The following is a 60948-nucleotide window of genomic DNA, read 5'->3' as shown; positions in this document are numbered from 1 at the left end:
GTTATTGCTAATGTGTGGGTTTCTAAACGGAAGAAAGGGGCTTCCTGGATCTGCCTGCGCCCCTGCTTGTTTGCAATTTGGCGCTTGATCTTCTTGGGACTTGACCGCATGCTCCATGACAGCCATCTAGAATTCCGCAAGAAAACAGTCATTCCATACACATGCTTTGAAAACCAAGCTCATTTCCCATTGCCTTTTTTTAAAAAAGTAACCAGCTTTACTAATTTAACAAGGAAAACATGTTTTTGCTTCATGCACCGATGCTTGAAAATTCTAACTCTTTCTTCCAGAGTTTTAAACTTTAAACTACACGAGAATTATAGGCTGTATAAGCAGGGGACTGCTAGGAATCCTGCCTAGAGGAGGGATACAGAAATTGCATACAAGCAAATCTTTCTTGCTGAGATTGGGTTGCCTGGGAGAAGGTTTCCACGGCCTACTTTCCCCAGGTATGTTGTTTGCATTTCCCCCTTTAAATGAGCCTGGGCCTTTTTCACCAGTCTGTGCCTCCTGGAGTTTATTTGGTCCTCACATTTTTTTCTCCCATGTGGTCAATGGACAATCACATTTTTCTGCAAAAAAATTCTGCACATTTTCCTTTCTCCTCTGGAGAAACACCTCACTTTCCTGCAGGTTGCCTGCTCTTGCCTCCGTCATCGTGAGCACAACCCATCCGTTGAGCTATTGCATAAACTGATACAAAATGGACTGCAATCAACTGAGCATGTGATGACAAATAATGCAAAGGTCCAGTCCATTTAGACTCGGCAGCCAAATCATGAATATTACATCACCCGCACAATGCTAGCAGCAGGTACAGGGGGATGTGCTCTTTGAAATATGGATTTCTCTCCCTCCCTGGGCAGAGTTCTTGAGATTTGGAAGTGCTTCATGAATCACAGTAGTCTTGTCAAGAGCCCTGCAAGGTAGGCCAGTATTGTCTTTGTCATATTGCAGAAGGGAAATAAAAGGGAATTACTTGACCCAGGTCACCTAGTAAGTTTGTGGCGGAGAAGATATTCCAGTCAGCAGGTCCATACTGGTGCTCTCTTCCCCTTTCCCTGGCAATGTACTGCATGTATGTCCTACGTTTCTTCTTTGAAATCCGAGGCATTGCACAGAGGCATTGTCAGCCTCAGCAAGAAGGTTATTAGGATAGGTGCCTTCATATCCTAGGGCAGCATTCTCTTGTGTTCTCCTACTCTAGAGGTTTGCTGCTCCAGAATCATAAGACGGGGGGTTGTTATCTAAAACAGGGGTAGTCAACTTGTGGTCCTCCAGATGTTCATGGACTACAATTCCCATGAGCCCCTGCCAGCAAATGCTGGCAGGGGCTCATGGGAATTGTAGTCCATGAACATCTGGAGGACCACAAGTTGACTACCCCTGATCTAAAACAGTAGAACAGGTCCACGTATTACTATCATTATTAACCTCATTTTGGAAACCCATCCTTCTCATTGAGATTCAAATTAATGAGCAACGATCAATTAGTTCAAACAGCAAAGATCTCTAATGAACAAAGCACTGGATTTAAGACTGGTGGTATGTGCAAAAAAAACAAACAAACCCCACAACTGTCTAAGGCAGGAGTGGCCAAATTGTGGCTCTCTAGATGTCCATGGACTACAATTACCATGAGCCCCTGGATGTCTGGAGAGCCACAGTATGGCCACCCCTGGTCTACGTGCGGCAACAAAATTTTCTAAGTTTTGACATATCACACTGAGGTTATTCACAAGTTGCAGGGAACCACATTGTGTATAGCATATACTCCCTGGTCTTAGGTTGTATATTGAGTAAATCTGGTTTGATAGCGGTGACAATGGATGAGCTGAGACTCTGATCCCCTCGCCTCATGGTCAGAGGTCTTCAGTTCCTACTTTGCAGTTGAAGAAGGAGAAGAAGAGTTGGTACTTATATGCCACTTTTCTCTATCCGAAGGAGGATCAAAGCGGCTTACAGTCCCCTTCCCTTTCCTGTCTCCACAACAGACACCCTGTGAGGTGGGTGAGGCTGAGAGAGCCCTGATATCACTGCTCAGTCAGAACAGCTGTGGCGAGCCCAAGGTCACCCAGCTGGCTGTATGAGGGGGAGTGCAGAATTGAACCCAGCATGCCAGATTAGAAGTCCGCACTCCTAACCACTACACCAAACTGAGCAGTTGGGTGTGATGGTCCAGTTGAGGGGGTGGCCAAACTGGCTCTCCAGATGTCTATGGACTACAATGAGTCCTGCTAGCATGGTCAATTGACAGGGACTCATGGTTAGTCCATGGACATCTGGAGAGCCACAGTATGTTCAACTCTGGTGCAGCTTCATGTCCTTCTGTCTTGCAACTGACTTGCCTGTGCCCTGGAGGCAATTCTCCCCCAGGCCCATGGATGGTTGGGTCAAATAATTAAATGACACGAGGAGAAAGAGATGAACAAATCCCATAAATTGTGTAGAATAATGTCAGCTTAAAAGCCAAATGGTAAGATTCTGCTCTGCCCCACCCAGCATTTATGAGTAAATGACAGATTTGTCCATTATTAAATTATTGGCCGCAGAGTGGAGTGCAGCAATGACCAGGCCTAGAGGGATTAGGACTCTTATTATGCTATGTGAGCATAGCGCATGTATGCATGAAACGCTGCCAATCGCCTGGCACATAATCCACAGGAAATAATCTGCAGAACCAGCTCGAGCTGCTTGCAAACAGCTGGATCATTTATGACGGGTGGACAGATGGTGGGCCAAATCAGCGACTGTGCAAGGATCCCTAGTTATAGAGAAGTCATTTTTATTGGTAATGTTAAGAATTTGTTTTTTGATCAGCCTAAATAAAAAGAAAACCATCTGTAAGTTAACGACTTCCATGGCTGTTCCGACTATGACCAGACCTTTCCATCGCAATCCAAAGTCCCCTCCATGGCCATTGTGAACTCAGACAAAAGCATCTTACTCATTCCATGATATTCACAGCCCTGTGCTCCGTAATCCACATGTGCTGCTTATCAGAACATCTGGGTGCCTTATCACAAAGCTGAGCTGGTGGGAACCAGAGGAAGGAAGTTGAAAGGATGTTTATGAAGCTGCTGGCTACGGAGTCCAGACCATTGTTTTTTCAAGGACAGCATTGTCTACTCCAGGGGTGGGCAAACTGTGGCTCTCCAATTCCCCTGAGTCCCTGCCAGCGAAGTCTCATGGGAATTGTGGTCCATGGACATCTGCAGGGCCACAGTTTGCCCACCCCTGGTCTACTCTGACTAGCAGTGGTTGTCCAGGGTCTCAGCCAGAGATCTTTCACATCATCTATTATCCAGTTAAAGGAAACGTATTTTACCTGGGGATGCTGAGCACTGAACTGGGGATAATATATAACTTTTTAAAGAACAAAAATAGAGTCCAATAGCACTTTTATTCAAGGTGTGAGTTTTCAAGTGCATGTACTCTTCCTCAGACTAAATGAACAACCATCATAACTGTTGAGATATAGGGCAAAAGCAAATTATGACAAATGAGTAAACTGTGTCACAATATCCAAATTAAGCCATGTGATAATTTTTTGCTAAAACAGCTGATCAGTCTTTTTGAGTTCAGCTGCAGTTCACACAACATAAGAGAAATAAAACTGTCCCCCTTAGTAATTAAGGACAGACACTTCCCCAGTTGTTGCTGGCCCCTCCATCTCCACCCAAGCGTGGAAACATCCCTGCAAGTGACTCTCTCCTATTTCCTCCGTCACAAGGGAAAACCCTCATCTGGCAACTGGTCCGAAGGGGGAAAGCCCAATCATGCCAGAGTAAAGATGTCACAAATCCATTTCTGGAGGAAGAGCTGTGTTGCCCTTCATCACAAATGCAGAATACTAACAAAACAAAGTCTGAGTCCGGTGACACCTTGAAGACCAACAAAGTTTAATTCTGGGCATAAGCTTTTGTGTGCAGGCACAGTTCTTCCTCTTACACCCAGCATTCAGCTTTGTTGGTCTTAAAAGTACCACTGAACTCACACTTTGTCCTGTTGTTTCAGGCCAACACAGCTACCCACTTAAATCAATCCAAATGCCAGAGACGTGTGCCACACTGCCGTTCCAAAGGCTATGGAATTGTTGTCTGTTCATTTGGCTGAAGATACAGAAAATAAATTAGAATTCATCCTGGGTTCTCAGCTTTTCAAAATATATAACTCAGCACTTGCAGTGTGCAAAATGACAGCCACGGACTGCATGGCCAACAGAGCATTCATGTGCTGAAATGTACTGGCATGTACGCTAGAGAGAAGCGACCCCCATTCATTTCCAGCTCAGAAATTTAAGTTTTAGAGATTTTAAGGAAGAAGAGTCTTATTCAGGAAAATTACTCTTCAGGAAAATATTACTCTTATTCAGGAAAATTCCAGCATATTACAATAACATGCTTTGGAAAAGAGAGGCAAAATAAGGAAACCTCAAAACATAAAGGCATATTACAGTAATATCCTTTTATTAAGACTCACCAGAATAATACCGAACAGTGAGCAAGCAGTAATTAAACATTAATGGATGTTGTTTTTCAAAGTAGGGGATGGGGGGGGGGGAGAATAAGCTGTTTCAGGCCCTGATCTTCAAGCTTCTAACCTAAATACAGTGGCCTGCAGGCTTCAACAGAATGGGTTGGATCCAGCTAGCATTGCCACTCAGTCTGGGGTAGTCAACCTGTGGTCCTCCAGATGTCCATGGACTACAAGTCCCATGAGCCTCTGCCAGAAAACACTGGCAGGGGCTCATGGGAATTGTAGTCCATGGACATCTGGAGGACCACAGGTTGACTAACTCACCCAGTTCCCCTCCATACTACAGCACCCACATGGGGTTGTTTTTGTGTACTTGCAGTTCCCATGGTTCTCAGCCTAACCAGTTTGGTTGGTCGAAGAGGATATCTCCTTCCTTTTTTCACCCAAAGAGCTGTTTGGATTGAATCAATTTGAAAAGCGGTGTTGGGCAGGTTAAAAGGCACTGTGCCTGCCCATTCGCACATTACCAAGTCCTTGTTCCCAGCATGTCCGCCCTGGTTCGTGCTGATCAGATTTGCTTCTGGGAGTTTCGAGCTCCGTCAGGGTGGATGAGCGTTTTCTATTATTAAGATACTTAACAAGCGTCATGAGTGTGTGTGCTTGCATGCATTTGAGAGAAGCTACACGATGCTGAAGAGATACCAGGATTATACAAACATGCCTTGCACAATTGCACTGGCTGGATGTTTCCAAAAACAAGCAGGAACATTGCAATAACAACGTGTCCCCCGCATCTGTCACATTGTCCTCTCGGAACTCGCAAAGGCTGGATTTTAAACATCAAAACAAAGGTGGCATGTTTGTCATGCCCAGAGCTGGAGCAAAACATATTTAGGGCGCTCAAAAAACATCAACTTTGGGGAGCCCTGTAGCATTACCCCTCCCCCTTAACAGTACTTTGGTAATTTTTAGTCTTTGTGTGCATGACCCATTTCATGCTCAGACCACCCTTTAGTTACAAGTTTGCTAGTTTCAGTAACAGAGCACAAGGGGACAAAATATTTATTTTAAGGAAAACATTTCTAGCATTTCTGATTGCCTAACAGTGCGAGAAGATCCGGCAATTGACAGAAGTCAAACAAAGGAGCAAAGAAACAAAAAAAATCATTCCCTTGGAATTCGCATCCTTTTAGAATTCTCCACTAGGATGCAAATTCAAGCAGAAGCTTCATCCTGGATTTAACCCAGGAATTAACGGTTGCAATATTTCAGCAGACACATTTCCAATGAAATCTGGGAGAGATGCCATTCGCAGGCATGTCTGATCCTGCCAGGCTAGACCTGGGATGCAGGAGGAAGAAGAAGAAGAAGAAGAGTTGGTTCTTATATGCTGCTTTTTTCTACCCAAAGGAGTCTCAAAGCGGCTTACAACACGGAGGGTAGCCGTGTTGGTCTGAAGCAACAGAACAAAGTGTGAGTCCAATGGCGCCTTTAAGACCCAAAAACTTATGCCCAGAATTAAACATTGTTGGCCTTAAAGGTTCCACTGGACTCAAACTCGGTTAACTCATCCCCAAAAAAGCAATGGCTTTTCCTTAGCAGGTTTGTGCACAAATTCATTCAGCTTTTTTCAAATTCATCAAGAATTTGGAGTGGCATGCACATGCGCACCCACACCCACACCCATACTGCCCCCCCCCACTCTGAGTGGATTCTTTTCTTTTTGACTGGATCCTATTTCATGATCTCTCCACCAACGGAACATCACACTCGCTAGGGTTACCAATTCCAGGTTCCAGAATTCCTGGAGGATTTCCGGGCAACCTGGGGAGGGGGGAGCACAACAAGGATGGGAGGCCACAGAGCAGTATATTGGGACCCAACAGTGGGTCATGAAGCCTCTGAAAGTGGGTCAGGGGCCAGGCCTCCTTAATGACCACTCTGCTGCCCCAAGATGTACTCCCACTGGCTCGGGTTCATCATGGGGGCAGACGCACCTTTTGTGTGATGTTTGGGGGGTCTCTCAAAAACATCCAGTTAGCCACTGTAGAAAAAGGAATGCTGGAAGAAATGGGTGCCAAGGGCACCTGAAAACAAGAAGACCTCACACCCAAACCTGGGCCAGCCCTGGATGGGGCACTGTAGAAAGTCAGCCTGGACTTGTGGGCTTGGGAACCCCCTGCTATTGAGTCCACCCCCCAAAGCTGCCATTATCTCCAGGGGAAGTTATATCTGCTCTAAATGAAAAGAGACCTTCACTCTCCTTCCTGAAGTTTGGCCACCTGACACTTGGGCTCTTCCTCACAAAAAGCACCATCCATCTCTTCTTCTTTAAGGTGTCACAAACCTCTTCCTTATTTTTGGCCGGGCCTCTGGAAAATCCTCCGAGTTTGTTGCCTATTATTTATCCCAGGAAAGTTGGCTTAGAAGTTTTGTAGGCTGCACAGTCTGCTGTCAGATAGGCTCCCCCCCCCCCCCAGCATGATGTGATACATCTGACCTTGGCGTCAACGGGCCTGCTGTAAGTGATGTCTTTTCTTATCTCCCTGCTGACAAACAAGCATCCTTCATGTGTCTATTTAAGCCCTCCGAGGGCAGAGAAGAGAGCGAAACGGCACCGTCGCAGCCTCGGAGGGAGAGCCCCCAAACCGGACGCTTTTTGCAGCCGTTCATCACGACAATGCTGCCAGCAACCTTCAAGCTGTGCGCCGGCATCTCCTACAGACACCTGCACAACATGACTGGTAAGAAGCAGAAAAGCTGCTATATTCTGGGGTTGACTAAGACAATGCTAGAGGACTGACCCTTTGGTCTCTAATGAGCAGATTTGACTGGCTGTGTGAATTCAGAGTAGGATCAAGGGCTCTTGATTTTTAAGGTTTTAAGGTTGAACTAAGAACCTGGAATATCAGAGGACCCCCCCCCCCGGTTCTCTGGATTTAAAAAAAAATGCAGTGTAAGGTTTATATATTACAATACTATTTTTGCGTTCTATGCGTTCTATAACAATTGTTGTTGCTCCATATAGACCAAATTTTTAATCAGGACCCCCTCCTGGTCAATGGTGTCCCAGGGCAAAGTCAGAGTGGCCTTCTTTGGCTTGATTCTGGGGGTGAAGGTGGGGTTTAGAGACTGAAGGGGTGTCATGAGATTATCATGCCCCAAAATGCACCCTCTTCAGCAACCATTTTCTCCAAGGGGACCGAACTTGATCATCTGGAGATCTGCTGTCATAGCAGGATATCTCCAGGTGCCACCTGAAAGTTGATGACCCAAAGTTTAATCCTGTTTTAAAATCTGAACTTGGATGGGAGGGGGGAGGAGCAAACTCCACTTTTCTCTGCAGTATTCCCACAGATTCCCCACATCAAGAAGTTTTCAATCAGGTCTGCTGGGAGGAGGGAGACAAGAGAGTCAGCTGTATTTGAAGGACCATCTTCCTTTCCGATGTCCTTGGATGCCAAGTGTGGTCATCAGGCATATCTGTTTGCTATCTGTTTTTTGGGGGGCATCATCTGGATATAGAATTGGGCACTGTGGATGGGCAGGTAGTTGTGAGTTTCCTGCATTCTGCAGGGGTTGGACTAGATGACCCTGGAGGTGTCTTCCACTATTCTAGGTGAGAGTGGCCCCCTCCTTGGAAGTCTTCAGGAGGTGCTACAAGGCCCGTCTGTTTGCCAAGGCATTTGAGGAGGCTTGAATTGACATGGGGAAAAAGATTTAGGGTTTGCTCTTTTATGTTTGCTTTTAACTGAAAATGTTTTTACGTATGACTATAAGCCACCTTGAACCACAAGGAAAGGTGAGACAGAAATGTTCTAATAAACAAAAGAAAAAAATTAATAAAAGTTGTGCTCACCACATAGAGCCTTTCAGAACATCTAAATGTGACCCATAACAAAAAACCTGCTCTGCAACAGATGTCGCGTTGTAACTCAGGAAGATTTACAATGACATTATCACAGACCAACTCACACATCAGATAAGCTTGGGAAGAAGGCAGGCAAAACCAAAATCCTTTTATGTCACTTGTAGCAAATGTAACACGGCATCTGTTCCTGCGATGTGCAGATTTTGCATCCCAAACAGGATCCTCATTCCCAGAGCATATCCAACTACCGAAAGTCTGAGTAACACAAATAGAGGATCTAACCCTTGAAAGTATAATAAGAAAGAGCCAAAGAACCGTGTGTTGTCCGGCTGACTTTCTCAGCTGCTGTCACAGTGGGCTCTGAGGCTCTTTCCGTATCGGCCAGCGTCTTCTTTGACAGTCTAAAAGTGTTTGTTTGTTTGTTTTTAAAGACTGGGAGGCTTTTTAGGAAGAGCTAAGATTCCACCCTGTCTGTGCTTCCTTGCGCTTGCATAAACAACAGCAGACAAGCCCAGACTCCGAGACTGCACAAGTGAAAACAGCCATCCTGCTGACTGGGTGGAAGGGCTCATCTTGCCCCCGCTAATGACTGCCCAGCCATGGAACACAAACCGAGTGTGGCAGTTTCTGGACTCAGGGACAAGGGGCCTACGATTTTCCACAGTTGCATGACACACAAAGCTCCCATTGCCTTGGCTACTTATATATTTGTTTCACTTACATTTAGGGATGCCAGTCCCCAGGTTAGATATTCCCCCCTCCTTTACAGCTCATCTCCAGAGGACAGAGATCAGTTCCCCTGGAGAAAATGGCTGCTTTGGAGGATAGACGCTATAATATTAGACTCCACTGAGGTTCCTCCCTGCTCCAAATCCCGCCCACTCCTGGCTCCACCCCCAAAGTCTCCAGGTGTTTCCCAACCCAGAAGTGGCAATCCTACTCATATTCTTTCTCCGCAAAGGGGAGCCACAGCAGTTTAAGATGAAGAGTTGTTTTTATACCCCGCTTTTTACTATCTGAAGGAGTCACAAAGCGGCTTATAATTGCCCTCCTTTCCTCTCCACACAACAGACACACTGTGAGGTCGGTGGGACTGGGAGAGTTCTGACAGAACTGCTCTGTGAGGTCAGCTCTATCAGGACTGTGATGGTCACAGTCAAACCTGGCTCTCCAGATTAGAGGCCTGCTGCTCTTAATAACTAAACCAAGGGGGCCCTGGGCCATAGAGTTCTCTTCCCCTCTTTGTTCTCACAATGAGTATGCAAAGCAGATCTGGCTGACAGGGTGTCTAGGGCTGCCAGACTCTAGATGTTGGCTGGAAATCTCCCACTATTGCAGCTGATTTCCAGGCAACAGAGATCAGTTCACCTGAAGAAAATGGCCATCTTGGAAGGTGGACTTCCAATGGAATTTCCTCTCCTACCCAAACCCCACCCTCCCTAATTCTCCCAGCATTTCCCAACCTGGAGCTGTCCACCCTGAGTGTGTCACTGACCAGAGATCCCCAGCAGTCTTCTATGGCAGAGCAAGGATTCCAAACTGGACCTCCCAAAGGATCCAGTAAAGGTTAAAGGGATTGGGGGTGGATGATCAGCCAATGACTTGGCTTGCTGCAAAGTTCAACGTAGTTCTTAAATCCCCCTTCCCCAGATACATCCCTGATCATTACCCCTCAGCTGGAGATGGAAGGCTAATGAACAGGCCTAAGAGGGCACTACCCAGGCCTGGAAGGAGGGAGATTAAAAGGACAACAGGATTTGTTTAGAGGCAACAAGGATACTGTGACTGTCCACGCAAAACAGCTTAGCATTTTAAGTTAAAAAGAAAACAAACAAACCCAGGTTTGAAAACAACAGAGAATAATGGAATGCAACTATGGCATCATCTGGTTTGTCCGGTTGTTTTATATAAGCATAAATGAATTGTGGCAACAGCCCGAACAGCTAAAGTAGAGCCCACTATGAAGATGGAAAAAATGGAGAGCATTTGGAGTTAAAAGCGAATGCAGGAAAACAATAAGGGGCCATTGCTTAGAAGGAAGGCAGAGGGGTAAAAATGCCCTTAGGGGCCTGATCCATTAGAGTGCATTTCTGTATAAAGCAAAGCACCATCTCTACCTGTTAGCGTACCATTTCCTTTTTTTCCTTCTGTGTACTGATAGTGTTTGCTTTGTAATGTTAGCTGAGACTGACATTGTGCATTGTTCTTCATTAAATACTTTTCCTGTCCCATGCATCTGAATATTACATTACTATGTCTGAATATTACATGATAATATTATACTTAGCTTTCTGCCAAGGAAAGGTTGCTGAGTACCTTTATATGGCCAGTTTAACAAACCTCTGCAGTAGCGACTGGGGGTGGGGTTTCTTGTCAAAATATGTGACTTGTCCCATGATAGTTATATGCTGAAAAATGGCAGGTCTGTTCCGTAAGACAGAATCTGCAAATGGGTTTGCAGTGCAGAAGCAAAGCAATTGTTTTGCAGGTAGCAAGTCCCAGATTCAGTCCCTGGTTTTACATCTTGGATGAGAATAGGATGGCCAAGGTCCCAGGTGTGTTTCACAGGGGAAATGAAAAACTGTTATCATGCCCATGGTGCTTTTTTTCATCCCATTGTTTTCCTTTCCTCCCTTCAGGCTTGAAGAGACGGGCTGCTGTTGCAATTGCCCAGGAGCTGAATAAATGTGTGTTTAACAGGCCGGGCCCCAGTAAGTGGATCAACCAAGTCCGCAGAAGGAGCTCTCTGCTAAGTAAGTACAGTAATGGGGGATAACAGGTCTCAATGACCCCCAGATTCTGGTCATGAACATGTTGCCCTTGTCTTTCTAGGACAGCTCTCTCTTTGATTGGAGGCAACCACCAAAAGCATTAAGGGTCTCTCTCTCCTTTTACAATTTCCCATCCTTATAGGTTCTAGACTTGAAGAGAAGGTTTTTGGTGAATGGGAGATGTCCTACATCAAACAGGGAGAGGAAGCCCTTCAGAAATCACTTAACATTCTTGGTGACCAGGACGGCTGGAAAACAGAGACTATGGTGGTAGGTTTGCTGCACTTTTGCTGGTTAATTTCTTTCCCAATGGCATGAGCTCTGGGCAGTGTGCAATCTTTCCCTACCCCATTAATCCTTGCACATTCCCACTGAGGCAGAACTGATCAAGAGTGATTAATCTGCCCACAGTTACTCCATGAAGATCACAGCAGAACAGAAAACTGATCTACCTTCTTCCATTTTAACTTCTGCATTGGACACTAACCCATCAAGGTCTTTCCTTTTCTGCAGGAGAACGGGGACAAAGTCCTTAGCAAAGTACTCCCAGACATAGGGAAAGTCTTTCGGCTGGAGGTGGTGGTGGATCAACCCATGGACTGCGTCTACAGTGAGCTGGTGGAGAAGATGGAGCAGATGGCCAACTGGAACCCAAATGTCAAGGAAATCAAGGTGAACAAACAAAAGAGATTGGGGCCTGGGAGGAAATGGATTTTCAGAAAAGAGGGACCCGTGTCAGCATAAACAAGAAATGTCTCGTCTCTTTAAAAGGGGCTTAAAGGAAAGAGCAGGTGACAATTTTTGTGAATTGCAGAAGTAACGTTATTGGTAATAAGCACACCACTGAACCTTTATTAAAGGGACCAAGCACTTTCCCTCCAGGCTGTTGGCAACCAAGGGCCCTCCCTGCTTGATGTGAAATAACTAATTTGCTTTCTTGTCTCGGCAACCTTGACGTAGATCCTTCAGAAAATCGGCAAAGACACTGTGATCACCCATGAAACGGCAGCTGCCCCTCCGGGCAACATCATCGGCCCCCGAGATTTTGTGAGTGTCCGTTGCTCGAAGCGGCGTGGCTCAACGTGTGTGCTGGCTGGGATGTCCACGGCCTACATGGGAATGCCTGAACAAAAAGGGGTCATCCGGTAAGTGACTTTAAAAAACGAATGCCTGAATTCAGGGCTTCCAAAGTTTCCCAGTTGAAAACAGGAATGCTCACAGAACAGATGGGTGCCCATCCCCAGAATCTCTGGGCAAGCCCTTGGCCTTGACATTACATAAGGGTCTTCTCTGCTTGCCATATTTATTGAATTGTTTTGCCAGTCTCCAGGCAGGCCTGGAGATCTCCCAGCAGTACAACAGAGATCAGTTTACCTAGGGAAAATGGTTTCTTTGGTGCATGGACTCTATGGCTTTGTGCCCTACTGGGCTCTCTCCCATGCCAAAATGTCACATTCCTCAGGCTGCACCCTATGTTATAGCTTGCTTGCTTAAAAGTAAATTACGTATTCCCCCCCACTTTTGGTTAGAGATACATTGGACAATTATCCTCACAATATATTCTGTTTGAGCAGTTCAAACGTAAATAATAAGGTTCTGCACCTCCACTTGTACATAAATTGCCCGTTGCCAAATCCAAGAGCTGAGTAAATACGCCCATATCAGTTGTACATATTTGTTTGACAAATGTTAGAAATTTCTCGCACAAAATCCCTCAAGCATTCTTATCACAGTTCGGGCTTGATGGTGGCTCACAATGATGGGTTTGTACAAAGCAAAGAATTATGACGTACGGCAAGAGCTGAAAACGGCAGCCCCATGTCTGCTTCTCCCCACCCACCCCCCTTTAATACATTCACCCATTTTTATCCCACATTCCTTCCAAGGGACTCAAGGATGACATATATATGGCTCGTCACCTTCCCATTTTATTCTCACAACAAATTTGTGAAGGAGGATTGGCTGTGAGAGCGACTGGCCCAAGGTCAGCCAATGACCTTCCTGCCTCACTCATCTTCGTCCATCAAAAGAACCCTTACACCACTCTGGCTGCCAGTTTCATCTGCAGCCCTGGATCTGTAGAGCAGACTGAAGGTTGAGGCTTTATGCAAATACATTTCTAGGTGTTAGGCTAGCCCCTGTACTCCAATTTGCCACACCAGTGATTCTTGCTCCATCACTCATGGAGAGCCACTTTCACAATTCCCATCATTTCCTGAGGCCTAGTGAAGCTCACAGCTTACCCTTTTCCTATGGCAGTAGCACTTCCGAGGCGGCAACCACCCAGCCCTATTGACCAATCGCCTTGCCCAATTTCTGGAACCACGTGGAATAGTGCCCAGGGGTTGGCATGACAAGGAGCTGCTTCTTCCGCAAGCCACTGCATGAGGATCAGTCTGCTATATTTCATTTATTTGTATCTTCGATTGATATCCCACCACTCTCCATGGTCTCATGGTGGGTTACACAAAAACAGATTAAAACCCCAATAAAACCAATCATGGATCCCCTAATTTTAACCCCCCCCCGCAAAAGGCAGCATAATCCCCCATCCCCCCAATCTGCAGTCAACCATCACAGGGCATTGGTTTTGCAGAATGGCATAGCGTTGGCCGGAGGAGGGTCCCCAGTTATTCCAGAAGCCCGGCCTCAACCAAAGGCCTGGCGCCTGAGTTTCGGTCACTCAGGAAAAAGACCCTCAGCGTATTCCTGACTGGAAGGATCTTATGTGTAGCATGCTGAATAGTCAAAACAAAGCGGTAGGAAGCAAAGAAAGGAGAAAGAGTGTTCCCAGAGCCCTTTCTAGAAGCTCTCCTAGATTTGATTTGTCAAAGTGAGACTTCAGCAGTGGACTAGGCTGCCTAAGGAGGTGTTGAGCTCCCCCTCACTGGTGGTCTTTAAGCAGCGGCTGGACAGTGACTGGTCCTGGATGCTTTAGGTGGATCCTGCATTGAGCAGGGGGTGGGACATGGACGGCCTGCGTGGCCCCTCCCAACTCTGTGAATCTGTGAGTCACTAAGCAGAGCTGTTTGATGGCAAAATACCTGTTGCCTTGAACGCCCCAAGAGGGGGGGGGGCTGAATTGGACATGCAGCTGCTCCCAATTCTGGTGCCCGAGAACTATAGAATAGGATTGCAAAAAAAAAAACAAAAAACCTATTTTACCTTTTTAAATCTTCTGCTAACGTGGTCCTGCCCTGTGCTTCTACAGAGCTGAGAATGGACCCATGGCAATGGTTCTTCGGCCACTCACAGGAGATCCCTCCCAGACCAAACTGACCTGGCTTCTGAGCATTGATTTAAAGGTAAGTGAACAGGAGGATAAATGGTTAAATGGCTGCATAAATGAGTTTTCCTTGCCAAGTGTGTGCGCATGCGTGCATGCGCGTGCACACACACACACAGATAAGCTCTTCAGTGCACGATCATGAACACAGAGGGGTCATTCAGACTCAAAAAATCCACTTTCAAGTGCCACTTTGACATGTGCTTCCAGCCATGTGGGAGTGTATGGGAAAAGGGGGCTTTGGCTGCATGTCCAGTGCACTGTTCCACAGTTCTAGCAGGACAGACGCTCAGGTGGATATCTGAAGTGCAGGCCCTGGGTAATGCGTGAGAACATAAGCCATTCCAGACATGAGCCTGATGACACATGAACACACATGCAGCTGCCTTCTACTGAGACAGCCTGTTCGTCCAGATTGTCCACTCAGACTGTCAGCAGCTCTCCGGTCCAGAGTCTCAGGCAGAGGTCTTACACAACATCCAGACTCTTTCACAGGAGGTGCCAGAGACTGATGCTCTCCCACGAAGCCTCGAAAGGACTAGACAACCTTCATTGGCTTTGACCGAGCTGCATAGTGGTACATCCATCCTTTCGGGCTCTGATCCATGGCTTTTCTTTCTCCTCCCCAGGGATGGCTGCCCAAGACGCTCATCAACCAGGTCCTCTCCCAAACCCAAGTGGATTTTGCCAACCACCTGCGCAAGCACTTGAGCCACACTCCTGCCATGTCCTGCTGAAGAAAGCCCACCTCCACGCCTAGCAGACCACTGCTGCTGTGCCAGCGTAAGGCAAGCAGCCCCCTCCCTGTCGGACTGCGAGGGGATACAGCCCACCCTTGAAATATGTGCGCTCTTAGATGAATCCATGGCGTTGCTGGCTAAGAGTCACTCGGAAAGGAGGGCGGAGTCTGTAGCGGATTTCAGCAGCAGTGTCAGTGTGTGTGTGTGGGGTGGGGAGGGTTTGTATAATTTAAACATTTCTCCAGCAGCGGGGGATTGCTGCCCCAGGGAGACACCCCAGTGCCCCTGACAGGGAGCTGTCTATCCATGTGCCCCCCCAGTGTGCATGCTGGAATAATGGCATCTTTTTCTTCCCAAACCATGGGGGAAGTGGGCTTCCTGCTTCATTATTCACTTAACGAGAAACAGAGATTGGAATCTGCTGCGGTGTTTCCTTGGAAAGGTACCGCATCTCGAACAGCATGAATGATGGAGCTCATCCACCATTTAAGGCTGTCCTTAACCCCATCTTTACACTCCCCCCCTCCCCGTACAAGTTGAAAGAGTGCCTTTGGCTGTAATTTATGGAAATGTTTCTGCTGCCCGTTCTCCAAGGAACTCAGGGATCTGCCTTGGGGGAAAGGACAGGCTGCCCACTGCTTGGTATCTTATTGTGGACCTTGGCGTCAGTGCATTCTGTATTCCGCCCCCCTCCCCACCAATGCAATTTAGGCCTGAGTTAAATGTTACTCCGCCTGAGGAAAAAGCACTTTCCCAGGGGATTTTGCTAGCATTGTTATGGGAAACTGAATGTCTTTTTCTGAAATTCCCTTTCTCTTTTAGAGAGTCTTGTTTGCTTTCAAAAGATTCTCTTTGGAGCTTTCTGTTGTACCGCTGTGCGCACATTTGTAATTTCAATTACATGCCACGGGATGGTCCTCTCCGGCAGGATAATAGGCAGGTTTGGGAAGCTATTGCCTGCCTCTGAGCATGGACAAAGTAATATTCTGAAATGCTGCAGAATTTCCCTTCCTGCCCCTCCCCTCTTCAAACTTCTCTTGATGGAAAATGAATCTCTTTGAAACAGTCTCTGTATTCCTAAATAGAGGGAAAGAAAAAGGCATTGTTGGATTTCAGGGAGCAATTGGCTAGAGAGAAATTATGAGCATTTCTCTTGAACCCTGGGTTTGGCATTTGAGCGGCGTCTTCTTTAAACTTGGCTGCTCCCTGCACCAGTAGAGGCCTGGGTGATGTGAGACACCAGCCGTGCTGCGCATAGCCCTACATGAAAGCGCTTCCATCTCAGTCATGTTTAAAGCATGCAGCTGAGAACCGCCAGAGGTGGCTGAAACACGGATGCTAGCAAGTCATGCCTCCAGATGGCCAAGTGGAGAATGTGGCTGAGCAGCTGCCGGGCCAGAAAATCCTTCCTGCAAAACCTGTCTTTGCACAACTCCTCAGTCCTCACCGAAACTTAAGTTTAAGCAAGTGTACCTGAAATAAGTGCATATTCTTCCCCTGTCTGTTTGTCCCTCCCTCCGTTTCCCTCTCCCCTCCCTCTGTTGTCTCCCTTGGGTCAAATCTTAAATTGTAAGCTCTTTGGAGCAGGGACCTGTCATCTTGTCCTCTGCCAAGCATCCCACACACTGACGGTCACGAGGGATGCTCGTGGATGAAGCACCCTTAAGGCCACAAAAGACTTCAGCAGGCCTCTGTCCTGGGCTGTGGCTAGATTTTCTCCATCGGCAAGGGCCAAGTGACCTCCGCATTACTGTGACACCGCCAGTCCATACTGGCTGGTTCAACCATCACATGGAAATACTGCTTAGTTAAAATAAGCGTGGTGGTGATTGTCCAACCCCACACTGGGGCTGAAGTTTGCATGCCCTACGAGTGCAGGTACCCTGGTTCTTGCTATAAAGGCAGGGCCACACCTGCCCACTCTCAGGTGTGAAGGCCCCAAAGTCGGCATTTGTCTGCAATCTGAATATCAGTTTTGCAAACCAACCCTAGCGAATGGGAAACCTATTTTTGAAATATATATATATCTTAACTTAAGGCTACCTTAGCAGTGCCTTCGTTTTTAGTCCCTTAAGATTTACAGCTTGGTAATAAGATGGTTAAGATAGAAAAACACAAGGACAGCTTTTAAAGTCATTCACTCGGCATCCTATAGACAAGTGGCTCGCCACCAATCCAGTTGGATGGCTGTCTGAATTGCCCAAGAGGCATTCATTTTAACTTGTCTCAAGCAGAGGACTTCAACAGCGTTACATGAAAAGGATTACCACTTTTTCCTCTAAAAAACACAATCAATATTTCTCTCCACCCTGTTTACACTGAAACTGGGCTGATGGGGATCAAGTTCAATCCTGGGTACCCCTAGGGTTGCCAACCTCCAGGAAGCACCTGGAGATCCCGTGGTTTAACAATTGACCAGGCAACCAAGGCCCATTCCGCACACATAGGATAATGCACTTTCAATGTGCGTTGGCAGCTGGATTTTCCTGTGTGGAACAGGAAAATCTACTTCTAAAGTGAATTGAAAGTGCATTATTTATTGTATGCAGAACAGGCTCAAGATCACTTTCCCTGGAAAAAAAGGGCTGCTTTGGAGGATGGACTCTATGGCCTGCTGGAATTTCTCCTCTCCCCAGGATCCATTTCCAAATCGCCAGGTATTTCCCAACCCAGAGCTGGCAGTCTTTGGTGGCCTTGCTGGATTTACCTTGCTAATATGACCAAGCTCTTGAGATCCAAGGTCATGACCTTGGGGAGTTGCTTTAAGCCTGAGCTGGCCCACAGCCAGCCTTGCACAGTAGAATCTTTACCAGTTTGGACTCCATACTTCCATTAGGCAGAGTCACTTCTAAGTAGATGGTTAAGTAGGTATTTATTTTCCCTTGCCTCCTTCTCTGGACAAGGTGTTTATTTAATATTTATTGCAGCCGTGTGTATTAAGATGACCTCTTTCTGTTTCTCTTGCGTGCTTGATTAGCTTCACAAGGAAAGAGGCAGATAATGCAATGCGAAGATTGACGTGCAAAGATTCACTCGTTTCTATCCCTCTGAGTGTGTGCGTGTGTGTCCGTGCAACCAAAATTCTCCATGATCTGAGCAAAAGCATGTTGCATCTTAACAGTAAGAGCCTGACGATCTCACAATCCTGAGTTTAAGAGAGGTCACTTCGTTGTTACACTTGGTGAATCTGTAGCCTTCAAAATAAACATTTGTGTGATCTAAAAAGTTGCAAGCGGCTCTTTTCAGTACGGGCAGGATGCCCGCATCACCCAGTGAAATATAGTACCCTTCCCACTGCTGTGCTCTGCCTCTAAGAGGTGTGTTGCTTCAGGTTCGACCTTGCCTTTTCTTCAAGTTTGGTGCCGCACGCACCACCTCCTTTATCCTTCACAACAACCCTGCAGTTTCTCATTGCTGGTTTCTCCTGCCTGTCCCCAGCTAAAGCAACTCTGCCAATTTTTTTTTGAGCGGGGGGCATATATGGTGCATAATACACGATCCTTTTATAAACATATATAAAAAATTAACTCTCACCCAATCGGAGAAACCTTTCTCTGTTGAGAAAGCCTGGTCTACAGTGTAGAAACTCCAAATGAGTCAAGTTCTTTAAGAGTGACATATTCATGCCATGGTATGAGGGCATCAGTGACTCTGTTTCAAGGAAAGCCTGCAGGGCTTGAACTTCACGGTTAAAGCCTAAACACATTTTTAACTTGGTGTTCATTTATTTCTGAATCTGCCAGTGTCGTTTCTACCTCTGCTTGGGTACGCACGCAAAAGCTTATCCTTTCAACCACAGAGACGTTTGCAATTTGCTGAATCTTCTCAAGTATTGTCAACAATGTCTTTTCAGAGAAGATGCTTCCCAAAACTGGTTTCTAATCCAAATACATTGATCAAAAGATTGTGTAAACACACACAGCATCTGGCGCTGGAGATTTGAGGAACGTCAGCTCTTGGAAACCCACATTCAGCCTCCAGCCAGAGAGTTCTCTCGGCCACATCTCCTACACAATGCCTCCAAGGCAAAGTTTAGAGATGGAGGTCAGGTCGCTGCTGGTTCTCTCCGTCGCCAGAAGTAGAACCCTGACTGAGAAGAGTTCTCTAGAGGCCCCAATTACCCAGAACAGGAATCCAGAGAGGCACCAAAATACATGGGGGGTGGGAGAGATGATCAAACATCCTAGATGCACAGCACCATAGAATCATAGAGTTGGAAGGGACCTCATGGGTCATCTAGAAGAAGAGGAAGAAGAGTTGGTTCTTATATGCCGCTTTTCCCTACCCGAAGGAGGCTCAAAGCGGCTTACAGTCGCCTTCCTATTCCTCCCCCCACAACAGACACCCTGTGGGGTGGGTGAGGCTGAGAGAGCCCTGATATCACTGCCCGGTCAGAACAGTTTTATCAGCACCGTGGTGAGCCCAAGGTCACCCAACTGGCTGCATGTGGGGGAGCGCAGAATCGAACCTGGCTTGCCAGATTAGAAGTCCGCACTCCTAACCACTACACCAAACTGGCTCTCAACCCCCTGCGCTATGCAGGACACTCACAACCCTCTCGCTCATCCACTGTAACCTGCCACCCCTTGAACCTTCACAGAATCAGCCTCTGTTTAAAAATTTCCAAAGATTGAGAACCCACCACCTCCCTCGGAAGCCTGATCCACTGAGAAACCGCTCTACCTGTCAGGAACTTCTTCCTGATGTTTAGATGGAATTTCTTTTGAATTAATTTCATCCCACTGGTTCTGGTCTGTCCCTCCGGGGCAAGAGAGAACCAGCAAGTCCATTCATCAAAACTCTTGCTTATTTTGACACAGCATGCTCCTCATCAAAATGATTTATCCTAACTGGAAGGACCACTCCAGATTCCATTAAGTTTGGGACATCGTCACTTCCTCTGTTCGATCTTTATTTCCTTTCTTTTGGAGCGGTACTGGAGGAACTAAGAAAAGCATGTGGTCTGTTCTTTCTTGTTTATATATAAAAAGATTTACTTCCTTTCCACTTTACAGCCAGTGATGTCGTTTCAATATAATAATAATAAAAATAAAAAAAACACATAAACACGCGTATTTATATAAAATGTCCTTCAAGGCTCCCAAGGGGGGCTCCGCCGCCCGTCGACCTCTGTCTCCACGTGGTAGAGGACATCTGCCAGAGTGTGCTCGACCACGGCTACCCAGCCCATGTCGCTGATCTGCGAGGGGGAAAGGGAGAGAAAAAGAAGTGACTTGCCTCGGCTTCATGCAGAAAGAAGCAAGAAGATGAAGCTGGGAGATGGGATCCCAAAAGCCTGCTTGGTCAGCAGAGGAGTCTCCCACCGAAGGAAAGGACCTCCCCTAGGGGTGCAGCTCTATGGGACTCCATGTCTGAGAAGAGCTGGTTTTTTGTGCTCCACTTTTTACTTGCCAAAGGAGTCTCAAAGCAGCTCACAATCGCCTACCAGTTTGGTGTAGTGGTTAGGAGTGCGGACTTCTAATCTGGCATGCCCCACATGCTCCCCCACATGCAACCAGCTGGGTGACCTTGGGCTCGCCACGGCACTGATACCAGGGCTCTCTCAGCCTCACACACCTCACAGGGTGTCTGTTGTGGGGAGAGGAATGGGAAGGCGACTGTAAGCCACTTTGAGACTCCTTCGGGTAGGGAAAAGCGGCATCTAAGAACCAACTCTTCTTCTTCTTCTTCTTCTTCTTCTTTTCTTCTTCTTCTTCTTCTTTTCTTCTTCTTCTTCTACCCTTCTCCCCACAAATGACACCCTGTGAGACAGGTGAGGCTGTGAGCTCTGAGAGAACTGTGACAAGCCCAAGGTCACCCAGCTGGCTGCATGCGGAGGAGTGGGAAATCAAACACAGTTCTCCGGATCAGAGGTTGCCACTCTTCACCACTACTCCAGGATGAGACGAGGAACTTCATCTCTAGGAAAACACCGAAGGAGGCCAGTTTGGAACGAGCGAAAGGATTACATCCCATAAAGGCCCTGCGTGCCTGAAAGGAAGCCATGATATTCTTCTTGTCCATGTTGAGCATTATTTCAGTCTTCTAGGAATGGCTGGTTTGGGCTGCAACTATTTTAGGAATCCACTTCAAGGCTGACATCAGACAGAGAAATAGTTTGGGTTTCCCTGAGATAACTAAAGAAGATACGGGGGAAAGGGGAAAAATTAAGACACTGCCCAGCTCAGCTGAGCCTGACATCGAAAGCCAATATTCCCTTCCACGCTTGCCTACGCTGGGAGGGGGGGGGGAGAAGTAACATCAGAAGGAGGGGGAGAGCGAAAGGTATGCCGTTGTTTTGAACTTGATACACTTGCCTTGGCAGGGCTCCAAGTGACATGCTTCCAAGGCTTAATGTGTAACTGCTGCAGAATTTTAAGGACCTAGCTCTTCTGTGCCCCTCCTGCAGCACTTTGCTCATTGTTCCAGAAGATCCATCCACCCTTAGGAACAGTGGCAGGGGGAGGGAATGCCAAGTGGAATGAGAAAGCTCTCATACAGACATGGAAAACTTGGCATCCAAGACAGTAAGTATACAGAGCCTAGAACCTGGCACGGAAGCAAATGAGCTGCAGGACACAAAGTCTGGCTTTTGCTGTGTAATCTGGGAAAGCAAACTGATAATAATAAAGAAACATCTTCCTAGTCCTCATGAGGCCGCTTAGAAATTAGACCTGTCAGGAATAAAGTTGCCAGCCAGTGGGAGACGTATAGGAAAGAAGGGGAGGGGAGTGCTCTGTGGTAGTTGTGATGTTGCTGGTTGTGCAGTGATGCTCCAGGATTCACCCTGACGAGGAGATGTCACTACCAAGCTGCACCAGCCTCCCCCCCCAATTGCCCCAGATCAGCCCTGGAGTCAGGAATCATCAGAACACTCTGCAGGCGTGATACAAGCCTGGCCAGTCCAACTCCCTGCCTGCTACAAATCCCTGATCTGGGGGACAGTAAAAGTGGCCAGTCTACTCAGAAGTCACTCTTGTTAGCTTCAAGGAGGCCTACAACCAGGAAAGCATTCTTAGGATCGGAGCCTAAATCACATCAATTGATGTTTGCAACTGCATGCATGGAAACACACATACAAAAATATTAATGTTTGTAGAACTAAAAGGAGAGGGGAAATTACTGGATTTGCATGCTCTGACCTCCCCGTTTTCTACACAGATGGGGAATATTGCATGGTTGGGAGCAAAGCACGGCAGGGCCTCCTGCATGCAGACCTGCTCATGCTTAATCCCTGGTTTCCTCCTTTGTCCTTCTGGCTCTACATTCTAGGAGTCAGGCTTGCAAGGAGGGGCTTTCTGATCCAAGGGGCAGGGACTGCCTTTTACAGGGAGATTTCCAGGTTCCTGACTATCAGAGACATGCATGAAATGTTCGTGGGAAACCTATTGTGGCTCCACACTTACCGGGCGGTAAGTTACATCTCTGGGAGGGTATTTGAAGTAAGGCCCAAAGTTGATAGAAACCTACAAAAGGAGGAGGGAGAGAAAAGCCCTTTGTCATTGTTTTAGAAAATAAGCACTTCACAGACATTATTGCAATCCTCGCAAAGACCCTGTCCAGTAGGCTAGCGTTCTCATGTCACAAAAAGAGGGGGACAGGAGAAAAACAGCCAGCCTGAGGCTACTTGGTAAGTTTGTGCTCAAGAAGAGATTTGAGCCAGCGACTTCTCAGATCACATCTCATTCTCTGCCACTATGCTATGCCGACTCATGGCTTTGAAAGGACGAGGATGCTCCCAAACATTTTGGAATCGATGCTTCTACTGAGGTTTAGGGCAGGTGGAAGAGAGCTACGGGGAAGCATAGCACCTGCAGGGACACGACAAGGGAACAAAGGCATCCCACAAGCTCCTGTGCCACCAGTGGGATCTTGTTTTAAGGAACAGGCTTCAAAGCTCTTCAGATCTCGTTCTGGAACCTGCCTTAGACCAGTTCAGCTCCAAGGAATCTCTCTGCCTCGCAGCAATTCTCCAGCTTCTCAAGCAAGGGAAAGGCTTCCCCAACACACTCCCCTTGGAGATGCTGGGGGCTGGGTGGGGAGTCAAAGCCGGAGGCCTGTGGCATGATGAGCCTACACATGACCCCTAGAGCCGCAGTCCTTCCCCAGATGTGCAAGAGCAGGGGTAGTCAAACTGCGGCCCTCCAGATGTCCATGGACTACAATTCCCATGAGCCCCTGCCAGCAAAGGCTGGCAGGGGGCTCATGGGAATTGTAGTCCATGGACATCTGGAGAGCCGCAGTTTGACTACCCCTGTGCAAGAGCACCTAATGGCTTTTAAAAAGAATACCTACCGTGCAGCCTTTGTACAAAGAGACAGCAGGGAAATAAACGCCTTCGAATATATCCTTGTATGCAACTCCTTGGCTGGCACCGTTTTTATAGAAAATTATCTGAAAGAGATAGCAGGCAGTCCCCATGAGGAGCAGCGCAGCCCAGCGACCTTTTACCCCGACAGCCGTGCAAGCCCAGCTCCTTCCCTGTGAGCTTGTTGCGTCTTAGGGAGCGTGCTCAGACCGCAGGGTCTTCGCGGGACCCACCGAGGATCCTTTGCTTCGAGTGAAGGCTAGCGGTGCAGGTGGCCAGAGGCAAATGACGCACAAAAGCTCGCCTCTTGCATTCCACAGAGGGGAAAACAAGTTCTTTCAAGCGCCATCTGGATAAAGGGGATGATGGATCCAGGGCAAAAGGCTGGGCGGAGGGGGGGAACTCCTGCAGGGCTCGCTTATCCCAACCGGCTGCCACTCGTGGATGGAGAACGGTGGGGGAATGACTGCTGGCCTATCCGATCCAGGCTGGGTGTGCAGGCTGTTAACGGCAGCATCACCCCCTGGGTTAGAGCCGAAGGGCCACCAGCTACAGAAGCCTTTCTCAACCAGGGTTTCCAGGTGTGGGTGGGAGTTAATTAATTTTTTACATATTTTAAAAACTTGTTAAAAAATTCAGCAGGTGATGTGACCATATACAGATGTTGAACCTCCCCCCCCCCCGGGCAATTATGGCCTGGAGGGGGTGGTAAGGGAAGGGACCCCTGGTGGGCGTGTGCACAGCTATGCTTCCCAGCTGTATTCTGCACAATTGCGCCACTTCTGGGGTTTCTTGAAGCCTGAAGAATGTTTCAGGGGTTTCTCAGTGGTGAAAAAGTAGAGAAAGGCTGGCCTGCAGAGACAACTTCTGAGGAGAAAGATCTACCCTCAGAGGACTGTTGCAAGGACAAACTTGAGAAGGGGAGCACATTGTAAGCCGCTCCAGGTCCCCGCTGGAGAAGTGACGTACAAAGGACGAAATAAGCATGGTCTTGCACATTCGTCCCATGACTCTCTGCATGGTCAAAGATGCTGCTGCCTCACCTTCTTGCCAACAGATAAGCCAGCTGGATCCAACCCACAAAGAGGAGCGGCCAATCACAGGAAGGCGCAACACTGTCGAGGGACCTCCATCCTCAGACCGCAGTCATTCTATTTCCCCACACAGCGTCTGCTATTAGCAGGAAACGTCTCCCTTTAGAAGACACCAACGGAAGCTGGCCAGAGGCTCCATGGACTTAGTGCAGCCTGCTGGTGGTGCCAATCAGTGTTTTCTTTCCACAGCCCAACTTACTTGGCTTCCAGTCGCTTGCTTTAAACTTTTCTCTGCTTTGTCCACAAAGTCCTTCTCTTCAAAGTACAAGTAGCTTTTGAATTTGATTAGAGCCTGAAGAGGGGGGAAAGGGGAGCAGTTTGCCAATGCACAAAATGTCTCACCAACATGGTCGTAATTACAAAGCTCCATACGGACACAATGCTGATAACAAAGACACGCCTACACGGTGGTCTTAATCGCTAGTGAAATTTATATAATTCACACAAGAGGAAAAGTTTCCAGTTGACACTAAAAACACACCCCAGTGTCTGAGCAAAAACCAGGACAGGACAAGAATTTATGGACCTCAGGTCTATCAACAGCCATCAGCCAGGACAGCTAAACAGAGCCTCCATGTTCAGAGGCTGTATACCTCTGAGTATCAGTTGCTGAAGGCAGTGGTCTTACAGAGCAGGGGTATTCACAACCTGTGGTCTTCCAGATGTCCATGGATCACAATTCCCATGAGCCCCTGCCAGCATCTGCTGGCAGAGGCTCATGGGAATTGTAGCCCATGAACATCTGGAGGACCACAGGTTGACTACCCCCGTTATAGAGGATCTGTTTGTCCACGTGTGTGTGTGGGTGGACCTCAAGTCTGATCTAGCAGGGTTCTTATCTTTTTAAGGGATGCCAACGGAGCAAGGGAAGTCCTCAAAGTTTGTGGAATCACATGATTTGTGTACACTGCTGCCTGCATCACAGAATCCAAACTCTGGGGTGGATGCCAATTTCCTGAGGATTACAGTTTTCCAAAAAAGGTCGGTAGTCCTCATGAGAAGTTGCATTTCTTTTTGCTTGCACCAACTGCTGGCAGCCGATTAGGTCAGAGAATCTAAGACTGGCTTAAATAACACCGGAAAAATAAAGGTAAGGTCTTTTTCTGGCATTTTTTTCAACTTAGTTTAACCAGATGCACACCCCTAGCTTGGAGAACACCACAGTTAGAGATCCCTATTTGTGGGGAGGAATCAAACTCCCATTTGCCTCGGGCCCTGCATTTAGACACTATGACAAACTGAAGGCTTCTGCAACCAGGAAGCTTTGAATCAATAATCATTCACAATCATCATGACAGAATTCCCAGGATTCTGACACCCCTTGAGCAGAGAAGGCACACAGCAAAGAAATAGCATTCGCGTCTGTCACAAGCTGAAGTTTCCGGTGACATCTGAACGTGGCCACGGCCCGAAAGGATGTCGCCTTACCTTATCTTTATAGGTATCCGGCAGGGATTTGGCAGTTTCTGTCTCTTCGGGAAGGCTAATGTAAAAACCAAGTACGTCGCCTTGGCCGTAGCTGGACGAATAGTGCTTGCCGATGGACTGGTGGAACTTGGTGCCCTTCTTACTCCGCCACGAGTAGCTGAACTTGTCATAGCCCAGGGGAGCCTGCAGATTTCCTGCAGGAACACAGATGTCATCAGATAGAACCCGTGATCCCTGGGCTTTGCATGCGTGCCATTTCTCCGGACAATTCCTAGAAGGAAGACCCGCGCTGCCCTTTTCAGGATTTCCATCCCTTATTGACAGGTCCCCCCCCCCCCCCCACGACAGTGTTGTTGCTCTGCTCAGTTGTACTCACAGCATCCAGATTATATTTGCACCACCCGTTAGACTAGGGGTAGTCAAACTGTGGCCCTCCAGATGTCCAAGGACTACAGTTCCCATGAGCCCCTGCCAGCAAAGGCTGGCAGGGGCTCATGGGAATTGTAGTCCACGGACATCCAGAGGGCGACAGTTTGACTACCCCAGTTTGACACATGACCCCTAGAGCCGCAGTCCTTCCCCAGATGTGCAAGAGCAGGGGCAGTAAAACTGCGGCCCTCCGGATGTCAGTGGACTACAATTCCCATGAGCCCCTGCCAGCCTTTGCTGGCAGGGGCTCATGGGAATTGTAGTCCATGGACATCCGGAGGGCCACAGTTTGACTACCCCTGTGTTAGACGCCCGTTGTAATCTACAAGTCTATGAGGGGCAGACAGGGCCTGGCAAACCAGGGCATGGATTTTTCTGCCCTCCGGGACATTAGAATACAGGTCCATTAAAAAAAAAAAAGCCCTGGAAATCAAGATGTCCACAAAAAAACCAGTTTGTGCATCCAATTGGGATTTCTCGTGCACACAAACCATTTCTGGATGCAGCAACAGCCTTCACTTCAGCTTGAATCCTTTGAACTCTGCATCGGAAACCCCTGACCCAGTGTCGTTAGCGTCAAAACAGAGAAGACTAAACTGGACGACTAAACTGACACAATCCAGGGTCATGCGAAAACTCTGGTGATCCAGATCTTCCCATCTGGTTTGACCTTATGTTACACGGCATATTCAGAAAGGCAGAGATACTGCCGACAGTGGGAGGATTAGGAAACCTGCAGCCCCGTAGGCACCTGCCTTGTTGTACAAACTTGTGCAATGCAGCTAAGAACAGGGAAAAGAGAAGAAAAAATCTCCCCATAGGTAATCTGATCATGAAACTTTCTCTCCTCGCTCCACCTGGATTGTGGGTCACACTGCAGTTTTGCTAGGCTTCTCACCTTCTAGGTGGTCCTAGCAGTCAGCTCTCGGTGGGTGAGAGCTAGAAGTCTGCCAAGGCATTTGACCTTGTTTGAGGCAATTATGCAAGCCTGGGCTTATAGGCTGTCTGTAAGGAACCAGAGGTAAGTTACTCTGCATTCCTCCCAGCGAAAGCAGAGTGTCCTCAGTTAGAAAGAACTGGGAGACCGGAGTTTGAACCTCTATGGAAGCTTGCAGGATGACCTTGGGCCAGTCACACACTGCCAACCTAGCCTACCTCGCAGGGTTGAGGTGAGGATCAAACGGAGGAAGGGAGAATGATGCTGTAAGCTGTTTTGGGTCTCCATCGGGGAGAAGAGCAGACCATAAATATCTGTAGAAACCAAGAGGGAAGAGCTTTTTTTTTCCACCCTGCTTTTCACTACCTGAAGGAGTTCCGAAGCGGCTTGCAAACACTTTTCCCTTCCTCTCCCTATAACAGATACCCTGTGAGGTAGGTGGCTCAGAGAGCTCTAAGAGAACTGTGACTGGCTCAAGGCCACCCAGCTGGCTGCATGTGGAGGAGTGGGGAATCAAACCCAGTTCTCCAGCTTAGAGGCTGCTGCTCTTAACCATGACACCATGCTGTCACATATTTCAAGCTACTAATGAAGAAAAGAATTGGTTCTTATATGCCACTCTACCAGGAGTCTCAAAGCGGCTTCCAATCCCCTTTCCTCTCCCCACAACAGACACCCCGTGAGGCCGGTGAGGCTGAGAGAGCCCCGATATCACTGCTCGGTCAGAACAGCTCTATCAGTTCTTGAAGGGATCCAAGCTCCTTGCTCACTTGCAATGCTCTTGCCACAAAGTGAAGGCAGCCGAGATGCAGGAAGAGTCACTCAAGAAGGTTAAAACCAGTTCAGGAAACCAGAAATGCAAACGAGGCCAAAGGTGAGCAGCTTACCTAGGGGCTGTGACCACCCAAGCCTGGCTGCTGTCTCTGCAGGCATCTCGTCCACAGAAATCTCAAAATACCAGGCTCCCTTCCGTACCCCGTGCGAGGCTCGAACCATGGAGTAGCCCTTCTCCCCGATGACCGTCAGCCTGTCGTCCGAAATCTTCAGCTGAGGAGCTGTATTTGGAGGAGGGGCAGAGGAAACGGATGCTGAGTCTCTCCCATGTTTACACCCTCAAGCAACCTACGACCACCATTTTAATTCTTTAGGGCTGCCTCTCACTCTCACGCACTCTCACAGACTCCATTAATGAAACTCAGTTAAATGCATGAATTTCAGATTCAGGCACCTAGTCATGCTGGTCTGAAGCAGCAGAACCGAGAATGGTCCCAACGGCCCTTTTAAGACCAACAAGATTTTATTCAGGGTAAAAGCTTTCAGATGGAAGTGTGCATGCACATACCCTGAGTAAAACTTTGTTGGTCTTAAAGAGGCCACTCGATTCAAACTTTGCACGAATTTTAGTCATTTGACTAGATTGGGACCCACTTAGGAATGTGCAAGACAATAATTAATGCATCTGTGCATTGCCGGCAGCATCGTCTTAGAAGCAGCTAGGTTTCTGCCTCCTTTCTGCTTGCATGCATGGAGCCAAAGGCATGTATGCACCCTCCAGCAAGAGACAAAGGGCTCCTGGTTCACAGACAATGGATTCAGAGCCTGCCTAGGATGTGGGTAGTTTTTGTTTGCTTTTTTTGGTATTATGGTATTTGCTTGTATGAATTATTACTTAAAAGTCGCTACTTTGGTGAGCAAGGGACAGTAAGTTGCCTAAACTGAGTTTCACCAGAAATCACCACTTCTCAAGAGGCCTGGGCCAGCCAGGGCATGAAGCAACCCTTCCGAAAAACCATACCTCTGTCATGCAGAGCTAGAAGCACTCGTTCATACAGGCAAGCTCGGTAGAGGTCTCCGGGAATAGGCTTGCCCGCCCAGCAGTCTAGTTCTAGTTTCTCCGGGTCAGGCGCATGGGGGTCGGGCTCCGCCAAGATGTAACGGTATCCATCTTTGTTAAAGGGGTGCTCCAACGGGTAGCCGTGAGGTGGGAGGCGCTGAGCGGAGAACAAGGGGTCACTGGATAACAGAGAAAGGAAAGTTAAGTGGGACACCAGCCTCCAGAATAGGAAATCAGGCAACATCATGTCAATTCTTCTTTCATTGAGAAATTTAGGGAGAAAGGGCGTGTGTACGGGGGCGAGAACTCTTATAACTTGCATTGCTCAATGCACTGTTTTGCAGGCCATTTGATGGCAGGATGGTCACAAAGGTACCATGCAAGCCAGCACAGGGACATATTAGAACGGAGGACGAGCAGCCATAACAATCCGAAGAAAGCTTACCACCGCAGCAAACTGCTCTTTTTCTAAACACTATACAATGCTTTAATTCACACCAGCCCTCCTGGTAACACCCTGACCTGGATTGCCCAGGCTTGCTCAATCATCAGATCTCAGAAGCTGAGCAGGGTCAGCCCTGGCTAGTATTTGGCTGGGAGACCAGGAAATCCAGAGTTGCTATACGCAGGCAGGCAATGGCGAAGCATCCCTGAATGTCTCTTGTCTTGAAAACCCTGCCAGGGATTGACTAAAGTCGAATACAATTGGGATGTGAGTGTCTTGCATAGTGCCGGGGGTTGGACTAGTTGACCCAGGTGGTCCCTGCCAACTCTATGATTCTAGGAGAATTAACCAGGGCCTGGCTTTTCAGCATTTCTTCCAGGCTTGCTGCACAAAGGCAGGTAATGCCAAACCACTTTTTAACGTCTCTTGCCTTGGAAACTCAAGAGGGCTGCCATAGATCGGCTGCTTGTTGCTAATATTGGGGATGTTTGCATGTTTTTACACTATTGCATTTACCTCCTGGTTTTCTTGGCCGTTCCTGTGGTCCCTCCATCTTGCTGTTTGCGCTTTGCTCCTCTTCCTTTCCCGCTGCTTCCCGCAACAATACCCCCTTGGGAAGAAAAGTACCCACAGATCGCTCGGCATTACAGTGGCAAAGGGAATCTTGCTCAAAATTCCTTGGATGCATTTGAATCTCAATAAAACCAGATTGTCTCCCAGGCAGAAAAACAAAACTGTTGCTGAACTGTTTACATTCAGCATCTTTCTGGGCCTGTATTATAATCCAGCAGCAGGTTTAGTACCGAAATGATACTTGGGTTGAAAGAGAGTAATATTAATAACAACAATACAGGCCCTTATCACGACATAACAAGTGCAAGCAGAAATATCTTGATCTCGTTAGCGTTCACTAATTGGCAGAGGATCCCTTGTCACCTTTTTCATGGAGATTCGAAACACATGAAGCCAAGAGAGGAGCCAATTTGACAGGGAAGGTTTCAATTAGACGCCAGGCAAAAGGCTTTAAAAAACACACCAGACACACAATTTCTGCATCAGCTGGAAGCACCCAAATACAACAAAAACAGGGAGGAAAAACCAGAAGTGTAAGATGTTTCTCTGCAGTGCCAGCAAACTGCCCTTTTGGGTGGTATCAAGAACTTTGTGCTTTTTGCCTGCACAATGACCCCTCTCCCTACCGGTTTGTTGATTTAGTGGCCTTGAAGATATATGGGCAGCTGTGAAAAAAACACATTACCTTTTGCCATGAGATGACGTAGGAGAGTTTGGGGCATCTCTGGGAAGAAGGGAAGCGGCTCAGGCAATCAGGACCAGAAGTCATGAAAACCTGTACATGTTTGTTTGTTTTTTCGGTAAGAAAGAGGTCAGCCTTTAAACCACCTTAAATATTGGTTTTCTACTAGAAATGTTGATGCACTGCTTAAAAATGCTTTGAGATAGTGGCTGCTTTTGTCCACAGGTTGTTAACGAGCTTGCGCATGTCCACGCTGAGCATAACACACACATGAAAGAGTGATGCCAGCTGCTCCCAAAAGTCCCGATCATACTGGAATTTTATGGTTACATGTGGAGGAAATTAACCCTGTGCACAAACCTGACCCCCAGGAGTAGTCAAACTGCGGCCCTCCAGATGTCCATGGACTACAGTTTCCAGGAGCCCCTGCCAGCATTTGCTGGCAGGGGCTCCTGGGAATTTTAGTCCATGGACATCTGGAGGGCCGTAGTTTGACTACCCCTTAATACAAGCATCTTATCCACAGTCAGGTTCTCTAGGAAGACAAATAAGTAGTATCTGACTGTGTTGTTCGGTGCAGAGGAGGGTTCCAAGTCCCTTTATGTGATTGACTGATCTGGATTAAAGAGATCAGTTACGCTGTTGTGTCACCTGTAGCAGGTATACACGGTTCCTTGCTTTCAAGCAATACAGAGCTGAGAGTTTTGCTGTGCTGCAGACAAACACCTTTAAGCAGTAACCGAGGGTACCAGAACTACAAGTCTAGCAAGCTTGGACGTTATTAACAATCCTATAGCAGTGTAAAGGAATGAGGATTTGGAAGGTAGCTTCATATTCTGCACAACCATGAATCCATTTGAATGGTGCTTATCCAGGATCAAATGGGTGTTTTAAAGAGGTAAGAGTAGGGTTCCCCTGCACAACTTTAGAATGCCACATCTCAAGGTGAACTCAGCCAACCAATTTTGATACAAATGGCAAGTGGGATCCAGAAAGATCTGACAAGCCATAGCTTTAAAAACACAGGAGGGACATTCCAGATTTATTATCAATTTCATGTCTGTTACTTCCCCACAGAGCTCAATCAGAGCTGCATATATTGGGGGAAGTGCTGCCCTTGAGGCTGATGACCCAGAGATCTGCCTCTCCCACATAGCAGTCAGGGGAATAAATGAAGCTGACAAAAAGACCATTTTAGTGACCCATGAAAGGCAGAATACGATGGTTCTAAAAGGTTGTCAAAACTTCTTATTAAAGTGGAATTAAAGATTTGTTAAAAGTGTTACTCCCACGGTTTTTAGAGAGGTCCTTCAGATTAATGATCTCGAGCTTCTAAGACAGTGGGGGTTGTATCCTACCAGCTTTTCAAAGGGAGGAAGAGGGGCTCAGTTACCACTGAGATGGCTCTGCCAGGGATTGGGGAGTCCAGATGGGGGGGAAGCTCCATTGAATAGATACTTTGGTGAGAGGAGGGGCTCAGGCTCGGACAGTGGGCAAGCTGAGCTGTTAGGATACAACACGATTTGGCAAAACAAAAAAGCAAAGCTTTCCAAAGCACAATATTTAAAACGTTAAGGACCCGAAAAGTAGAATATTCACCTCCCAAAGAGGCTCCACCTGTAAGAACAGAAGTTGTACCATGTAGTTGTTATGTCTTAAACAATAGAGACAAATAAAAAAAGACACGACCGGCATGACAAGAAGATAAAATGAGTACCTACAAGAAACACACTCATCTAGCTCAATAGCCTCCAAAGGTTCTAAACCCTGGAAACACTGAAGGAGGTGACTGGCAAACCTGCAGGTAGGGGACCGGAAGTCATGTACTATTAGCATCACTTAACAGGAAAGGGAGGAGTCAGATATATGACCTCACTGGTTTCATAGCCAGGACAATGAGCAGCAGACCAAGAGTTGAGGACTGGAAAACACAGCCAAGTCCTGGAAGATGTAATGTCAAAGCTACAGGGAATCTTCTCCAAACACAGAATGACCTCACCTCAACAGGAACTGCACAGAGAGAGGCAGGAGGCATGGCACCCTTCCTTTCTCTGTTCCAAAGGCTAGCTCAAAAGGGTGGCTCACAACCTTGTAGGCAGGACTCAGAGACCCACAAACTGAAGACCACTGGATCTAGATGGAAATATCTCGCCCAGAGCTGCATTTACTTTAGGTTAACTTTACCTAAAACACCATCTTCTAGGAAGTTCTCCTACACAGGCCCTTGCTGGAGTCATGGGAAGAGGGACAGAGCACTACCTTGTTCTCCCCTGTCCTCCCAGTTACAGAGGAAATAAGAAATCACTTTCCCTGTCAGTGTTTCTAAAAATATCTCCACATGGCAAAGCAGTGATTTATTTGGAGTGGCTGATCTGGGTGACCAACAGAGAGAAGAGTTGGATTTTTTATACCCTGATTTTCACTACCTGAAGGAGTTCCAAAGTGGCTTACAAAACACCTTTCTCCACAACAGACACCCTTCAAGCTATTGGGGGGGGGGAATAAATAGTTGTATCCAGTAATAAGACTGGAGAAAAACCTAAGAATTTCATCTCTCATCAGATGTCCTTGTTTAGAAAGAAAAATAACAGACTTGCCATTTAGATTCCCGCTTGTTGATACTGTGCTGCTTTGCTTCTGGTTATCATACGCAGGGCCAATATTAGCAAGGTCCTAAAAGAGAAGCAAGCACACACACAATTAAAAAACAAACAAAAGCCCACCAATTTCAGTTACACTCTTCAAAGCAAGTACAAAGAAGACTGCAGGCATCTGTGAATGTCAAACATTTGCAAAGAAGTGGCCTGATCATTACCATGCTTAGGATTGCAGCTGTAGCTAAATTTTCAAAACTTCCAAGGCAACTCAAGGCTTTTAAAGAGCGAATACACAGAGCGAATATTTTTGCATTAATAACTTTACTTAATGTACCATGAAGGGCCATGCCAAGTTGATGTACCTGATCTAGGAGTCCGAATTTGGGGTAATCCTCCTCTGGATCTTTGCTCCCTGGGTCCGGATGTTCTTTCACCAAAAACACATCCCTTTCTTTACACTGGAGTAGAACATTTAAACAGTATCAGAAAAGTTAAAGTAAATTTGGGGGGTTGATGGTCTTGGATCAGTAGTACAGTATTGGTTTTACATGCAGAAGGTCCTGGGTGTGACCTCTGGCACTCCCAGGATCAGCTATTAGATGACGTGTCAGAGGAGTTCAGCAGTAGAATTGGCTGCCTAAGGAAATAGTGAGCTCCCCCTCACTGGGAGTCTTTAAGCAGCATGTGGACAGGTACTTATCATGGATGCTTTAGGTTGATCCTACAATGAGCAGGGAGTTGGATCTAGATGGCCTGTAGGGCCCCTTCCAACTCTATGGGATCCGTGCACCCTGGAGAACCCCTGCCAATCAAAACTAACACTGAGATGATGGAAGAATGCTATAACCTGATGCAAGGCAGGTTCATATGTTTAGATGTAACGGGGACTCTTTGACACACACAGTTTGTTTTTTTCCACTTGACATTTGTTCTTCAGAACTTCCAACACTTACCATTGTTTTCACTATATTATTTTGCCATGTCATTTTCCCCGGTCTCTGCCTCGTTGTCATGCATTCCCAGTACTTATCAATAAACGGTATAATATCCTGTTTGAAACCAAAGGGAAATGACGACAAGTTTTACTAAAGAGCCATCATGCAAATTATAGCATTAGCCTTTTCCAGTAGAAAAGTCAATGGCAAGCATTGTGTACGTTCAGGGACGGAGAAGAGCCTGTACCTTGTCTTTGGAGAACATGGTTTTTGGGTGCTCATCTTGGGTCCTTGACTGCCAAGTTAAGTTGGCCAGGGAACTAAGACACATTTCCTTTAGATCTTAAAATAAAACAGAGTGAGAGACAACACGCCTTAAAAGCCTAGCAACTGTGATCCACTTCCTAAAAGTTAAAGCCAGACTAGCCAGATAGTGCAGTGAAGTGGTTAGAGTACTAGTGAGGAGACATTCAAACTCCTGCGGTCATGAATCTCCCTGAGCGACCTTGCACCAATCACTCTCCCACAGCCTAGCCTACATCCTAGAGATGAGCTAAAAAACAGGCAAGGGGAGAATCGTGTATGCTATTCCAAGCCCCATGGAGCCATGCTAGGATAATGAGCAATTGATCTCCCTCCCTCCCTCCCTCCCTCAAACACACAGTATTTTTTTCCTTACTTACTTGCTTGTTTTCTTAAGAAATACGTATTTCCACTGTGATGGCAAATGTTGCAATGAAAACTGTAGTTGGTCATAAAAGGCAAACAGGATCTGGAGAAGAACAATTTGTATTATGATTTTGTATTATGATTGTTTATTGTTATACTGTGTTGTGTTTGGTTGCAATTGTTGGTCACTGATGTACATGTTCTACAGACTGTTTTATGTATGGTTCTCTGTTATAATGTAAACCGTCCTGAGCCTCCGGGGAGGGCGGTATAGAAGTATGATAAATAAATAAATAAATAAATAAATAAATAAATAAATAAATAAATTTCTTTTATTATTTCACAATAAGTAGCGGGAACTCTCTTGCGACGGAACAAAAAAGCGGGCGCGTGCCTTCCTATACACCTTATTGAACTGGAGCTACCAAAACTAGGGATTAACACACAGTTCTAAAGAAAAACCAAAGGAACCCCGTTCTCCCCCCCCCCCCCCCACACACACACACATAATTTGTAGCTACTGGTGGAAGTCAGGTTCCGAGATACAGCTGGGTCAGATATGTTAAGAGGTACACCCAATTTCAGCCCACAAAACATTCTCCTTCATCCCAATCTACAATTCAGCCAACATGATATACTAGGATGTAAATTCCTCCAGCTATAGCAAACCACGAGGTCAACAAAGTAAACTTCTCCCAGACTGCTTGGCTCACATCTTCTTGTTTAAAACCTCTAACACTGCATCACGCTGAGATGGGCACTGCACAGATGGGCCTGCAAGACCCTGCCTCAAAAATACATGGCTGGACTAGAGAGCTTCTTGGTTTCTTCCTCCTTTTCGTTGTGGGTCAGCTAGTATCCAGAATAGTTTAAAAACACACAGAGATGGACAGACAAACATGCTTCCAAAGCCTTTTTTGGGAGGACAGAACCATCACTACCAATCGCTTTACCTTTCAAGCCCATTGAGTTTAACAGTCCTGCTCACAACACTAATATTTCAGGCAGATCCATCTCTCTGCACTGCAATATGAGTCAGCAAAATAATACTGGCTCTGCCTGTGCTTAGTCAGCAGAAGCCAAGGCTGAAAAAGCTTCAGGGGATTATAGGCCAAGTAAACAGAAGCCCATCACTATGCATGGAAAATGCAAGACCAATGTCAAACATGCAAAGGCTGCCTGACCCGAGCAACAGACTCTGCTCTGATCCCGTCTGAAACAGCTGGATCTTCCCTTGGAGAAAGGTAGTTCAGGATGGCAGCCTTGTTGGGCTCTGCTCAGCACAAACGGTTTTATTATTCTTTACATGGCTCTGTGTGTGCTGGGTTGCTACACAAACAACTGGAGAAGCAAGGTCCTGGCAACCAGAACTTTAACATGCTCCTCTGAATATTTTACAAGAAAAGTCCTAACCCTAAAATTTAAGGCTTTTGTTGCTTCTGTAAAGATCTTACAAAGGTATTATTACAAAGACAAATGAACCCCAGCCATACAAAAGTTGCAAACAGGGAAAATGAGAAGGACCTTGCATGTCTTTTCTTCCACATAGCCACTGATTACTAGCAGATAGAACCAAACAGTGAGCTCACACTGCCCTCTTCTGGCAGCATCTGTGCAAATGTATTGAGAGAATGGGCCCAAATAGACACTGTAAGGGCATTTCTCGAGCGTTTTTTATTGGCAAAATGCAGTTTCACAGGCCCTTATGGGATACTGGTGGGAGCCAGAACTTCCCACCTGTGCTGTTTTCCCACCTCTGCTTTTCTCTGCTGGAGTTGCCATCTGCTTTGCTGTGCAGGAGGAGGGTCACCTGTACATGTCCCACCTTCAAAGGACAAACAGTAGGCTGAGATCAGGAAATCTGAGTGGATGAGAAGGGCTAAATCCCTCACACCAAACCTGTGCTACAGCCAAGATCAAAAATGGGGGGGAGGAGATGGGGCCACAGTTGCTATTTACCAACAAACATGTTCAGGGTATCTTGGGCATACTTCAGATAAGGCCTTTTCCTCCATCTAAGTAGATCTTCCCTTGGAGGAAGGCTCCAGACTTGCCTTAGTGGGATGGAACAATACACACAATTATCATATAAACTGTTTCTCCTGAAATGATTTATCTAATAATCTGGGAAGAAAGAAGATGACAATGGAAAAAAGACATGCAGCCACTACATACGTCGTGTCAATGCCGAACGTTTCTGCAGTAAACCATTTGGTGCAAATCCCACACTGCAGCTCAATCTCTCCAAGCTGCCGTCCATTCTCTTCATCAACTGAGCCGGTCTGTGCATCCAAAACTTCAGAGCTGTCCCCAACACCCTCCTGCAATGACATTCGCGTAGACACACAAGAAAGACCGAGAACCATGTTAGCCACAATGCACAAAGGGCAACTCCACACTGGAAGAGCCTGTGGGTCAGTATCGATTAGAGGGCTGGCACAGGATCATGGAGACTGAGAGTCACAGGTCAACTCAGTTACAAAGCTGACTGGGCATGCTAGCTCAGCTCTGTTCATAACTTACAATGAACACATGTGCAAGCTGTGTAGTTACCCCTTGATTATTCTCCAGGTTCATTTGAGAAGCAAAAGCACTTTGGCTATTTCTTACACACTGATCTACACAGATGCAGGCAGGATGTATGTGCATTTAATTTTACACATGAACAAGTCACAGTCTCGCAACCTAATTACTTCACTGGAGTTAAGCATGCCACAATCATAATAAAAAGAAGGGTATGATGGATGAATTTGTTGGAACACAGATTATTGTAATATGAGAAATTATGTAACCTGGATTTTGCAGAAACAGGAAATCCTTTCAAAAGAGTCATCCAATGAACATCAATCACATTGTCATCTGGTATCTAATCTACAGCAAATGGATTTCCCCAACCAACTTCCAAATGAACCTTGTTACCCTGGCTGGGGACAACTCTAAGAATTAACTGTGGAGTTTTCTAATTTTTCTTCCCACACTCCTCATGAGCAGGACATTAAAAAAGCATCTGCAGCATTCCAGAACAGCTTCACTGATCCACCTACCAATGCATCCTTCCCACTGGATGATTCAGTCTCCAAGGCAGCACTGGCATCTGCCAGAGATGCATCTCCGCTGAAAGGCACAGAAAACCATAATCAGGAGGAACCACATCACACACGTAATATTACTGTGCATAACACACATTTAAGAGCAAGAAGGGACTCTACCCTTTCCAGAGGGGCTTCATTCATCCCAAGCACTGGAGGAAAAAGCAGAGTAGTGCTGGCATGGTGGAACTCAAGGTCGCTTTCACATAAATACTGGGCATGACTGAGCAAAAAGCCATGCTGGGTGCAAGGAACATTTCTGGGTAAAGGGGGAACAAAAAGGACTCCAATAGTATTTTAAAGACTAACAGAATTATTACAGCAGAAGCTTCCACAGGCAAAAAGCCACTGAATTATGTATTTCTGTATGAAATGAACTTTCATGTCACAATGTGTGTGTGTGTGTGTGGTGGGTGGGGAGGCAGAGAGATCTCTGGGGAAAACATTGCGAAGAGCAGGGCCACAACATACAAGGGTTTCAGTGACTCAGCAACCCATTATGTGCAAAGCTCGGGTGTATCAAGAGCATCCCCTTAAGCTCCAAACAAAGAACAAAAAGGCCCAGGGGGAGGTGGGGGTAATCTTGTAGCATGTTTAACTGATTTGCTGGGGGCAGAATATTCCATGGACCCCCTTCACCAGCTGCAGAAGCAGAAGGGAAACAGCTGGGCCAGACGTTCAGCATAAGACATTCGTATGAAAATCACAAACACGATCTAAGACGGGAAGGGGGAGAAGGAGCAAAAGAATGACTGAGAGCAGGGCGGAGAAGAAAAACGCAGCTCCGATTGGCCAGCAAGCCAGCGCACTGGCCAATAAGATACGGGTTCAAAAGTGCTGGCCAATAAGAAACGGGTTCGAGCATTCTGACCAATAAGAGCAACCGGCGGGAGTGTGGCAGTGCCGAGCCAATGGGAGCGAGGATGCGGTCTTTCCCCCTCTTGCTCATATGTCCAGGCCTTACCCAGTCTCCGAGTCTCCCGTTCCCTGCTCAGCGGGCCCTGTGGTTTCCCCGGCCGCTGCCTCTGGAGCCTCCGGTGGGGTCGCCTCCCCTTCACCCCCTTCTTCGGGAGCGGGAGTTGTACCTCCCGCCGCCGCCATCTTCCGCCCGAACACAGTTCTCGCGAGAGTTACGTCCTGAGCCCTCGCGAGCTTTGGTCCCCCCCTCCCGCGCAACCCCGCCTCTTCTTTTTCTTAAAGGGGCTACGCCAAATATTGGACGGGGTAAAAAAAAGTGGTTGGGCAGAGATGGATAATTACCCCCCCCCCCTAAAAAAAGAGAGAATATCAGCCCGTATTAAAATCTGGTTCTATCCGAAGTGGGAATTGAGTGCCCGTTCGCAGTGTCTGCACGTCCAAAGCACTTCAGCCTCTGTTCTCCCACAAACAATGCAGTCTGAACTTTTCCCCCTTGAAAAAAAGGGGGAAAACATGTTATATTGTCTTTACAGAATGTGGACAGCTTAATATTTTGGACAAGTTAATGTTTTATATATGTGGATGTGAAATGCGGCAGTGGAAAATGTATATTTAAAATTTTATATATAGAACGTTTTCCGACTTTATTAATTTCTATCCAGCCTGTCTCCCCAAGCGGCTTACACTATTTTCCCCTCCTCCGTTTTATCCTCACAACAACCCTGTGAGGTGGGTTGGCCGAGTGTGTGATTGGCCCAAAGTCGACCAGCAAACTATGTGATTCATTTATTCTTGAACAAGAGTCCAGTGGCACCTTTAAGACTAACAAAGCTCATACCTTGAATAAAAATGCATTGGCCTTACAAGAGCCACTGGACTCTAAATTTGTTCTGCTGCTTCAGACCTACACGGCAACCTACTGGAATCATTTATTCCTGTTGCTCATCACTGGCAGTCTTCAAGCAAAGGTTGGATACACACTTTTCTTGGATGCTTTAGGATGCTTTGGGCTGATCCTACGTTGAGCAGGGGATTGGACTAGATGGCCTGTATGGCCCCTTCCAACTCTATGATTCTAGATGATCAGGAATATTCTAATCACTAACAAATTGTGCTTATTTTCCATGGTATCTTTGTTTCTGGAAACCTACTGTCTAGTGAATCTGTAACCTCTGAGAACACAGTTATGTTGCCTATGCAGTACCTTCACTGGATTTCTCTATGGTACCATAAAACATAGATTTAACAACAGCAACAACAAATCTTTGAGGAATGATAAAAAAAACTTTATTTGTAAATTCCGCCCTTCTGCTGTCAGCTTAGGGAGGGTAAAATCCATTTTAAAACAATTAAAAGTAAATTGCATAAATTAAAAGTTTAAATTATAGATTTAAACTTATATTTAAAACTGCCTCCTCTTTACAGATAAATCTTTCTGAAGGGGGCTAGGTGGTGTTTGGTGTCTCTATAAAGCAATCATGAAGTATCAGAACTGTCACACCTCCCTTTTACTGAGTGGCTTTCATCTTCAAAGAAGTGGGTGTGTATCAAATCACTTACATATTAAGAGTTCCTTTGAAGTCATTGATAGCTCCTATTGACATCAGTAGTCCCTAAGCTTTGATCAGCACAGCAATCTTTTGAAGTACACACCCATTTTACAGAATAAGGTCAAAATGCATTGGCCTAATGCAAGGATGGCAGAACCAAAGTTGCAAGGATATATTTTTCTTCTACACAAAAAGTTGGCTTTCAGGAGTCCCAGAAAGAAAATAATGGCTCTATCGTAACAAAAGATCAAAGCCACAGATAATCCAATGAACCTAAAATATGGTATCCAGCACTCCTTATTCATTCAACTGGAATTTTGAAAGCCGAGTGGCCTTTGATGTTGATTTGAACTGGAAATTGTCAAAGGAAAGCCCAGTGATACAGATTGCATGATTAGCTCATTGACAAGTGCACTTTCTTTCTTCAAGTACCATTGTTTCTAGTTCTAAAGCTTTCAGGGATAGTGCAAATCGTGCTTAAAGACCGTCTCCATTCTATCGTAAAAATTCATCTTAAGCTCTGTTAATCGATTTTATATTCAAACTATTTTAAAAATAGTGGCCATTGTGTCACATATTCTTAATTTATTTCATTCTCAAGTATACTAGAGATAAGATAGGTGCATCTTTGAGACAGGAGGGCTGGCCTGCTGGGAGGGCAATCTAAAAATCGAAGAAAGAAAAATAAACAAATTATAGGTGAGTCATTGTTCAAGATTCCCCTTTAAGTCCTGAGAGTTACACAGCACATCTGCTGATTCACTTACAAGGTAGGATTTATGCAGTGCAATCTAGTAGGCTAGCAGGATTCATTGCATGTAGATATTTATTTGAATGTTTTTTGACCAGGATTCAGTGATCTGTGTAAAATGGCCCTAGGCCCCATAGGAATGGCTTGGTGCTCATTTGTTTGCTGGGCAGCAGCTGCTGTCCATTACCTGGGGTGCTGAAAAGGTTTTTTTCATGATATCTATTGGTCTGATTTCTCACTCTTTCCAGACCTTCTTAGAACAAGACAGAGGAACCCTGTGCCCATTCCACACAGGCTTCTTAATTGGCTGAATTTTTAAATTAGCCCATGGAACTGGTCAAAGTGACATGCAAGTCCACCTGGAACTGGGGGTGTGGCTTATTGGATCCAGAAAATAATACCAAGTTGATACAATTGGTCAAGTGCTAGATCTGTACCTAGGAGAGAAGATTCAAGTCTCAGCTTCTGATTGCCTCAGCTTCTGATTGTAGTTTTAAAACTACTTCAGAACATTCACCAGAAAACTGGGTTGCCAAAATCCAGCAGCCAAGCCTTAAGAATTCTCATTGGTTCATGGGCAGCAAAGAGATCCAATTCTCAAGCAGCCATCATAGTTAGGAAGGTATAGTGGTGTTCAACCAGGACTGGGGACACTCAAGTTCAAATTTCTACTTGCTATGAAGCCCACTTTGTGATTATGGGCTAGTCCTCCTCTTGGCCTTACTTGCCTCATACAGTTGTTCAGGCTATAGTGGAGAAAGGCAGAAACCCTGTATGATGCCATGAGTTTCTGGATAAAATGTACTAAATAAATAAATACTTCCAATAGAAGACAGAGCTGCTTTTCAGTCTGTTTTCCAAATGTCAAAGATTTCTGTATGGGTATATAAAAAGTCAGATAGGGTTGCCAATTCTGGCATGAGAAGTTTCTGGAGATTTGGGGGTACTGCCATAATGGGCTGGTGTTTGGGAAGGGAAGGCATCAGGCCATATAGAGCCCTCTGAAACTGCCATTACCTTTGCAGTCTGGAGGTGAATTTAATTCTAAGAGGCCTCTGGTCCCCCAACTGGAGGTTGGTAACCCTACACCAGTTGAATTCCGGATCAGACTAAAGGTTCTGGTAATTACCTTCAAGGCCATACGCGGTCAGGGCCCAGTGTACCTGAGGGACCGCCTCCCCGCCTATGCCCCCAAAAGAGCTCTACGCTCTACTGCCTCCAATCAGCTAAGGATCCCTGGCCCTAAAGAAGTCCGTCTGGTCTCGACCAGGGCCAGAGCATTCTCTGTTCTGGCCCCTACCTGGTGGAACGAGCTCCCAGAGGAGATCAGGGCCCTGACGGAGCTTAAACAATTCCGCAGGGCCTGCAAAAAGGAGCTCCTCCACCAGGCATTTGGCCGAGACCAGACGTAATCTACAGCGACCAAGGGCCCCTGTCCCCCCCCCTCAGAATTCAATCAATAAGCCACCCCTCTCAGAATCCCATCAACAAGCCCTGGACCTGTTTGTATTACGATTGTTTACTGTTAGACTGTGTTATGTTTGGTTGCAATTGTTGGTTATCGATGTACATGTTCTACAGACTGTTTTATGTATGGTTCTCTGTTATAATGTAAACCGCCCTGAGCCTCCGGGGAGGGCGGTATAGAAGTATGATAAATAAAATAAATAAATACTATCAGTATCCATACTGATATGATGTTGGTCTTTTTATATTCAGTGAACAACTCTGACAAATTTAGCAGGTCCTTGATCAACTGGCCTCTAAGTCAGAAGTGTTAACAAAAAAGGACATTTCTTGCCATCTCCAAATGCCTTTCTGTCAAAAGGGCAAATTTGCTGAGAACTTGGATCATGGCCTTCTGAGCTAGGGCCCTGCTACGGTCCTCACTGTATTGTTTGGAAGACCAAGAGGGTGGAGGTCTTGGCCACGGGTCCATTGAAAAGAGCCTGTAGCCTGTAGCAGGCATCAGTGACAAAGGACAGAACATAAAATAGGAATTCTCAGATTGCTAAGGCTTGAAGCTCTCTAAGCAATTACAGGAATGGAAGGGGGGGGGGACCCAGTGAAAAATACAGAATTTGGTTTACTTACTATTCTGAAGCCCTCTAAGAACATTCCAAGGGATCGTATTATTAATAATAATTCAGGGAGAGAATCTCCCTGGTATATGATAAAGTGAGCTTTGACTCACAGAAGCTTGGAGCCTGGAATACTTTGTTGGTCCTGCAGGCCCTATGGAATAGGATTTTGTTCTGCTACATCTCTCTAATGTGGGTCCCCACTAACAATTATCAATTACTCTGAGAGGCATCTGTAAATCTCTCTGTTTATCAAAGCCCTGTTGAAGAATGAAGAACACCTGGGATCTGCCTGGAAAGGCTGATGTTGCAAGCCAAGGGGTGAATTATGAACGCTTGAGAAATTTACATATAGTTACAGTCTTTGATCATTCCAAGCAGACTCTCCTTGGGCAAGAAATTTAATCCCATTGGGTGAGTTGTTCTTCAGAGGTCTCCTAGGGAGTTTCTTTCAGATCCTCCCTTTGAAACACAAACTGCTGAGGCTCGCTCTATTACTAGACTCCCTGTAGAAAGATAAGGCAATCACTCCTTAATCCTATATCTTTGCAGTGGAGGCATGTTTGTGTGGAATATGACTCTAAGGCAGCAAGGGCTCTAAATCCTTAAAGCATTTGAAAAATCCCCTGTCCAGAAGCGGATTGCTGTGGCTACTAAGTGAACATCTGATGATTGTATCTGAAGAAGTAGGCAATAGTAAACCAAAGTTTATGCCAGAACACTGGCTGGAATGTGTCATAGGGACAATATCACTCCAGGTTTGTTCCAGCTACACTGGCTTTGTTTCCACGCTCAATTCAAGATGCTGGTTTAGACCTTAAAAAGCCCTTGTGCAGCCTGGGACCAACATACCTTAAGACTGCCTCTTCCCATATGAACCTACTCATGCCCTTTTGGCAGCTCTGAAGCTCACACTTGGGTTGCCCCTGCCATCAAAACTCTGGGAGCTACTCTGGGCCCAAGTGGATGTGGAACAGTTATGCCTGGGGTCAAACGTGAAGCCACAAGCCACACCAAGCTTGGCAATGGGGAGGGGAGATGGGGTTCCCTTCAGAAGACTTGCAGGCTCCCCCACCAGTTTGGTGTAGTGGTTAGGAGTGCGGACTTCTAATCTGGCATGCCGGGTTCGATTCTGCTCTACCCCACATGCAGCCAGCTGGGTGACCTTGGGCTCGCCACGGCACTTATAAAATTGTTCTTACCGGGCAGTGATATCAGGGCTCTCTCAGCCTCACCCACCCCACAGGGTGTCTGTTGTGGGGAGAGGAATGGGAAGGTGACTGTAAGCTGCTTTGAGCCTCCTTCGGGTAGGGAAAAGCGGCATATAAGAACCAACTCTTCTTCTTCTTCTTCTTGTGTGTGTGCAGTGGTTAAGACCAGCGGCTTCTAATCAGGCAGGCTGGGTTTGATTCCCCGTTCCTCCATGGGTGGCCCTGGGCTACTCAGTCTTTATGGAAGCCAGTGTGGTGTAGTAGCTAAGAGGGGTAGTTTGGACAGCTGGGTTTGATTCCCTGCTTTCCCACATCCAGACAGCTGGGTGACCTTGGACCAGTCATAGTCCTGATAGTGCTGTTCTCACATAGCAGTCCTGTCAGAGACTCTCTCAGCTTCAGCTCCCTCACAGGATGGCTCTTATGGGGAGAGGAAGGCAAGGCAATTGTAAGCTGCTTTGAGACTCCTTTGGGCAGTGAAAAGTGGGGTATAAAAACCAACTTCTTCTTCTCCTATATATACATATGCAAATGCAGAAAATGTACATAAGGCTGTACAGATCAAGAAATATCATATTCTTATCATACATTTTTAAAAGTGTCTTATAAAGGTTAAGGCTTACCCATTTCCCATTTAGAATAAACCCATTTAGTAAAGAGTACTACTGTTGTATCTTCTCACACCAGTCCATAGTTCTGGCATTTCCATTGCATGCATTTGTAGAAGATGCTGTGTTTAATCATGTGACAAAACTTTCCAAAGCAAGAGTTTAGAGCTCCCAGGATTAGAAAGACTGGCTTTTTAGAAAGACGGTCCTGGACATTTCCCAACAACTCTCAAAACATCTGCCTTTCTTGTATCTGCATGGTGCCAGATTGCTCTTCTCAAGGCATTTATGAAATCTTTGAAGATGTCTGCGGGATGAAGAGATTGGTCTGAAGCCACTTGGTGGCAGTAAAAGCCAAGGCCACAGGAAAACTTTGGATCCAGGGTTAAGGAAACTGCAAGGCTGGAAAACTATTTTTTAAAAAGCATCTCAAGAAACAGATTTCAAGTTTTTCTTTCCTCTAGAAAAATCTCCTTTAAAAGACAAATTCATTGAGGAAAGGTCTATCAATGGATACCAGCCATGGCGACTAAATGGAGCCCCATGTCCAGAGGCACTAAACTTCTGAATCCCAGGGTCAGGAGGCAACATTAGAGGAAGGCTTTGTCTTCTAGGGTCCTGTTGTTGGACCTCCAGAATAACTGGTTGGTCACTGTTTGAGACAGGATGCTGGTCTAGATCCAGGAGGGTGCTTCTTATGTTCTTAAATAATCTATTAGAAATAATCTCTGTTTTGGGTACAGAATTGCTTCAAGCAGTCATTCTAACCCAGTAGGTCGGCAGAATGTCAAAGGGGTAGGAAGACAGGAAGTGGCGTTTATAAAAGACCATGGGATCCAGAAGTTGTGAGTTCAGTGCACACCTGGAGTCCACTTTTTAAGAGGAAGGCTTGTGGAACAGCCCAGGTCTTGTAGGCAGGAAGTCCCAAGCTCAGTCCTGATGCTGCCATTTGAAGGATCTCAGGTGGCAGGAGATAGGAAGTACCTTTCCCTGCTGCCAGTTAAAGTGGTTGATACTAAGCCAGTGTAGTCTAGTCATTAGAACAGGGGTAGTCAAACTGCGGCCCTCCAGATGTCCATGGACTACAATTCCCAAGAGCCCCCCGCCAGCGAATTCTGGCAGGGGGCTCAGGGGAATTGTAGTCCATGGACATCTGGAGGGCCAGTTTGACTACCCCTGCATTAGAATGTCAGACTAGGATCTGGAAGGTTCGAGTCTTCACACAGCCAGGACACCTTGCTTGGGCCAGTCAGATGTTCTCTATCTAAACTATCTGTTGGATAAAAGAGAGGAGAGAAGATCTATACAAGACATTTTGGGCTCCCACAGGGGCAAAAAGTAAGGAAATTAATAAACTAGAGAGGCAGCTTATTGCTTCTCAAAGTCAGAATGTACCTCTTATTAAACCAATGGCTCTTGCATACAAAGGTATAGGTGCATTGAGGTTTATTTCATCTCTTCAACAAGCAGCATAAGAAGCTAGTGTTCTTTCCAAGATTATAAACAGAAACAAGTCACTAAGTTTCATCATTTCTGGGCAAACACTCTTCGAATCACAGTATGATCGACACCCCTAAGCAACCGATGGGAGTGCTTTCGAGTGAGCTCTTGATGTCACTCTCAATTATAGATTGCAGAGATGAACTCAACTTGCTTTCCTACAGAAGTTCCCATCCCCACTCCTTATCTGCCCACTCCTCCAACAGAAAAAGAAAATTAATTTACCAGAGTTCTTTGATCCTGACAGGGTGTGGCTGGGTGTAAGAAGAGGAAAAAGAGAGGGGATCTGATAACCACCTTCTGGTATTTAAAAGGCTGCCATGTAGAGGATGGAGCAGAGCTGTTCTCTCTTGCCCTGGAGGGACGGACCAAAACCAATGGGATGAAATTAATTCAAAAGAAATTCCTTCTAAATATCTGGAAGAAGTTCTTGATAGAACAGTTTCTCAGTGAAACAGGCTTCCTCAGGAGGTGGTGGGTTCTCAATCTTTGGACATTTTTAAACAGCCTGGATAGCCATCTGACGGAGAGGTTGATTCTGTGAAGGCTCAAGGGGGTGGCAGGTTGCAGTGGATGAGCGATAGGTTTGTGAGTGTCCTGCATAGTGCAGGGGGTTGGACCAGATGACCAGGAGATCCCTTCCAACTCTATGATTCTATGATTCTAAGAAACTGCATAGTTTATCTTTGACTCTGAGATTTCTCAGGGTTCTGCTTTGTGTAATCACCGTTTCAGAGGAGATATGGGCAGCTTCTAGAGACAGGTTTTTTTTCCCTTGGTGGTGGTGGAAAGTACTGTCAAGTCACAGCTGACTGTCAAGTGACCCAGTAGGGGGTTTCAAGGCAAACAACATTCAGGGGTGGTTTGCCATTGTCTGCCTTCCTGTAATAATTCTACTATTCCTTATAGGTCTCCTATCCAAACGCTAGCTCATGGGATGGGGCTAGCCTGGGCTACCCAGATCAGGGTGCCTTTTCCACAATGGCACATTAATCATGGAATTAGGTTTGCTGCTGCTGAATATGGAAGTTCCCTTCAGCCATCATGGCGAGTAGCCCTTGGTGGACCCCCCCCTTTATTAATCCGCCTAACCCTTTATAAAATGGAATGATCAGAGCCACAACTACGTTATGGGCAGTGAATCCCACCATTCTCATTACTTTGGGTTTTTTGACATTGAGTTTTATTGGTAGGATGGTAATCTTTAAATTTTTTGTTAATTGATGGTTTTCCATTTGTCTGAAGCCATATGCCTGAAAGATAGAATACGATCTATGAAACAAAGGAATGCATAGCAGTTTTTTTTAAATTGTGCTTCTGTTTTGCTTTCATTAGCAACTGAGCTTTGGTGTTACTCTGTTCCTGCCACACAACTGGGGGTCTGCATAAATAATTGTGGAGAAGGATTAGACCCTCCCCAGCCATGCACAGAAGGTCTGAACAGAGGCTACATGTATGGACACTGTACACATGCAGGCTCTGTAGGTGCAGCTAGTATCCTGCAAACAAGCAGGTATACCAAGTGATAAATCAAGAGAGATATTAGGTGAAATCTATGCAAGCAGGTTCTCTTTGGACCTAACTGGTCAGGTACCAACGGCTAGCCATTTAAAAATGCAATCCTAAACAGAGGAACAGCCTTCTAACGCCACTGAATTCATGGGACTTGGGAGTAACTGTGTTTAGGACTGCATTGGAATAAAGAGGGCGGCGCCAGTGTTGCCTTGGGATGAACAAAATGGATTACAGTGTAATTTTTTGGGAGTCCGAGCTCACTGAATCAGATGCCTTCTTCTGGAACAAACGTTGGCCTTTAAGATGCCTTTGGACGTCTGTTTTATTCTGGCCAAATGCAGACACCCTCTTTGCTTCAGGCAGGCCTTTTTGCAGAGTTCAAAATACAGCAGACTTGACCACTGCTCAGGAGGAAGATGGAATATACATATTTCAGTGAACAAATAAATGAGTGAGTGAGAGAATGAATGAATGAAAAGGACTGTCCACCCTGTCTTCCTCCTGCAGAATCCCCTTCTCCCATTTCTGTCACAAATCACACATCGTGACCCCATGGACGATGATCCTCCAGGCCTTCCTGTCCTCTACCATTCCCCGGAGTCCATTTAGGCTCGCAAAAATTCTATGGACATCTATGGACAGTACCAAAAGGCAAATCACACACACTCCCCAGTTAAAAGGTCACGTGCCCACCCACTGACCTCCTATTGCCCCTCCAGTCTGCATTCCTTTCCCCTACCCCCCAAAAAGAAAAAAGCATGCGTCAAAGAAAGAGAATCAGGGTGGCAAGGAGAAGGGGTGGGGGGGGGGGAGGGAGGGAGAAGGGGGGGGGGAATCCGGCCTTAGTTCTTTCCTGGCTCCTCCCGGGCAATCGCCCCCCTGCTCCCCTAGGCGGAGGGCAACGCGGGGGGGGGGAGGGGGGAGGGGGCGCTGGGCGCGGAGCCCTTTGACAGCTGGGGAGGGCGCGTGGGGGACACCCAAGGCGACGCCCGGGCAGGTATAAAGCGGCGGCGCCCGTGGGGAGGGGGCCAGCAGGGCCAGTCGGCGAGAGGAGAGGAGAGGAGCGCGGGCAGCGATGTTTCCCCGGAGTTGCCCGGCGGCCCTGGGGCTGCTCTGCTGCGGCCTCGCCCTCCTGCTGCACTCCGCGCAGGCCCTCCGCCCCCGCACGCCGTCCCCGCATGCCGCGCCGCCCGAGACCCCGCAGTACCAGCAGCAGCAGCAACACCAGCAGCAGCAGCAGCAGGCGGCCCCCGCGGCCCGCCGCGCCGCCCGCTACCCGCTCTACATGATGCACCTCTACCGCTCCCTCCTGGCCGCCCAGCAGCAGCAGCAGCAGCAGCAGCAGCAGCCCGGCCGGCTCGGCGCCCACGCGCGGGCGCTGCACGAAGCCGACTCGGTGCTCAGCCTCGAGGCGAAAAGTAAGGTCCTGCCGGCTCTGGGTGGGCGGCGGCGGCGGCGGCGGCGGCGGCGGGGAGTCCCCTGCTCGCTCCCCGGCAGCCTTTTGCCTCGCCTCGCCGCTGTGTGGATTGTGGCCTCCGACGTCTGCCCCAATCCACATCTGCCGCGCTCGGGCTGTCTGGCTGGGGAGGGACGAGCAGAAAGGCCGCGGGCCAGAGCCGCCGGCGGCCAGGGAGGGATGCGGCAGCCCCGCGGTTTCGGCCCGGCAGGCGTGGGGCTGGCCGGCAGAGCGCCCTGGCAGGTGGCTGCTGCCGGAGAAAGGGGAAAGCCGCTGGCGGCGGGGCTCTTTGCAGAGAAAGGGAAAGGCACTTTCTCCCGCTTCGCCTCCAAGGAGCTCAGAGCGAAGTCCATTCGCTCCCCCGCCCGGGTCACCGGCGCGGGGACCGCCAGCTCAGGGGGGTGGGATTTGAATCTGGGCCCCGATCCGGCTCTCTAGTTACTGTCTCAAGCTGCAGAGGTTCATTTCTAAAAAAAAAAACTTCCCCCGGGATGCTGAATCTCGCGTGCGGTCCTCTCCTCTCCTCTCTAATGGTCGGGGCTGCATAAGGTTATGCAGGGGGGAGGCAATGGCATTTACCGCGTGTCTCGGAGGTTCTCTTTCCTAAATTCTCAAGTCTGAGCTGCCGACTTTCCGGGCGATTCTGGGACTGGACCTGGAGCATCTAGATTCGGCGTTGGCTCCTCCTTTCCCCCCATAAAGAAACCCTCTAGAGGTTTCTCACATTAGAACTGGGGCATTTTAGGCACTAATTATGTATTTATCGTGTGGCCTGTGTGTAATGCAGCCAGGAGAGCCGAAGATTGCCTGGCTGTCCAGAGGTGGTTTGGGATTGCCTTGCCCCTGTGGCATGACCCTTCCGAGGTTGTCCTTCCAAGTGCTGGCCAGGCTCGACCCTGCTTTGCTTCTGATATCTCACAGGATGGTGCTTGCCTGGCCTATCCAGGTTGGGGATCCTAAGAAGGAGCACCCAAGGGAGCTTTCCCAGGCGGCAGTGATCTATTTCCCTAGGTGGATAAAGCAGGCTCTTCTTCTGAAAGGGCAGGCCGTGATAAAAACTGTGCCTAAACTTGCCTCTGCTGTTTTTAAAGTATTCTCCTGCTACATGAGTAACATGCAGATTGTTGCTTCATTTGAATCTAGTGCTGTGACTTGTTTTATTTATTTATTTATTATATTTATATATAATATTTTTAATATTTTGGTCCATCGCTTTGATCACAGGGAGAAAGCAGGATGCAAATGTGCCTTGATCTGGCTAGCCCAATTTCTTCAGATCGCAGAACTTAAGCAGGGTTGGCCGTGGTCGGTATTTGGCTGGGAGACAACCAAGGATTACTAGGGTTGCTAGTAGGGGCAGAGGTAGGCAATGGCAAGCCACCTCTGGAGGTCTCTTGCCTTGAAACCCCCATAAATCAGGTCACCATAAATCAGCTTCATGTCACTATCCCATAAATACATCAGCTACAGGGGATGATGATATCTGTTATTTGCAAGATAACATCAATATGGTATTCCTCAGGAGTAGCTATTTATTAATTATATTTATTATATTTATATACCGCCCTCCCCGGAGGCTCAGTAGCTATGTCCCCAAATTACACAGAACTCCACTGGCACCTTTCAGACTACTGAAATCTATACTTTTTTTGTGTGGGTACCCGATTCTACAGGCTAGGCTGGGGCCCTTTGGACTTCTAGGCTTTGGTTGTATTGCCTTGTCTTCGGCCCTGAAACCAGTCGGTCCCTTTTAAATTGCTCTCCCCCCCCCAACAGCAACCCATTTTAAAATGACCAGGAAAATCACCCCACTAGACATAACTCAAACCTCTGCCTTGAGGGCCAGTTTGGTGTAGTGGTTAGGAGTGCGGACTTCTGATCTGGCGAGCTGGGTTTGATTCCACACTCCCCACATGCAGCCAGCTGGGTGACCTTGGGCTCGCCACGGCACTGATGAAACTGTTCTGACCGAGCAGTGATATCAGGGCTCTCTCAGCCTCTCCTCCCTCACAGGGTGTCTGTTGTGGGGAGAGGAAAGAGAAGCCGACTGCAAGCTGCTTTGAGCCTCCTTCGGGGAGAGAAAAGCGGCATATAAGAACCAACTCTTTGTCTTCTTTAGTGGGAAGACAGAAAGCAACATTCTGGTTCTGCTAAAACTAGCCATAAATTTATCAGACGACAATGCCATGACTTCCACAAACTGCTACCAACTCCAGTCAGGATTGTGGATCTCAGAAAGGCCAAAATAATGTTTATATATCTGCAATTTGGGTTACAAGGTCTCACGAAAGATGCAGGGGATATGAAGTTCTTTACCGTGTTGTGGATGTGGATTTGTTCCCTTTTGCTTTCATTCTCACTGGTGCTGAAAATGATCGTACCCAGACAGCACCAGCACTTTCCCGTCACTATTTTGACAGCACTTCAAAAGTCTTAATGGGCGTGAACTTTCCCCAGGTGTCCTTCAAAGGCTTTTATGTGTGCTAGTAGGCCAAGGAACAATGAAATGTAATGAGATCTAGATCTCTCTGGTCTTTTTATCATTCAGAATCTAATTAACCAATTAACAAATGGGATGTGTTGATAATTATCTGGAAGGTTTGTGGCTTTATTTTTCTCCCTTAGCACAATGCTTTAGTCCCTTCATCCATTGAAAGTTTACTGGACTGAAGGGAAAACAGACTCTTTTCCTGTTTATTTTGCCTTTCTCATTCTTGTATCTTCGGTATAACATTTTAATCTGGTTTTTAAATGTTATTCTTTTAATAGGGCAGTAAAGGTAAAGGTATCTCCTGTGCAAGCACCGAGTCATGTCTGACCCTTGGGGTGACGCCCTCTAGCGTTTTCTTGGCAGACTCAATACAGGGTGGCCTTGCCAGTGCCTTCCCCAGTCATTACCGTTTTACCCCCCAGCAAGCTGGGTACTCATTTTACCAACCTTGGAAGGATGGAAGGCTGAGTCAACCTTGAGCCACCTGTTGGGATCAAACTCCCAGCCTCATGGTCAGAGCTTCAGACATCATGTCAGCTGCCTTACCACCCTGTGCCACAAGAGGCTCATAGGGCAGTAGTGAACAAATAAAGAAAAAGGGACAAAAATGGCACTATATTAATCTAATACTATTATGGTCTTATAACTATTTTATATATTGGGAACCAGTGTAGTTTTGTGGTAGAGTGTCAGACTAAGTTTATATCCCCACTCCTTGCTGGGTGACCTAAGGCTAGTCACAAACTCCCAGCATAACAAGCATATGTCTTGCTTGAAGACAAAATGGAGAGGAAAATAGAATCATGGAGTTGGGCCAACCTCCTGTTGGGCCAGACCTCCTGCATCTAGTCCAACCTCCTGCTCAAGGCAGGATCAACATAAAGCATCCACAGAATCATAGAGTTGGAAGGAGCTAAACAAGCCATCTAGTCCAATCCCCTGCTCAATGCAGGATCAGCCTAAAGCATCCATGAAAAGTATCTATCCAGGCCCCACCTATCCATCTATACAAGAAGCCTTAGCCTAGACCATAATCTGGCTTTTGGGAGAACACCAATCGACATTCTGTATATGGACTGTTGCTGCTGATATTCTTAATTTGTTGTGTCAACAATTTAGCATCAATTTACATTTTTTGCGTATTTTAATTATTGTATCACATTATGTCTCTCTCTCTAAGATTGTACATCGCCATGAGCTTCTCTACTGCGAATGCGATATAAAGATCAAATGCATACATAAATAAAGTTAAAATGTTGAAAAGTACCAGACCCATCGCTGAGCCCTACGGCACCCCACTGCTAAATAGGCAAAAACATCTGCCTTTAGTTTAATCTGGAAAGGAAGCTGTATGAAAAAAATGTGGCTAGAAGGCAGCTCTCAGAATGCATGTCACCATGCGCTTACACTCCATAGGTCCACAGCATACAGTGGCCTTCATAGGTTCCTGCCTTTCTGTTCAATCTCTCAGCAGGACAGCTTGAGGTCCAAAGACAGATAAGAAACTTTAAAGCATTACTCTACCAGTGTTCTTTTTCTGCCTTCTAGGTTCTTTCCAGTTCGCCAATCACTGGTGCTTCTTTTTTGACATGACCTCCATTTCCAGCAACCACGAGGTGAGACTGGCAGAGCTCCGAGTTCATCTGCTGCCCTTTTCTCAAACACAAAATGTCACTGTGAGCATCTACCACAGCCATGGGCGCACCTGTCATGGGAATCAGACCTGCACAGACAAACTCTTCCTTGGCTCTTTTGTCAACCATTCCTCCTTCAGTCATTCTTCCTGGAGAGTGTTTAACATCACCAGCATGCTCCGCTTCTGGCTCCACCAGGCCGTGCATTCTGATGATGATAAGAATGCTCCAGATGTTCAGGACTGGGAGGAGGAGGACCCCTCTGAGAACAATGATGTAGGAGCAACCTGCCTGTTCCAGGATAAATTTGGGCACATCTCCAGCGAAGCACAGCATGTCACGGTGACCCAGAATGTGGCCGATAGGGTCTTACTCGTGATCTTCTCCAAAGATAAGTTCTCAGCTGCTTCCTTTCCTGCTCCGAGTCTCATCAGGACTGTGGAGATGTCAAAGCACATCATGTTGGACAACAGCACTTCCCAAGAAATGGGGGGCCGTCGGCACCGGAGGAACAGAAAGGAGAAGCAGAGGATTAAAGCGACTGATCTCTCCACCGACAGCTTTGGAGAGGAAAACCGATCTCTGTGCAAGAGAGTCGATATGATGGTGGACTTTGAACAGACGGGCTGGGGAAGCTGGATTGTGTACCCCAAGAAGTTCAACGCATACCGCTGCGAGGGAGACTGCCCGTCACCCGTGGATGAGACCTTCCAGCCAACCAATCATGCATATATTCAGGTAGGAGGCTACTTCACTGGCAGTTTTTTTCACAGCCTTTGGGAGGTGGGGAAAGGGTCTGCAAAAGGGAAGGAGAAATTCATTTTTTTTAAGGTAGTTGAGAGTTCACACTGGACAAAACCTTGGAATCTTCCTGGTATTTTAGAAAGAGAAATAGTCACTGTGTAGGACTCTAATTTAGATGAGGGCCAGAATGCTTGGGCAGAAGGAGTTTAAGCTCCACCACACACCATTTTTGCCTGCTAAAGTTGACCCTTCAGCCCAGTCCTGTTGTTAATCCTGGGACAGGGAAAAAGTCTCTTTGTCTCAGTCTCTCTCCCTCATCTAGGCACCTCTAGATAATGGGTGGTTGACAGTGAAACCACTCAAGGGAGAAGGTTGCCCTTTTTCTTTTTGTACATTTTTTACTTTGTCCTCGTTCCGCAGAGATCCGAGTGGCATAAATAGTTCTCTGCCCTTCTCCATTTTATCCTCATCGGTGTGTACATGCCATCCAGTTGCCACCAACTCACGGTCACCCCAGCAGGGGCTTTCAAAGCAACTGAGAAGCAGATGTGGGAGGCCATTGCCTTTTTCCACAGAGCCTTCCATGAAAGTTCTGACCCTGCATCGCCTATGAGATTGGGCCATAACCGTAGCATTCCACATACCTTTCCTTCTCCTCACACGACCCAATATGCTATGACACTTGAATGCAGAAATATGAACAGGATGGAGTTTCTCTCCTCCCTGCAAGTCCAGCTTCTAAACAGGAATGAAACCACAGTGGTAAATCCCAGTTTCTGGAGAGGAAACAAGCCCCGGTTGATCTTGGATGTTCATTGGATGGCCGAATGAACTGGGGTTTGATTCGAGGCTTCTGAAATCAGACAGACCTCCAGTCGTGCCCATGCAGTGGCAGGGGAAGGAGGGAGAGGGTGGAACGAGTAAACAGGAGTGAGAGCTGGCAGTGCCCACCTTCTTAACATTTTCCCTTCCTGTTTTCCCCGCAGAGTTTGCTGAAGTTATACCAGCCCAATCGAGTGCCTTGCCCAGGCTGCGTGCCAGTCAAAATGAGCCCTCTGTCCATGCTGTACTATGAGAAAGGGGAGGTGATGCTGCGCCATCATGAGGACATGGTCATAGAGGAATGTGGCTGCAACTGATGTTTGGGGGGCTTCCTTGGCTTCACTGAACAAAAGGCCTTCTAGACAACAGCTCCCTTGCCAAAGGCACCGAGGGCAGGACAGATCTCATCTGAGTTCTCTACAACAAAGGGGACTCCTCAGCACATGGAGCTCAAGCTGTTTCTCTGGCCCAGCGAGGATCTTAAACACAGACTCCATATCAGAGGACAAGGCAGAAGGGCAGGGTCGTGGCAGGGACACATCTCTCACATGAGAGCCTGCCCTGAAGTGGATCCTCTCAGAAATGCGGTTCGCACAGGGCATCCACCATTAAGAATGGAATGTCCCTGTTCTTGTGGACAGACCTTCTCAGGGCGTAAAATGACAGAGTTGTATTTTGTACATAGCATATAGACTGTTAATTCTATGATCCCTATAGAAGTGGCAGGCACACGGGACATAGAAACTCCAGGTACTTAAAAGTTGTTGACAAAGAGCTATGGCGAATCTAAGGAGACAGTGAAATACTGCCTGGGGTGATCAAAGGTGCTCAAGCTATGGGGGTTGTGAGTCTCATAATGGGCTGAGGCAAGTGGGTTTGCAGGGCGGTGAAGTTTGGGATTGTGGTCAAGAGTTACGGGAATGAAACAGTTAAGGAAGAGATAATGTTTGTAGGAGAAGTTCCCTGATGGTGTCTGAGAAAGAGAAAGCAGCAAGAGGGCTGTTGGAGTTGTTGCATTGAGGGCCCGTAAGCCCAGGTTCTCAGGTATGTAGATAAAGCTGTTGAGTTCCTTCTTCCCATAATAACAGGGATCACAGACTTATCAGGAAGAACCCGAGGGCTTATGCAACCCCCTCCTGAGAACACCTTAAACAGAACTATGTTTCTTCAAAGGGGCTGGCAATGACCACAAAAGATCATTTCCAGCTGCACAAATGGCAAAAAATCCAGCTGTTTAACTTGCTCTTAAAGGCTTTTGGTGATAAACACTACAACTCCAGACACACTGCTTTGGTGCTAAAAGTGGACATTTTACTTAAAGCATCATAAAGGAAAACTCTGCAGCCAGCAATCAGCTATAGAGCTAGAAACAACAACGAGAGCCAATCTCCTCCATAAGTCCAGTCTGTTCTTTCAGTGATAAGAATTCTACCACAAATATAGCCAGCTTTTTTCTAGGCCAAATTTCTTCCTGTGTTATTTTGAATGACCACTGCTGGTCCGGGTAGGTTTTCAATTGGCTAGAATGCAGCACAGTTTGGCTGTCATCAAACATCACTTCTGTTTGTTCATGATGGGAAACATTCAGTTTGCCAGGCCATCTGCAAGTTGGTGATACAAACTGGAGTTTGTTTACCCCCCACAAATCAAGATTCTAAACTGTGGTTCAATCTGAGTTTAAAATCTCAATTGCTGAAGGGAAAACAAACTTCTGTTAGTCTTGGAGTCTGCATTTGGGTGTCATGGCTCACTGGTGTTTGTCTCTAGACCTCTATCCATGCCCTCCTTCCCACATTCAGTCAGGGAGCAGAGAAGGAGAGCAGGCACACATGCTTGCCTCTGCTCTGCCTTGTGAGTGCCACATTGATGGATGCAGGAAGTGGACACACATAGCCCCCTCTCCATGAGCAGGGATGCTGCTTTTCAAAGGTTTCTGATAATTGGGGTGACAGTGATGAGTATACACTTCTTCCAAGCATTGGCACTCACAAGGGCAAGCTCAGAGTGGCTGCTCTTCCCTTTTGTGTATTCGCCAAATGTAAGGAGTTGTCATGATCAGTGTTCAATGGAAGTCAACTCTCTCTTGTGCTGGGTGAAGAAGGTGCGCAACCCACCCACCCCTCAACAGGGTTTGTGAAAATGGTATGAATGTCTAAAGTTTCCCACCATTCACCGAACATACCATATTGCTGATTGCCACTGCCTTTTGGCCTATCTTTTAAGTGCAAGCTTAACTCACTCATATGTGGTTATTATCAATTCTGCAAAGTTGAAGTCTGGATGAAAATAAAAGCAATTTTCCACGGATGTCTGCTGTGCTCTTTCTGCATGTTAAATCAACAAAACCTTTTGCTGCTGGCTGACAGTTCCCTTCACAGGGTAAATTCTAACTCGCCAACTCTTAAACCGTAATCTGGCAGCCTTTAAAGTACCACAGGACTCCTGTTGTGTGGGGGTTTTTTTTCTTTCTGCAACTGACTGGAGTTGGGTATTCCTCTGCCTCTCTCCCCCTCTCAACAAACCTGTATCCCACCCAGATTCCAAGGGCCTGACAGTGCCTTGGGTCATGCTCTTAACTGGGGATGTTTTTGTGTACTGTAGCTGAGAAGAAACCCTCTCCCCTGTGGGGAGGGGCTGGACATTATCTTGAGGTGAGAATTCAGACACCTGTCCATGGCTCAGCTGTAGGGGGTAGGGGGGGCTGGAGAAATACCATGCCAGACCATTCACGCTCATAAACAGCTCCTTTAACATCCTCCCCACAAGAAGTCAGAGAGTTGAATTGAGGGTCATTTCATAGGATGGGCTGCCACAGGAAGACTCAGTGTGAATGACCTTAGTCCCTAATCATCAGGAAGTGTGCATATTTTTCAAATAAAAATAGAGTCCAGTGGTGCCTTGCAAACTAATACAATTTATTCCAGGCTAAAGCTTTTGGGAGCCAGAGCTTACTTCATCAATTGCTGGAGGTGTTCATCTGTTCCGCTGAAGCATTTATGCTCAACCCCTATTTTCCATTACTAGCTCCTAGTAAATCAGCCTGGAGCCTCTGTCAGAAAGGTAAATCAAGAAAATAAATGAATAAACAGTAAACCAGTCATATTTGGGTCATTTTTTCCCTTTTTGGAGACATTCCAGGAATGCCCCTAATACCATAGAATCATGGAATCATAGAATCATAGAGTTGGAAGGGACCTCCTGGGCCATCTAGTCCAACCCCCTGCATTATGCAGGACACTCACAACCCTATCGCTCATCCACTGTAACCTGACCCCCCCTTGAGCCTTCACAGAATCAGCCTCTCCATCAGATGGCTATCCAGCCTCTGTTTAAAAATTTCCAAAGATGGAGAACCCACCACCTCCCGAGGAAGCCTGTTCCACTGAGAAACCACTCTGTCAGGAACTTCTTCCAGATGTTTAGATGGAATTTCTTCTGAATCAATTTCATCCCATTGGTTCTGCTCCGTCCCTCTGGGGCAAGAGAGAACAACTTTGCTCCATGTTCTATATGGCAGCCTTTTAAATACTTGTTTCAATTGTTAGCAAGCGCAGATGTTAAATGGCCTCCCTTGTCTTCATCCCTGGTTGCCAAGTTGCTAAACCACTTGTAAGTAGTTTATAAACATAAATATAACCAGATCACTTGTGAGGTTAAAAATGTAATTAACAATGCTTATGTTTTTATTTTATTTTTTACTATGGTCAGTCTCCTGATACACCTGTATACTAAGTGAATAAAATATTTGAACCACAACCTGCTCAATCTAGACTTCTGAAGGTGTCTCAACATTGTATGAAGTCATGTGACAAACATACAATTTCCTTGTCTATTCCTGCAGTTATTTATTTATTCACTTACTGCATTTATACCCCACCTTTTCCCACAATGGGGACCCAAAGTGGCTTACATTGTTCTCCCATCCTGCATTGTACCCTCACAACAACCTGGTGAGGTAGGTCAGGGTGAAAGTGTATGATTGGCCTGAGGACACCCAGGTACCTTCCTGGGCAGAGTAGGGATTTGAATCTTAGCTCTTTCAGCCCCTAGACTTATGGGGGTTTTGAATACTAGTGTGGTTTTTATGAAATTATGTGAACCATCTTTCCCTCCCCCATCTTTTGGAGGGGAAAAACAAGTGGAAATATATGAATAACTAAATAGAAGAAATACATAACCTAGCTGTAGCACTCCAAGCAGGTAAAAAGGATGTTGTAACTGCACACCTAGAATCGCCTTTGTTCTTTGGAGAAAGGTTGGATTGGGAGGTTTGCTTTGAGGATGTACAATCCTTTTTAAGGAAGGGTATGTGTGTATTGAACATGATGATCTTCCCGTTTTGTTCTGTGTCAAGGAATCAACTTATGATATCAACAATTGTTGGTAGCTATGGTGGTCCACTAGGAAGGAAAAATCTCAAATTAAAAGTGGGGAAAATACCTTTATTAAGGCAATTAAAACATCACAAATTAGTCAGCTAGCTTTTGAAATTCCCAATGTTATTCACCTGGCTCAATGTTAAGCAAAAAAAAAAAAATCGCATAGATTGGAGCAGAAGAGTTTGCACAATACCTTTTAGCATTCATTTTAGGACTCTTCCTAGGATTAATTTCAGCTTCCTTCCCCATTTACTTTCCTTTTCTTGATGCCCAGCTAGTTGGGACCCATTCAAAAGCTTGCTCACATCTTCTGTGACTTTTTATTCAATCTCTATAGTCGGATCATATTGTTACCTTGACCTGCTGACATTTCAGATAAAACATGTTGTAACAAGAGATGCTGTGAATACCATGTTGTGCGTTTGATAGTTGAATTTACCTGGTTCAGTTGCAATGATCAGACACAAGCCAATCCTTGGGGTTTGATTGATATCTCACATGTCAGTCAAATGTGGGTTTGCATCAGCCCCTGCCCCAAACTGCACAGGTGCAAAAATACTGCCTATTCAAACAGATCACCTGCCTTTATTGCCACAAAGGACTGCTGAGATGAACACTGCACATCAGGATTTTTATTCCTTCCTTCCTTCCTTCCTTCCTTCCTTCCTTCCTTCCTTCCTTCCTTCCTTCCTTCCTTCCTTCCTTCCTTTTGAAACACAGCATTTATTTATGACGAATATAAATGGCCTGTGATCGAGTTAACTGTTTATTTCAGGGGTAGTCAAACTGCGGCCCTCCAAATGTCCATGGACTACAATTCCCATGAGCCCCTGCTAGCGAATGTAGTCCATGGACATCTGGAGGGTCGCCGTTTGACTACCCCTGGTCTATTTAAACCATTCCTTGCCCAACCGCACTGTGATGCAGCCGGGGTGGAGGGGAGACTCGGTTCACGTGAGTTGTGTAACAAGGTGCAAGTGTCTTGCACTGCAGTGCCCTGCGAGGAAGGAATACGGTGAGTCACCCTGCTGAACATTCACAAATCTGGTGGCGAATAGATGAACAGCCTGCCAAGGAAACGGTCCCCCTGTTTGCCAGAGCTACACTTTGAACGGAACGGA

The 60948-nt window shown here is 46.7% G+C and overlaps 3 protein-coding genes across 4 annotated transcripts; 2 read left to right on the top strand and 1 right to left on the bottom strand.

The window, feature by feature from the left end:
- Positions 1 to 7058: 7058 nt before the first annotated feature.
- On the top strand, positions 7059 to 18372 carry STAR (steroidogenic acute regulatory protein). Its single transcript, XM_077306120.1, has 7 exons — positions 7059 to 7223; positions 10990 to 11103; positions 11264 to 11391; positions 11635 to 11793; positions 12082 to 12266; positions 14333 to 14426; positions 15037 to 18372. Exons 1-7 carry the CDS (start codon positions 7160 to 7162, stop codon positions 15142 to 15144), a joined length of 852 nt encoding a protein of 283 aa, XP_077162235.1. The 5' UTR covers positions 7059 to 7159; the 3' UTR covers positions 15145 to 18372.
- Positions 18373 to 20021: 1649 nt separating this feature from the next.
- ASH2L (ASH2 like, histone lysine methyltransferase complex subunit) lies at positions 20022 to 39295 on the bottom strand. Of its 2 annotated transcripts, XM_077305559.1 has the most exons (17): positions 39132 to 39295; positions 38123 to 38192; positions 37254 to 37399; positions 35093 to 35181; positions 34657 to 34751; positions 34428 to 34523; positions 33837 to 33932; positions 33475 to 33550; positions 32477 to 32494; positions 30139 to 30232; positions 29139 to 29356; positions 28231 to 28398; positions 25978 to 26171; positions 24749 to 24841; positions 23443 to 23541; positions 22554 to 22613; positions 20022 to 20347 (listed from the first exon to the last, which is right to left on the bottom strand). In XM_077305559.1, exons 1-17 carry the CDS (start codon positions 39266 to 39268, stop codon positions 20240 to 20242), a joined length of 1857 nt encoding a protein of 618 aa, XP_077161674.1. In that variant the 5' UTR covers positions 39269 to 39295; the 3' UTR covers positions 20022 to 20239. The 2 variants fall into 2 exon arrangements, with proteins under 2 accessions (XP_077161674.1, XP_077161675.1); XM_077305560.1 differs by lacking the exon at positions 32477 to 32494.
- A 10052-nt stretch (positions 39296 to 49347) lies between these two features.
- Positions 49348 to 57749, top strand: NODAL (nodal growth differentiation factor). The gene is made up of 3 exons (XM_077306163.1): positions 49348 to 49719; positions 53797 to 54620; positions 55613 to 57749. The coding sequence occupies exons 1-3, from the start codon at positions 49377 to 49379 to the stop codon at positions 55763 to 55765; spliced, it is 1320 nt and encodes a 439-aa protein (XP_077162278.1). The 5' UTR covers positions 49348 to 49376; the 3' UTR covers positions 55766 to 57749.
- Positions 57750 to 60948: the final 3199 nt, after the last annotated feature.

This window comes from Paroedura picta, chromosome 12, assembly GCF_049243985.1.
Source record: "Paroedura picta isolate Pp20150507F chromosome 12, Ppicta_v3.0, whole genome shotgun sequence".
NCBI classification, from domain to species: Eukaryota; Metazoa; Chordata; class Lepidosauria; order Squamata; family Gekkonidae; genus Paroedura; species Paroedura picta.
The sequence above is the reverse complement of the archived record's forward strand: the minus strand, read 5'-3'. Positions and strand labels throughout refer to the sequence as shown.

Bases quoted from the DNA above. Each gene is read 5' to 3' on its own strand.
- STAR (XM_077306120.1), top strand. From the start codon at position 7,160: ATGCTGCCAGCAACCTTCAAGCTGTGCGCCGGCATCTCCTACAGACAC. The intron at 11,104-11,263 runs GTAAGTACAGTA...CCATCCTTATAG, and splicing joins CAGAAGGAGCTCTCTGCTAA to GTTCTAGACTTGAAGAGAAG. The intron at 11,392-11,634 runs GTAGGTTTGCTG...CCTTTTCTGCAG, and splicing joins GGAAAACAGAGACTATGGTG to GAGAACGGGGACAAAGTCCT.
- NODAL (XM_077306163.1), top strand. From the start codon at position 49,377: ATGTTTCCCCGGAGTTGCCCGGCGGCCCTGGGGCTGCTCTGCTGCGGC. The intron at 49,720-53,796 runs GTAAGGTCCTGC...TCTGCCTTCTAG, and splicing joins GCTCAGCCTCGAGGCGAAAA to GTTCTTTCCAGTTCGCCAAT. The intron at 54,621-55,612 runs GTAGGAGGCTAC...TTTTCCCCGCAG, and splicing joins CCAATCATGCATATATTCAG to AGTTTGCTGAAGTTATACCA.
- ASH2L (XM_077305559.1), bottom strand. From the start codon at position 39,268: ATGGCGGCGGCGGGAGGTACAACTCCCGCTCCCGAAGAAGGGGGTGAA. The intron at 33,933-34,427 runs GTAAGTGTTGGA...GTTCTACTCCAG, and splicing joins ATAATATAGTGAAAACAATG to TGTAAAGAAAGGGATGTGTT. The intron at 29,357-30,138 runs GTAAATGCAATA...TCTGTTATCCAG, and splicing joins ACGGCCAAGAAAACCAGGAG to TGACCCCTTGTTCTCCGCTC.